This window comes from Molothrus aeneus, chromosome 1, assembly GCF_037042795.1.
Source record: "Molothrus aeneus isolate 106 chromosome 1, BPBGC_Maene_1.0, whole genome shotgun sequence".
NCBI classification, from domain to species: Eukaryota; Metazoa; Chordata; class Aves; order Passeriformes; family Icteridae; genus Molothrus; species Molothrus aeneus.
In genome coordinates this window covers 107,705,131-107,777,219 of record NC_089646.1, presented here as the reverse complement: position 1 = coordinate 107,777,219, position 72,089 = coordinate 107,705,131, and positions in this window count along the sequence as shown.

Genomic DNA, 72,089 nt, shown 5'->3' with positions numbered 1-72,089 from the left:
TGTTTATTCTGCTTTAACTCTGCTGGTATAAGATCTCCCTTTCCCTAGAATGTGGATGTAGATATATGAGATAATGGTCCTACCAAGTTTTGAATGTATCTCTAGTGGCATATCTAACTACAGATGAATCCTGTATTAAGTAGTTTATGGTGGTAGCAGCAAAAAGGCCTAAGGGACAGGGCAAGGATATCAAGGTTGTAACTGTCCTGTTGGGATTTTGCTAGCAGAACCACCTCAAATACAGGATATGAAAGTTATGGTGATATAGAGTGCTTCACCTCGAGCAACTCCAGCAAAACACAGAACTCAAGGCTGTAGCAGTCTGTAGCACTGTAGAATGAAAGGTTTGATGTGCTGCAGTGATTCCACCTTCCATGAGGACAGTGTTGGTTGTTCCCAAGAGCACAGTAATGCTTACCTGAAATATCAGTGATGATAACCTCAGCCACAGCATGAAGTTAATGAGAGCACATGGAGTCGGAGAAATACTGATGTCAATTTATAATTGAAGTTGGATCCAAATACAGAAGTTATTCCTATATGCTGGAAATACCAATCACATTGCTATTATAAATAAAATAAATATAAATAAATTAAAGAGGTGTCTGTTGTCAATGGCACAGGTGCAGACAGGGAAAGATTTATAACTGATTTACTTTCTTGCCCATAAGGGAACTGCTCTATTGGTATGACAGATTTAACAGCATTCAGATTGGAGAAACTGTGCTGGTTTTAGTACATTATAACTAAAGAGACTGTTATACTAGTGTAGATGAAGACTTGAGGTTAAGATATGCTGAGGGACAGAACACCACTTGTATTCTCTCTGTAGTTAACAGAAAACATACACAGAAATGAAATCCTCTGCATTAATAATTTCCATTAATTTACTATGTCAAGTGCAGAATAGAAAGTCATTATATTTCCACTGTACATCACTCTAATGTAAAAAGTGCATAAACCATTAGGATAATGATTTCTACCATTACTTGTCAGTATTATGTGAAAAGATTTTGTTATCATCCATTTACATTAATTTCAACATGCATGCATTTCGTCAGGAATGCAGACTTTCTGAAGTGATTGCTTCCCATTGATTAATGTAGCCAGAAGTTTCCTGATTTGCCAAATGTCACGGAACAGTTTATTAATGGTGCCTGTTATGTGTATAAAGCTTTGCATCAGAAGAGGTTTCATCTATAAATTAGTACAGCTTAGAAACATTCAGTTAAACAAGAAAATATTTCTAGTGTGGTTGCTGTGTTGGGGACTCACTACTAATGCATACCAGTAGTGATCCTTTGCCTTGGGATGAGTGAAAAGTGTGACTCTGTGTGGCTGAGTTTATGTAGTGTCTAAGGCAAAGAACCACTTGGATAAAAGTGATCCATCTGTATGCAATACAATTTTGAAATGCTGTTCATCTTCTTCAGAGAAGGAACAAGCCCTGCCACACTTGCATCCATTCAGGGCTGGATGTCAAAATCCCCAGGTAAACTTCAGTCCGGGTGTAAGGAGATGATGTTCACATAGCTCACCATCTTCTCCTTTTAAAATAGCACCTCTCTGACAAAACTGGTTTTTGCTGGGAATTTTTGATTCCATAACATTAAAATTTTTCAAGGGAACAAGAAGGAGTTTCCAGAAAGAAAAAGGATAAGGATTCTTATCTTTGGATAAGAAATAACCCTACACTAGAACAAGGACCAGGGATTTAAATTTTCAGGGTTTGATTTCTCAATTTGAATCAGTAACACAAACCTCTGCACCAGCTGTGTTGTGACAATGTCAACTCAGGTCTTCCTGCAGCAGTTCTGTTTTGTAGAGTTAGACTGAGACTCAACCTGATCCCCTGTAATTGGAAACCTTCATTGCCAGTTATTGAGGCCTCTTTTTCATCCCAGTTTGAATGTTTTCTTTCTCTCCTAACTGAGAAAGGGGGGATATTTGAAACCTTTAATTTGAGGCAGTAAAAACATTTTCTGTTTACTCAATAGAGTGATTTGAAAGCAGCAATACATGCCTCTACTCCTTTTGTTTTCTCTTTCTATGAACATTCAAGTGAAAAGGATTTTGTCCTCCATGTTTGTAGAAAAAAAAATTTAGCAATTTATTTTAAAGTGCCCTTGGAAACCAAATACTATATTTTGCCAAGGTAAGCACTGTTGCTCAAGGAGCTTGAATATGCACTCATCTGGGTAATAGGAACAACACCATGTGACTAATAAAATCAATGTCTGCTAAGTAATGTGGTTCAAACTGGAAATGTTTTTGATCACTCCAGGGGCATGTTTTTCTCCTGACTGGAGAATAAAATAGAACTAGTCTAACAGCAGACATTTTCCTATGGAAAAAGTTAATTTATATAAAGCAGGATATTAATAGGTCTGAGTAGCTCACCATGAAGACAGCATCTCTGATTTGATGCTATCTTAACTTTGTCAAAGTAACATTAGCCCTTGCCTTCATATAAAGTGTTCAATTAAGCCAATTTCTGCCCTTAGTCCTGACACAGCTTGTTGTTAAAATGCACTTTGAGTATTGAAAGGCAGACTAACCTGTCATTAGACATAGCTTGGAATAGATCTGGCATAATTATATACTTTCTTATTGCTGAAGTGATTGCTCAATATTAGACCTGCAAATTGCCGGCAAACCATGAGGCATTGGGGCACTGCAAATGTGGAAAGGCAGCCTGAAGGAGTAACACTGATAGAGTGAAAGAGTTCAAAAGCTTCTTCAAAGTCAGGTGAGGGTATTTCATACCCAGGCTTAGATGACACCATGTGCAATGTGGCTGAAGAAGAGGCATTCCTGACCTGTACCAAGGTAAGAGAAACAAGTTAGCAGTTTTGATTCACTGGGAATCATCTGGAAATATTTTTTCTTCAGAATATGTTTTTTTTTTCATTTCTACTTATCCCTCCTGCTTGGAAAATGCACTAATTTCAGTCCAATTCCTCCATTTAAGGGCTGTAGTTTTTATTCCCATGAAAGCAGATGGAGGGAAAATCTCTAGTGTGTAGAAAATAAAGCAAGCTGTCCAATTAAATCACCACACTGATTCCTAATTCCACTGTGGCCCTGTCTGAGAAGGCCATTAGGAACAAAAAACCTCTCTGAGGAGCATTTTTCTGGCACTTCACACTCATGAGGAAGGTATCTGCAGGCAGCCAGGCATGCAGAGTGCCTGGAAAGGGGGGAGATGCTTAGGAAACTGAAGTTCTGCAGCACTCTGCAGCATTTCCTTGCAATGGTAAGGAAGAATAGAAATGATTAAATAGAGCAAGTAATCCCAAGCAGGAACTGCTGTGATTAGGGTGAGACCTGAGAAGACACTTGGCATCAGACCCCCACCTCTTTGGTGCCTGTCACTTACACAGGGCTGTGGGGTGCCCAGCAGGCAGGCAGGCAGCAGCTGTGGGGCACAGGCAGGCAACCAAGGGGCAGAGGCAGAGAGCCATGGGGTGCAGGCAGGCTCTCCATAGCAGGCAAATTAAAGGCTCCTTTGGAACTGCATTGAATAGGGCAAAATAGTATTTACTTACCTTACTACAAGGCTGTAGTAAATGTCTTCAATACATAATATTATACAGGCAATTAATAGACAAATATTTCTATATCTAGAAATGTGGTAGAATTCAAGTTAATCCCACTGGTACAGAGCAATAACACTAACCTTATTAAACTTCATATCCAAAGGCAGTAGGTTTACTACAGAGCTTTCATATCTAGCAGTGAAATTCCAGGCAGTTATAGCTTTTAATTTTAAGGTAAACACTGATAGATCCATCATTTGGAAATAGCCAGTTGCAAACTGAAAATAGAGAAACAAAATACTGTGGATGAAATGTGGTGCTTGTGTGCTGCCTTCTATCACCATATAGCAGGACACTGTTTCAGAATCTACGAGATTTGGGAACAAAAAGGAAGATTATGGAGGAGCACATTTGTTTTACAGGGAAATGCACTCCAGAGCTGTGTACAGAGTAGGAAGCCAAGCCAGTGAATTTCTGCACCAAAGTCAACAAATAAGCTGATTGACAGTGTTTGTTGATAACAACCACAGTCTTTCTGTTACATCCAGCCAAAGCAATCAAAACTCAGTAACCATGAAGGGACAGTATGAGTAAGATCTACAGTTAATGGATGAACAACAGCAGCCCAGCAGCCATTCAAGCTTAAAGAGAGCTTGCTCACCAGAATTTGAATGTTCTTTCTGCTCCTGGGAGCAATAGAGGTGGTTTCTTCCTGCAGCATAAGAGACAACCCTCAGGATACCTAGCAGAGAGTGAATGTTATTCCTAGGGCCATTTTACTGTGTTTCAGCTTGTTTTCTTGGCAGCATTACAGAGTGTAATTCTGTGAGTGATGAATACGATTCATACTAGCCAAACTGACCTTTGAAATTGGGAGTAGGCAAATACATCAGAAGAAATTCAAGCTCTAACAAATAAGCTGATAAAATGAATGAATTATATTTATAGAGCCTGCCAGTCTATTAAGAGGTCACTTTGACAGCCCTGGAGGTCCAAATGTGAGAGTTTCCATTCTCTCCTGCATACCTGAGCAGCCATTCATACATATTTAGTAACCAGGTGCATTATCACTATTTTGGCTCTTCATGCTCTTGGATAAATCTCTTTGTAGAATGCATTGTGTGGTACAGAAAACTATGTTTTTGTGGGTCTGAGTGCTCATGAAGTTCCTGAAAACCTTAACAAGACTAGCTAGCCAAGACAAAGAGGGAGAGAGATGAAGAAGATTATGGCATATGTCTAAAACACCTAGAGCTGACCTTGAAAAAGGGCTGGACAAGGACCTGTTTAGAGCAGGCAGCAACACCCTTTCCAGCAGCTCCTGCCAACCAACACATCCCTGGGTCTGTGCAAGCACATGGGAGGAACCCAGCTGAGCAGATGGGGCAGTGAGTGGGATAGGTGCAGGACATGGCTGCCAGCATAGGCATGGTGAAGTAAACTACCACCAAAAGAGCACCTGAGTGTCACCATTTTAAAAGTTTCCATCATTTAGTGACTGTAGGCAGTTTCAACAACAAGATTTGAAAGACCCACACCCTCTCTCAGGTTTGTTTTGTGTGAAATTGTAGACTCCAGAAGTGCTGGAGGAAATTTAAATCATCTCTTAGCTGGACTATTTTTCTAATCAAGGGATCCTTGACATGAGTTGAGAACCTGACCTGCCATGATCCTGGAGCCCATAGCTCCATGTACAGTAACAGACTGTTCTTCCAAGCATCCCAGGGACAATCTGTGCCATCAGTGGGTTTGCAACCTCAGTTTTCACTTCGGTGTTTAGAAAAATTGGCACATAGAATTTGTATACTTCTAAAACTGTGGCTTCACTCCATAGCTGTATTTGATTTCTGTATATGAGCACTTAAAGCATTTTGGAATCTCTCTCTAGAAGAGAAAAGCAGTTTAATATAAAAATCTGTTTCCTTTTTTTTATTCCTAACAGCAAGGTAAATAAGAAGTGCTGAGAATTGCATGTGACTGGAAGATTTGAGGTTTGCTTAGAGCCATTTCAGTGGTTATTTTGAACTTTCATAGCAAAACAATATCATTTCCTTTCTTCACATTCATAACTTACCAACATGTTTACATTTTCAGCTGAACATTTCCATTCTTGGCTGTACTGAAAGGTGATACTCTGTTTACTGGATATAACACTGAGCAAAATCCCTTCAACCTTTTGAATTACCTCAGGCTGAAAAGTATAATCCATTATCCAAATATTCTCCCAGTGTTTTTCTAGTAGAATAATATAGCACAACTAGTCGAAGATAAAAGCTTGGCCTGTATATAGCAATTGCTAAGGATTTCTTTGGCTGGAGATGAAGCAAGAAGGTTTAAAATAAGACCACCTCTGTGTGTGCTCAATGAGTGTTTTGCTTAGATTGTAACACTGTGCAAAGCATAATTTGCAACCCTCTCTATAAAAATTTCTTCTGTCTGTGTGGATAAGAGGCCGGTACTGAGACCACCATGCTCAAATTGTCATTAGCAATGAATAAACACTATGAAGATGTAAAGCCAGAGTCCTTTAATATCATTTAAAGGAAAAAGAAAGAAACAACCCCCCCCCCCAAAAAAAAAAACAAAACAAAACAAAAAAACCAAATCCACCCCCAAAAAACCCCAAAACCAAAAAGCAACAAATCAATAAAATAAAACATTATTTTGATACAGTGTGAATTTAGACATTAATGTGTATATTCATAGAAACACAGCATATGTGTGTGTGCATGTACACACACCCACATATGCACAAGCACAACCTTCCTCTGTTAAAAAAAAGTAATAATTTAAATTCCTTCAGCACTCTGATCTCCATTATTCTTCATATTAAATTTACTGTCTTTCATTGTGAGGCTGCAGCCATATGCACAGATAATTAGTCTCCATGCAAATATTGGTTAGTCAAAGAGGGGACATTGCTTATTTACTGGAAGATATGAGCTTTAGTGCACTATTGGAGTAATTTAAATGATATCTTCTTATTATGAAAAGCTTATGTAATATTTTTTTTGTCAATAAAAATAATAAATCATAAACGCCTTCATGTCTTTTTAGCTGCATTTTAAGCGGTGCAATGTAACCTGATCATTTGCACTCAGTAGCATTTTTTACTTTGCCTAAACATTTTGTCAAAAATTAGAGAATCAAGAGATCATCCCATCTATCCTTTTACCCACAGTAGTCAACTGTACATTAGCTGACAGATGCCAATCTATTTTGGGAGGCTTCCCAGGAAATCTATCCCTGTGCACTTCTATATTTACCACTAGAAAGTTTTTCCCTGACATCTATGCCTAATCCCTTGTTTTGCAAGCTGGATCTATTAATATACACTTTCACTCTTTTTTCTGCCCTGCACCCTTTTTGTTACACACTACCTAAAAATGTATAGAGTGTTTCATCAGAACCTTTACAATCAGAAGAAAATTGCCATTTTCTTGCAGATTTTGCTCCTGTTCATACAGTCCAATAAGATTTATTTTTGTTTGGTTGGTTTTGGTTTTTTTTTTGGACAGCAGATATTATATTATTCACTCAAACAAAACATATGCCCAGGTTCTTGTCTGCAAAACTCCCATCTTTCCAGAAGTTTGCCAGGTGTATTTATGCAAGTCAGTGCTTCTGCGTGTCCCTAAGACCATTTTGTCTGTTTATGTTCCCAATTTGTCAGAATTTTTGTTCTTTCTTCCCTTTCTCTCTTTCAATGTTGATGTACCCTGTAGATTTAGGAATCATTATCCTTTCCACCATCCAGCCCATTAACAACCACATGGAAAGCTAGTGGACACAAGACAGATCCTTACAGAACACCGTATTGGTGCCATTAGTAACTCCCCTGCTTGTAGTTCAGCCAGTTTTGTGCTCACAGTCTTATTTGCAACTTTATCTGCTCCTAATGGCTTTGAACCCGTCTCATGCTGCTGGTTATCTTCTGTGGGTGTACAACACGGACCCCAGTCTGAAGCTGGGATTGGAATCTCCCCTAACAGACGGACAGAACTACTACTGCAGCTGTATGAATTCATCAGAGGGTCATCAAGGTTGGAAAGGCCCCTAAAAGCATCAAGTCCACCTTTTGATGCCAGCCATTGAGTCTGCAGTCCAGCTGATGCAGATAGTGACTGGGGGAATCAGGTAAATGTCACCAGCTACCCCTTCTAAATTAACACTTACAGATCCATCACAAGAGGAGGTCAAGTGCTAGTAGTTTTCATGGAAGTCTGAGGTTTAATTGAGGAGTTTTAATCCAGTTTTTGTCAGTATCCCAAGGTCCTGCAGTTACAGTTTTCCATGTGTGAATCTACATCTCTGAATGAAGGTGATGTGAAACCTGCCCCCTCTGCCTGGGGTTGTTTGTAACTACTTCTGGGAAGAAGGGCACAGCTAGATAAGGGCTTCATCTACCATAAAAGCCTGTGGTCTGTGAGGGGAGAGACACTACTGGGATTTTTAGTCTGCTCACGGGTGGAGAACATAATCTCAACCTGCCACATACACAAAGCCACTTCACAGATGTGAAGGACACAGAGGTTTGTATGCCCCCTTGCTTGTTAAAAAAAGACACTGTAGAGTGGTTCTGTTTATTTTTTCATGGCAGAGCTGCATTAAAGTTCATGTACTCCCTGAAGGTCAGGAAGACTTGCTTGAATCCAGAGCGCTCTGGGTCTTCTCTTGTGTGCACATGACATGTGATCAGGCTTGACACAACACAAAGGGTCATGGAATGAGCAAAGACTGCAAGTCTGTTGGCCTGTCAGTCTCTAGTGATGGCCACCTGTGAGACTGACCTGTGCAAAACCCACTCTTCCCTGTGCTCACAGGGAGCTTACACAGTTTTCTTCACTCCTCACTACCTCAAAGTTTTGCAACATGCTTGTGGAGGATTGGGATGCAGACCCTCTCCTAAGCAGTTTTCCAGCTTGGAGACACCTCATTTGCACTCTGTGGTAGGGGTAGGGGTAGGGCTGCTTGCAGCTTGGGGAATGCTTGAGAGAGACTGATGTGTGCTTGCCCTACATCTGTCACTGTTTAGCCTCCAGCTGGGCAGACAGATACATAGGATTGATTCAGGGTAATCTTAGTATAGTCTAATGACACGTCAGGTTTTTGGCAAAGGCATCCTGACTGTGAGATTATCTAGAGCCTGGATAGCTGGATGTTATTCTTCCTGTCTTCCTTCTTGTAACTCCCAATGGTAATCTCTTATCTAAATATTATACAATGAAAAAAACAGGAGATTGGCAATGGTAAAATGAATAACCAAGCTATTGACAGTAATTATTCTGCAATTTATCTGTAGTCCATAGCTTCACTTCATCTGATGTTTATTTTTTCTGATCCAACCTTTTGCTCATTTGTTTTCTTACTTGAGTAAAAACATCCTTAATGACTTTTTCTTGTCCACAAAAAGAAAGTTCTTCAGCAGAAAAAAAAGGCTGACCAGAGAACAGCTTTCACTGGCATATTTATTGTGATTGCTTCATACTTTGTAACATATGTGGGAATAATATGTAAAGCAATACATGATAGGATCTCCTACAACAGCAAGGGATGCAAGTTCTATGATACATAAGAAAAATAAATAGACAGTGCACTGTAAAATACCAATTTGCCACAATGTGTCAGGGTGAGCTCCATAAAACAGCTGGGACAAATCTAGCAGCTGTTAATGGGTACTGATGATACACTAGGACATGAAGCTCAATAGGAAAAGAGCTGTGGAGTGAAACAGCTGAAATTCCTAATGTAGACACCATGACCAAAAAGATGAAGCAAAAAATGAGGAAAGATATTAAATCTAAAAAAAGAATAGCTGAGCTTAAATTGTTGCAGCATGCAGTGAGGCTTTTGCTGCTCTGGATGACAGAATGTCTTGTTGCAGTCACTTCATTAAAGTGGCAAATACACAGCAGCCCAGTGCTACTTAAGGACATGTTTGAATCATCTCAGGCTATTTAGTTTAGATTTCAAGCACCTGTCCTGAAATCCAGAAATTCAAAATAATGCCACCACAATAGAGCTTCAGGTATGTAGTCAAGAAAACTAAAGGGGAAATGAAGACACTCAATACATTCAGTACTGGGAACATAAAACCAATTTCCTGAAAAATAAAAACGCACAAAAACAAGCACCCCATATAAATCTTCTATCTCTATTTCTATTTTCTGTTCCACAGAGTCTTATATTTCATTCACAAACATAACCTCTGAGCATTTTTCCATATTGCCTAAGCAACATGTCTACCATCTTTCATCTAATTCTTTTGTTCTTCTGCAGAAAAGCATGGACAGTGGTGTCTCTTCTTTATGTTTGGTTTCAAAAGGATTTTTGATTCATTTTTTACATGCAAGCTACTATAAAATTCCTAGGGGAAAATGAAAGTGCTAGGATTCATGATTGTCTGTAGTTCATTGGAAAACCTATTTATTTTAACTTCTGAAAAAGTTCTGTTCATTGAGGAACACACACACACACACACACACACACACACACACACACACACACATACACACACACCCTCCCCCAAAACCACTAAGAATTGCTGTTGGATATTTTATCAAGCTGCATTAATAAAAGCCTTATACTTTTGGGGGCAGGTGGGTATCTCCTACACCCATTCACTGGGAATGAAGGCAGAGACTTGCAAAGTTTTGTGAAGACTGGGATGTGAAGGGAATTTGTAATGCACCACTTTCTCCCTTATGCTTAACATTTCTTGTGCTTTTCTTCTCAGGTTGCTGCTATCTCAGGCCTAAAGGCAGAGATGATGACACTGCAGTGAAGAGCTCAAATTTTCCCTAAAGTAGACTCATTTAGCTTGTCTCTATTTGCTAATCATCTTCTGCAGCCATACGAGGCAATGAGAGGAGTAGTGAGAAGAGTAAGGAAGGTGTAAATGGGAAATGAGAATAACCAGGTGCTTAAGGTACTCTCTGACCAGCTGTACAAAACCAGCATTTCCAGCCTAAGAATCAAGGAGGGAGAGGTGGGCCTGGGATATGTTTGGAATCTGGAATGAGAAGTAGCTGCTGCCTCCAAGTTTTTAGATGGAGAAGGGCGTGTTCTGAGGAGTTTGTGCGCTGAAATCACTCAAGCTCCCCAGCTCACAAATGCTAAAACAAGAACTCCCCCAGCTGTTCAATCCAGCTGCCTTGGAGGGTTGGATAGCTAAAAACCCCATGAGCTTCTCCATCCTGCAGCATGCCATGAAGTTGAACGGGCTTGCTAAGCTTTATCTCACCATTTACGTTGCATATACCCTGCTTTTCCCAGCCACATTGCTTTATTTTAGTGAGCTGGCAGGAAATGGAAAATCTGTGTAGGATTCTTACATGTTTTCACAGCTGCCTAGTCACAAATATGACAAAGTGTAATAAAGTTCTCATAAGGACTAATCCTTGCTGTGACAATATGCAGTAGCCAACTTGTGTTTGTTCTGCAGTTGCCACTGCAGTCATTTATTTCTCCATGAAAGGTGGGTCTTCTGAGGGTACTATAGGAGCACCTATTTCATCAGGGCTGAGGGATGCATTCAAACACACATAAGGGAAAGCTGATGTGGAAAGTTATGTGTGCTTTAAAGGGAAGAGTCTAAACTCAATGTTAAACAGTGCTGAGCAAGGCCTGTTCCAATCTCATTTTCATATTTACACTTAGGCTTTAGCCATAAAATACTGAAGCTTACAACTGGTTGTGTTGTCACCATTTTGGAGTCCTGGCATTAATAGTTTATGCAATAGGCATTAAAGTTAACTATAGAAGTATTTTTAAAGAAGCAAGCATTCATGTGCTATAAAGCACATTATGGAGAACCTAATCAGCTAGAATGTGTTTTGCTTATGATGTGCAAGTCTAACCTAACATTGCAAGTTTGAAAGCCTAGAATTCCTCCATCAGAAAGTTTACAGTGGGCCCACAATGCCTTTCTGCATTTTCATTCCCAGCTAAAAGGTGTAATTATTCCTTTGTAACTTTCAAAACTAAAAATGAACATTGCTGTGAGCTCGCACAGACAGAAAAGCTCTTTAAAACCCTTGCCTCAGCCATGCAGACTGCTCCTGTTGTTATCACCAAGTTTCACACAGCTTTTGTCATCACACTTTTCTGTCTGTCATCAAAGAAAGTGTAAGTTTTGGTTCTTTTATTCAGCAACCGCAGATGCTAGATCTTATCTGCGATTTAGAAAACTCTCTGTTCTTCTTTTTGAGAGCAAAAAATTCCTTCCAATACGAAGGTAAATTTATAGAATTAGAGGAAATATTTAATACTGGAAGGTAATAAAAGAAAGAGAAAGAAGCTAGGAATTTTAGAGTTCTAGTAGGAAGTTAATTTTTCATGTGATACTTAATATAATCCCCCTCTTCAGTCCCTTGTCTTCCCTACAGGCTTTACTTACTTGATCTGAAGAGAATCAATACACAAAATTGTCCTTGTGTCATGAACTGTTATTGGCCTTCCCTGTTGTATCTCTACCTCTGTCCAAATACCTCTCCTGGTTATGTTGCTCCATCAGGAATGCTCTACTAAGTGATATCCAAGGCTCAGGTGTGAAGGAAAAACAACACCAGCAAAAAAGCAGACAGGCCCACTGCAATGGTTTCCCCTGATAGCTTGTTTCATACATTTTCCTCTGCAATACCTTCACTTGAAGAAAGCTTCATAACAGTGTGACTTAGCAACTCTTCTTCGTGTTTTGTGGTTTTTTTTCCTTCTCATTTTTTCCTAGGAATCGTGTTTGTTGATAATAGCAGCGAGATAAAAATCTGGGAAATTATCTTTCCTCTTTTTAAAAGGAGCACCTAGCTCATAGGGAGCTGTACATATAAAGGGGCTCTTGGGGAGCTGTACATATACAGAGGCTCACCAGTCATTCTGGTATGATTCATCCACTAAAGAGCTACAGTTTCAAGTTAGTTGGGCCAATTAGTTGAATCATTTGAAGAAGAAAGTAGATCTTTGCACCCAAATGCCTTGAAGTTGCATTTTGAAATCGGTGAGTTGTCCTGCAAAGGAAACATCTTCTTATTCTCCTTTCCTTTTGTTTTGACAGATTGGATGTGTTTGCTTTTTCCCTAACTGATTACTCTTTGAAATACAATATGTTCTTATCATCAGTGTGAGATACTGTGAACAGATCTGAAAATCACTACTAGCTTGAGAAAGGAGTCAGATTGAGTATCTCCATTTCTGTAAATCCAGGTTTCTATATCCTCATCACCTGCACTGACACCCAAAGGGACACCTTTACCAGTATAGATTAGGTCACTGTCAGTCAAAGTCAAGCCCACCTGGAATGGGAACAGGGTTTAATGTCAATGCCTGCAGAGCAGTGCATGGATGTGAAGTCTCCAACACTTTTGATTATAAGGAAAGCAAGAGAAATGCACCCTGCCTTCAGACTTGTGAGGGCACTGATCCTTACTCTGCAGTGTGGGTGATCTTTGTGTCTTAAAAGCTTTTGAAAAATCAAAATGCCAGAAAAGTTATTTTGCACATTTAATCCAGTCCTGTTAACTAGGAATTTTGCTTTGAAAGTGTAGACCAGGTCTTAGAAATGTAGATCAGAGGTCTTCTGCACTTTGAATAATTTTCTGTCTGTTTACTTTCTACAGTCATTGTGAATTGGCCTCTATGAAGGAAGCATCATGGAAAGAACCTTGCAGTTTACTAGAATAGAGGTGATTTACGTGCAAGTACAGAGAGTGAGGAGGGATAAAGAAGGCAGAATAAGTCTTTGACACCTAAGAAGTGATGGCAGGTATGTGATGAGTGGCACCTCACATAATAAATCCTAAGAAACACCTGTTAGCATCGTAAATTGAGTGGAAGAGCTACGTGTTGGGCTGAGCTGGTGCATAATTGGAACCCTGGAATGTATTTGTGCAGCTTGCAGCAGGAGTCCAAAATATGTGGACTTGGCAAAAGCCATCAGTAGCGTCAAATAATTATGAAATACTTGAAAGCCCCAGGTAAATAACCTCTTCAGAATTGGCAGGCATCAATGGTTCATTCTGTTCTTTCCTTCTTTATATGGTGAGCTGTTGTAAATCCCCAGTGGAAAATCCAGTGAGGCAGACAGGGGAGAATGCAATCAGCAATCCAAGCAATAAGAACAAAAAGAAGAATGGCACTTACAAATTTTCCTACCAACGCCACAGTCCTTTCCAATTCCAATCTGATAGAAAGGATTTAGCTGAGTAGCTTGGCTGGGTGAAGTGGAGTTTTTACAAGTCTAACACAAAGGACCAATACATTTGATTTGGTGGACGTGTAAGCTCTAAAAATAATATTCAGCAAATTCAATTCTTTAATCATTGTGACCATAAGAACCAAGTGTTTGTAATGTTCTCAGTACGTGCAGAGAGTAATTACATCGGATTTTAATAAGACTTGCTGTGAATTGTTGACCAATGATTCACTATGGGGGAAAAATTAATTAAATTTTAATGTGAAAAGCAATTGTTAATTAAAAGTTGTATGAAAAACAGCCATAAAAAGTAGTTAAGGTGTACAGATTTGAAATTACTAAAAGGGCATATAAAGAGAAGGAATAAGACATTTTTGAACTGGATTATATGCCTACAGGTTATATGCCTAAAAACAACAATCCACATGCAAATTGGCTTCTCCAGCTATTAAAAATCTGCCTCGGGAAGATGAGCACCCTGTGAGAGATGATAGCTTGCACCCATGGCAGTAGAGATCAGTGGGTGGGTTGGTCTCGGGAAAGACATTTAGTATCATACCTTCTATAGATTGCAGAGCTTACAAAGAAAAAGACTGTGACAGCTAAGCAACCAGTGCAGGAACACTGGCAACGGGAAACAGTGTCATTGCAGCCTTGGGGGACATTCCACTGTAAATTCCAGATATGCCATTGACTTCATCCATGTTTCCATCCCCTATCAGACTTTGCTTTCCAGTCCCTACCATGTCCTTTTTACAGGGCCCTTAAAATACACTCCAGTTATGCAGAAGCTGGAGAGAAAATGCCAGAAAGAAACTTGGGCACAGATCCCAAAAGTGATTTAAGTATATATTATGGTTCTCAACGAAAAATTTTGATCCTCAGGGTTGCAGCTGTGTTGCTGCCCAGCTCCACTGTACTCGGGCTACTGCAGGTTCCCCCCAAATCAGGACCTGCTTTTGAGGATGACTGGAATACAAAGAAGATGTGGTTAAGATGTGGTAAGTCCAGAACCCAGTTCATAAATAAATCTGATTAGGATCAATGTTTTCTTCATTTTCTAAGAAGCTTGGACAGAGCCTGGTACACTTTTGTGACAGCTACTTCACCAAAATTAATGAAATGAAATAACATGGCTTTTCTCTGGTTTTTTTTTAAGGAGGGGATTTTGTACAGGATGTTTGAGGTGATTGGGAGGGTTTTTGTTTTCCTACACTTTGTGTTGTCACTCTAGGGGGTGTTGTGGGCCATGCTTGGAGGACCAAGCACCGAAGTTAAATAATGTAACACCAGCACTGTGGAAATGAAGTCCTCTTATAACTCCAGACCTTTGTGTTTTCCTCCATAACAAACCTATGAAGGATCAGCAGGGTCTAAAATTGTTTGTGTAGGTTGCATATTGTGACTCTTTTTACAGATTTCTTTTTCCTTTTACAGTCGAGAAATTAATGTATTTTAAGTTACTTCATCATACATGTCTCATTCAGATCATTATAATGAAATCAGCAAGGTTAAATCACGCATTACAAAGTGCTTTTCCTTAATCATCAGTTTATCCAAAGGACTGACAAGTGAGCTATTGCACTGGGTAATCTAATGCCCATTTTCCCCTTAAGGATTAGGATTTATTTACTCACGAAGGACAAGCATCTACTATCTCATTTTGATGGTATTCATGCAAATGAAAATTTAAAGTCTTCTCCATTATATGGTAAATTCCTACAAAAACAGCTTCTTAAATTCTCAAATATATGCATCTGTATAGTCAGCTTTAAAAAATCTCAGTTCAGTGGTCTGAAATATATTGGAATATAACACATTACAGGTGGTGCAAATGCTTTACAGTAAAATATATTCACTTAGCTCTCTCAGGGGGTCATTGACCAAAAGAGGAAAGATAACTGGAGTCTAACTACTGAGATTCAGTTTTCCAAACAAAAATGAGCTTGAATTTCTTCCCAATGCTCAATATTTCTTAAAGGGCAAATAAATAATTAGAATTAAATCCCAGTTTTAATTTAGTTTAGTGAATACTCTGCTTGCAGTTCTAAAAGAAACCCATGTGGAGCTTTTACAGATGTTTGCAGAAACCTGTACCTCTTGATTGCTGAAATCATCTCTAAAGATTAAATCAATAGACACATATGTATGACCTTTCAAAGAGCAGTTTGTATGTCATTCTCAGTAGCCCCATGAAAACGTTCCAGTTAAAATGTCAACAGCGGGATCACTCTTGAAGCATCAAAGGTTATTCTTGCTACACAGTTCTATGAAGATGGTGACCCTAGCCACACATGCGTAGCTGCACCAACAAATTATAACATTAACCAAATGTAACAATTTATTTTATCATTATGCTGTTCCCTAAATCACATCATTGTGTGACTATTAATAAGCATAGCTGAAAAATAGAATTAGTGGAGAGGTTATCTCACAAAGAAAGATCATGACTGCCTTCATGCAGCTCAAAATGCAGAGCATGACCTTTGAGAGCAAGGAAACAGTTGAAGGCAAATTATTTCTAATACTATAATTCCTTCAAATATAATAAAAAATCCAAGAAAGGCATTTGCACAAAAATTAATGGTTGATCCCCGATCAGTGTACACTGGCCTACAGCTATGCAATTGCACCTGACCTACTCATGGGAGCAATTGCAGTGCCAAAAGCTTTGGAGCAGGTGGCCACCCAAGCTCTTCTTCTCCTGTCCCTTGCAGACTTGCTGTGGGAACACAAGAACCTCTGTACTGGCACAGAGCTGCCACTTTGGGGACTAGCTGTGAATGGGGCCTTCCCAGAAATGTGGAAGATAGGGGAGGGGCATTATTTTTGGTGTTGTTTTGACATTAGCGCTTTGTTCCTGTGTTGTGCATTTTCCAGAACCAAATTCTTTCTTTTTTTGCCTGATTTTGTACAATTAATTCAAGCCATGTGTAGCTGTTCTCCATTGGCAATGGACTGTTAGCCACTGCACCCATTTTGTCACAATTCTGCATTTGAATGTAATCATACTTCTTAGTCTGACAAGTACCTAAATATCTAGAGTCTACTCACTTGTCCTATGCCGATAATCAATAATTCATTCTCTGAATAACTCCATAAAAATGGCAAGGATGATGAATATTTTTTTCTCTCTCAGTTTAAAATAAAATCCATATTAGTTTCATCAACTGGCAATTATTAATGTACCTTACTTAACCAAGAATTGATTTGATTCTGGCAAGTGCTTAATGTCTTTAAATTGTGGTAAATAATTGCTATCCATATTCAGCAGTTTAGTACACCAACATAAGATGATCTTGCTCTAATGGGAGACATATCTGTGAAGAATATCAGGTAAAAGCCTTCAGCCGTCTCTTTTGCTTGAAAGCTTGTGCTGGACCGGCTGTAGGGGTAACTATAGCAATAAATGGAGCCTAAACAAAGCTTGGGGCTCAAAACTCAGAAGCAAAATCAAGCTGTAGATTTTTAGGCTGAGACACAATATATATGAAATATCTCTATTTCTATTTTTATTTCCTAATAACCTGGAAGTTGTTGTATAAATGCCAACCTTTTAGAATTCCTCACAGGTTTGGCATACTTATTAATAATTCAGGAGTTTAGAAGGATGGCCTGTCTGTGACATTAGCTTGTCATAAAATTGTTGTGTTTAATGCTATGGATATGGCTGTATTACATATACCTCATATGCACAATTTCACTTCTGTGGCAGATATTTAGCTCAGCTATATAAACTTCTTTGTTTAGTGTCTTGCCCCTTTAAAAGCCTGTGAAGCAAAGTGGAAAGTACTGATAAGAACAGACTGAGGGACTGTGGGTAGGATAGGTCTTCTATGAATTGTAAATCGACTGTGGAATGATTAAGTAATATGGTTGAATTGGGAAGTGTAGTCAGTATAAAGATCTCATGGCTTTTAGTTTCACTACAGTCTTCCATTTTTGGCTGATGTACAGCTGCATTTGGCTGTCGAGTGATCGACTTCCGAGTAAAGGATATTAAGTCTAAATGTTTGAGGTTAAGCACAAGCTTTACTTTACAGTAGTTGACTGAGGGTTCCTAAATCAAATGAAGATTCCTATATCAAATGTGACCTCGCCTACCAATCGGTTCCAGGTCTTATCCAAAGTCACTTGTCCCTTCCTGTTAGAAGAAAAGTGGTTGTCTTTTCCCAATGTCCCAGAAATGAGACTTATTGGAAGGAGCAAAGCTCATTGATATAAGGTGAAAATCCTTGGAATGAGGAAACTATGACTTGTTAATGCTTTTCCTTTGTATGGATGGCATTAACCTGCCCAGACCTCAGGAAAGTAACAATGATTAAAAAAAAATAAAAGTCCTGTTTCAAATTCATAGAATGTGGGTAGAGGAGTGCTGCATGGATTTAGTAATTTGTTTATTTAAAATGGCACTGCAGGCAAGAATTTCAGCCATCCCACCAGAGTAAATTGTACTAAAGTGTGCTACAAGTTTTGTTAAGGCCCCAGACATAAGCCTCTTCCCAGCAGGATAGCTTACACAAGCTTTCTGGAAAAATGCCTGTATTCAACAACAAATCTAAATTCACATTGAGTAGTAAACCTTGGTATAGTCTGAAAAGAAGAACAAACAAAGCCCATACTGTAAATATACCCCATAAAGATACAGGAGCTCGCATTAATCAAGTAAGCTAGGACAATAAGTGACCTTTTCTAATAAGAAATGAGGCAACTAAAGCAGCCATTAAATTTTGCAGCAGCCCTATTTAATATCTGTGACATTCATCATCACACGACGTAAATGTCCTCAGCCTGTCGACATTTGCCAATCATCCTTCACTAAGAGGGAAATTGGTCTCAAGCTTTTAGAGCACAGCTTCCCAAATTCTGGCAATGCCAAGGCCATTCTAACTCCTTTTCAACCCTAAAATGACAGAGAGCAGCTGTTTAGCCAGCAAGGTTAACAAACCTTGGAAAAGCATTAGTGCTACTATGGTTTTAGCACTTTTCAAAACACAAAAGTTGAAAATGACTGTCTGACACAGGCCTGCTACTTTTACAGGAGTCAAATGTACAAAGTCACTGTTAAGATATCTAGGCTTTGTCTTTCAATAAAAATGCGTATGCTTGCAATTCTAACACATGAAGAGTTTTCAAGAAATGAAGGTTCATATATACTGAGATGTAGCCACTGCTTTAAGCTTTGTGGTTTAGTTTCAAACTCGGCACAGAGATGGTAATTAGAAATGCTAGAAATAAAGATACCACAATTCAGTGTCCAGGGAATACATTCTCTTATTGAGCTCATGAACTCTCACTGTGACTTTGAAAACTTAGACATCTACTCTGCCAAGACTGTCTTCCACTGGCTTTTTTTTTTTTCTTTTTTTTTGTTTTTTTTTGGTTGTTTTCTTTGTTTTTGTTTGTTTGTTTGTTTGTTTGTTTGTTTTTTGCTACCCTTAAAGGATTTTCAGGGTTTGAATTGAGCCTCAGGCCTTCTCAGCTTTATAGGAAAATGATTTTGAACCAGCAGTTAGGATCCTGCAGATCAGGTAGGAGCCTGGAAATCATCCATGGGCTTTCTTTTTTTCTTTTTTGCCTTGTTGATTTGCCCAGTTCTTAAATGATATCCCCTTCTTCTGGCTAAGAAGTCATCACTGACATCAGTGCCCTCACAGCCCCAGCCACATCCTGTTTCAGTCTGGCATCAGCACTGAAGAGCTGGTGCCAGACCAAGTTTTGCTTCACTGACTGCCAGGGAAGTTTTATGCTGGTCTATATGCAGAGACAGAGAATCCTTTGCCACTGATGGATGATCTGCTTAGGGCTACCAGCAGGCAAGCCCTTGCTGTTCTAGCAAGTTCTAGTCCTGTTTTTAGCTTACTTGGCATTTGATGCAGCTGACTTGCCTGAGAAATTTGGGAGAGTAGGGAGATCTCATCCCTTTTAAAATACCTTTTTTCTATTCCTCTCAGAAAAGTCTGAGACTGTTTGTTAGGGACTTCCTCTACCTCCTTCCCCAACAGCTCTCACTTGGAAAACATCTCTTAAATGCCACTTTTCCTAGTTTTGGTGAGCTTACAGGTAATACTGTGTCACAGAAGATAACGTCCGTTTATAGTGCCTTAAATGTCAAACATGAATGATATCCTAATTCACTGAAAAATGGGATTTGAGATGAAAAGGACCTGGCTCAAGGCAAAGAAATGAGAGTTGTAACTTCTTAAAAAGGGGACATCACTTTGATGAGAGGAAAGAGCTACATGAAAAGCCTCACAGGTGGACTGCTGCCATCCCTTGTGTAGGTTATAGCACTGGATTCAGCTACTCAGGCTTTCCTCCACTCTTGAGTGCTTATGACCAACACTGAAAGGAATGCCTGTGGATGGCAAGGAAATCCAGCTTTGGAGGGGAACCAACTCTCTGTAATTCAAGTTTTGGGTTTTTATGATATGGATGATTGCAATCCTTTCTCCTTGGATGTACCAAAACAATCTCTGAAAGCTTAGCTGGTCTATGATGCAGCTGCACCTCTTCTAAAACAGACTGCTAAGACATCTATCAGCCCAGTTCCCCTTTGCTTGTCTTGGAACTATATGCAGTTTTGCTTGTACTGAAAGTGTTTTGCTTCAGTTTTAAATCCTTGAAGAGAAAGGTCCTGGTTGTGTCAGTGTCCACCTGTTTGCCTGTGGGTTGTGGTGGCAGTGACCAGCTACCAGACTGGATTCACTGGTTTCCAGTGTCTGTGGGCAAAACTGAGTTTGTCTTTAAAGGCTGAAGTTCACCCTGGGAATGCTACAGGAAAGATGCAACATCCATCTCTTTATGTCAGTTTCTTTAACAGATTGACAACATGTAAGCCAATGGTTATAAACCAAAATTTCCACTTATTTCATATCACGTAAAGGCAGTAGGAAATAACAAGAAGGATTCAATGAGCTTCTAAATTTAGGGCAAGAGTAGACAGTTTGTGTGTTATGCTTGAGCAGCTCAAATGCAGCCTGTTTGCCTTGTCTTGTGCCAAGCAACAAGCAGTTTTTGTCCAGGAGCTGCTGGAAAATTCAGACTTCCAGTTATGAAGGAGGCAAATCACTAATGATCACCAGGTCACCTGCATCATCCCAGCCCTTCCCATCCTGGGGAGATATGAAATGGATTCTGGGAAGCCTGCACTGCAGGACTTCAGGAAACAACATGATTTTCATACCTGGGAACCACTGATGGTGCTCCCCTACCCTACTGCTTCTCAGTGCCTTTAGAAAGACTGCATGGAGATGGCAAGAACCTGTAAACTCAGGGTATGTCTATAGAACCAGGATCCTCTGTCAAGTGGAGAGATTAACAGAGGCTTTGTATCAGCTCTACGTAATGTTTAATAATATTTCCAATAGTGGTAATCACAATTAATTGAAATGAATGTGTGCAAATACTGACTACAGCCTGAAAAATTGGTAATTAACTGTCTGAAATGTTTGCTTTTTTTTGCAAATCCAAAGAATTAGATTCAGATAACTTTTTTTTCTTATCTTTTTTTCCCTATTATAGCGTGCTTGCATTTTCCTCTGTGGTTCGGAAATCCCAGCCGTACATATGTTCCTACTCCCCATGGGCAGGGATTTCAGTGAGGAAAAGATGACATATGATCATCACTGTAGTTCCAATAAGAAGTTGGTTGTGTAAAGGAAAGCTGCTGCCTGGCTCTAGCTATGAAGCTTCATCGCAAGACTTCTGAATAAAAGTATCTGAGTTCTGTATGACCTTTTTTATACCAGAATCCCACTTGCTGGCAGAACATGCATCATAAGGACTTTTTTGTTAAAAGGTAGGAAAACATTTTCCAGACAGTTAACATTTTCCAGACCTCTGCTGTTTTGGGTGAAGAGTGACAAATAGCACTACACATCAAAAGACTATTTTCATTTCAGTTCTCATTCTTTCTGGCTTTTTTTTTTTTCCCTCTCTTTCTCTCTGTTCAAAATAGAGAAAAAAAAAGCATCATTGGCCAAAACATGGGACAACAGAGAAAGAAAAGCTATCAAACAAAGCCTTTATAAGGAGAGAGTTGCAGAGACTGGCTATAACTGTGGTAGAGAAAATACCATTCCTTATGAAAGGTTCAGTCACTGTATCCATGCGTTCCTCACTATATCAGCCACAATCCCTGCCTGTCCTCAAGCACTGAGTGATCTAAAGTTGTCAAAAGCTCAGATCTTGAACTTCACACAGAAAGCAAGTCCTAAGTCCGCATGCAGGGTCTGTCAGTGTTGTTTTTCACTATGAACATTGTTTTCAGCTTCTACCTAATTAGTCCGTAGAGGGATACTATTTCTATGCACAGAATTTTCTTATTTTGTAAAAAATAGTGAGCATTCCCTGCATGTGAGTAATGGTAATTTTTTTCTTCTAGTTGCCCCCAAAGGCACCTTTCTTTTAAATATTAATCTGCAGTGGTGTTGTTCAGATCTTCATGAGATGGGTTGCTAAATTTGAAATCAAGATATTTAGTATAAGACTGGATAGCAGAAAACTTCTTTGATTTGCTCCTTTTGTTTTCTTTTATTTTCAAAACATATTTTAAACATGTTAATTTAGCACAGTTTCTTCTTAGCCCTTGGAGAAGCTCAGCTTAGCCATCAATTTCGTTGTAGAGAGACCATTTTTCTTCTGACAAGCTTGTGAGCATCCTAACCTATAATTCACCCAAATTTGTGAGACATTAATTCTCTCTGGCAGCTCAATCCATTAAAGACAGTAAAGAATTTGGACCAATTAATACATTCTTTTGACAGATGCAGTAATGAAATTGCTACTTCCATTCTATTTGCCTTTTGACGTACGAGCCCAGATCAATCCCGAGAAGTATGAGGGACCATTTTTATGTCTGGTCTCCAGCAGTGACTCTCTATTCTCTGTGCATTCTTGAATTATGTCCCTGAGATTATTTACATAATATATATCACACTAGCATATTAAAGCTTCCAGAATTGTTCCCAATCTCTGGATGTAAAAATCTGCCATTTCACTTTTCTTGCATATGGAAATAGTACTAGCCTCAAGGCAGGGAGAGGTACGAAGTAGAACTGTCTTCCTGCTCTTGGTGGCAATCAGAGTGTAGTTCTGTGTAGTTCCTGGGGTGCAAGACTGTTACAGGGAAAGTCTACCTGTATCTGAGTAACCCAGGAATTCCCCTCATACACAGGTGTGGTATTTGCTGGGTCCCCAGGACAAAGAAGGAATTGAGAATCTGACTCCATGTTCTTAGAAGGCTAATTTATTATTTTATGATATTATATTACACCATAGAATGCTATATTAAAACTATACTAAAGAATAGAGAAAGGATACAGACAGAAAGCTACAAAGAATGATAATGGAAACTCGTGACTGCTTCCAGAATCCCGACACACCTGGATGGTGATTGGTCATTAAGTCAAAACAATTCACGTGAAACCAATCAAACAACCACCTGTTGGATATAACAATCTCCAACCACATTCCAAAGCAGCAAAACACAGGAGAAGCAATCAGATAATTATTATTTTCATTTTTCTCTGAGGCTTCTCAGCTTCTCAGGAGAAGAAATCCTGGCGAAGGGATTTTTCAGAAAATATGACAGTGACACCCAGGGGCCCATCAACTGAATTTCTCAGAATGGAGAAATAGAGGACTCCAGCAGGCAGGACATAAAATCATTTGGCATTGTGGCTGGCTGCTGGACCTCCCTGCCCTCCTTCTCTGCTCCTCTGATTGCACAGACATCATTCATAGCTAGACCCAACAGCAGGACAGGCCAGATGAAGTGCTCATATTACATGCATTCTTTATAGTCAGGCAACCCCTAAGAATGTTTTTAGTACTGTATTTTTGCCTCTTTCATAATCTCTTATTTCCCTAGTTTTTTTGTGACTGAATTAAATTGGCCTTTAAACTCAAGTATAGGGGACCAAGGGTGTTGTAGACCTTGCTAATGATTTATAAACACATACAGTTGGCTTTGCTGAGATTCACAGCATGTTTATTTGTGTTCACCTCCTTCCCAAATCCCTGAACTTCTGCACCTCATATGCTAGAATTTGATTTTAGAAGAAAAGTTTCTTTCCACTATCTTTTTTAATTAAAGATAGAAAGTATCATATACCTTTTTTTTTTTTTTTTTTCTTTGTGAAGCCCACTGAAAATTTAAGGCTAAATAGGGTGCTGGGAGAAGGGGTTCAAATGAATAAATATTCTTTCCAACTGATGCCATTGCCTGAAATGTAGCAGCCCCTTAATTTTTCTTTAAATTTAAATAGATCAGTTCATCCTGATACTGATGTGGTGACACCCTTTTCTGTACAGGAGCAGCCATCAGGGTAACTAGATGTGTGACAGCTTTTTAACTGTACAGTTACGCTGGTAGACACTCTGAAAGGGAAGTTGTCACAAAGAAGTTATTTGTGGTCTACCTCAAAGCTATGTTTTAGAAGCTCAAAGCAGGAAGAGGTAAATGCATTGGCAGTGAGTACACTGTGTGGATGACACAATGCAGGGAGGTACAGACATAAGCAGCACTGAGTGATGGAACCAGAATCACATGCACAAAAGCCAAGAAATCTTGAGAATTAACTATGAAGAATGAGATGATGGATAACAGTTAGGAATGCATCAATTAATTGTTGCAGCAACATCTAAGCTCAAAGTCTTAACAATTAGAAATAAGCAATCAGGATCTGCCATAGGGAGTGAAGCAAATATTTGGACACATTATTTCTGGCAGAGATAATAAAAACCATGATGTTGTTGCGCAAAATACTGGCACAGTTCAGCAGAAAGGCTGTACACAGTAGTGGTTTCCTACATGAAGTGTGAAAAGGGACACGTTCAGAAAAGAGCTATGAGCATGACCTAACATCTAGATCATATTTCACAAGATCCTGTTTTGCTAGAGGACCACATCAGATATAGATAAGCTGAGAAGGGAGGTCACTATTCTGCACCACAGAAGTAAACTCTAAGAAAGAAAAGTTATTTAAGGTAGCAAAGAACTTTGACACAGTTTCCAGGGAAATAATTCAGAACAGAAATTAGAATTAACTGACTTCTGGTAAGAGAAATGAGGTCTGATATGATCTTCTGTTAAGAACAGGGACTAGGAGAGGGGAAAAAAGGCTGCAGAACTGTTCTGAAAATAGTTTTTACTAGTTTTAAGAAAAAAATATGATCATATTTTCCAGGATAGCAGAGTATTAGACTTAAAAAACTACATCTGTTCAAACACATTTTCTGTACCCATAGAAGTTCCTTACACTCATACAAGTTATTTTGGTTCTTGAATACAATCAGCGGACTCATTTACATCTGCACTCATACTAAGTGCAAAGTGTAATTGTACTTGAAATTAAGATACAGATGTTTCACACACAGTAATCAGTATTTTGCAGAGCTAACCCTCTGGAATTGTTACAGATGGTTTAAAGATTTGTTTTCAGGAGCAGAAGGTTCCTAGCTCTTTCTCTTTTTTGAGAGCAGACAATATTTACTGAAAAGAACAAGTGAAAAAATCCCACATCTATGGGTACACACACTCTATATTTGCTTTTAGATTTCAGACTCATTCAGACTTTTACTCTAGATTTGGAGGATTCATTCTGCATGGAAACCAAGCTAGTTTTAAATTTTAAAGTAAGATTTTAAAATTCTAATTTATTCTTCCTGTTTTGTATTTTTCTCAAAGCATAACTGAAATGGCATTCTGAACAAGACTCCATAATGCTGCTCTTTGCCTATTGAAAAGACATTCCTCATGTTTTGTACATTGGCTCAGAAAGCCTAATACTGAATGCATTTCACTGTGGGGATGTACATTATAAAATGGTCTTAGCTTCATCTTCTGAATAATTCTGCTCAGAAACAGCATTAATGAACTGTCTGCCATCTTTATCACTCATTGTTAATCCGTCTCCCACTCAGTTCTCTACCTGTCTGGCATTTCATTTCCATAGACGTATTTTCCTCTCTGTAATACTGCTTGCACAACTTTATATGTGTTGTGTACTTCAGATAACAAGACACTTACACTTTCCTCTTGAAAGAGCATTTTAATAGACTACAGAAAATCTTTCAAAGTTACAGAGTCCTAAAAGCATCTTTTAATGAATCAAGGGCCATGTTTCACTATCTACTAGACTTTTGGACACAACTAGATTTTTACATTTTACATTCAACAGAAACATCTGAGTGTGTTAGCAGTGCAATATTCATCAGTAAGAAATCCCAAATATGTCCTGGATTTAGACAATGGCCTGGGAGGGACGAACCTTAGAGACAGCAGAAAAAATCCTTTCTTTCTGTGTGTTTATTCACTGGCTGTTTTATTGCAGTTCAATGCATGAATTTGAACAGGGAATGAAAATTTAAAATACCTTGGTCATATTCATCCTGAAAATGCCATTTTCTTTCCTTTAGTGTGTCTTTATTTAGTACCAATATAAACCTTGAAAAGAGAGTCTTTCTACAATTGCAAATTATCTCTGCAATGTAAATAACAGTGAAAATAATCTTTGGTATGTATTGATGAACAGAGTGCAAATATGACTTCTAGCCTGTGTGTATCTTTGGAAAACTCGGGTATCAAGAAACACTATTAATATCTTTTAGGAGGCTGTGTGATGAACATAAATAGAAAAGAGAGTTTTCTATCACCAAACCTTAAAAACTTCAGCTAGTATCTAGAGGGTGAGTGAGGCAGTAGATTAGCCATGGTTTTGGTACTGGGTTTTTGTTGCAGATCACTGTCTGAAGAGAGAGCATTGCCATCTTTCTCACTGAACACTGGTATTCCATACAGATAAGCCTTGCCACATTGCACCCACAGTGGCTTTATAAACTGAGGGAAAGTCTTCAGTGAATTTCACAGGACCACAGAATATTCTAAGTTGGTAGGAACTCACAAGGATCATTAAGTCCAGCTCTTAAGTGAATGGCCCATAAGGGGCCCTGGCATTATTAACACCATCCTCTAACCAACTGAACTGATCTCAGTGGCATATTTGAGAACATATCACAAAGATGGGATCTTCAGAATGAATTTGAACTGGTATGGGATTGAATTCTGGGTTGCAGGAGAAAGGAGACAAACTATTTTGGGGGAAAATACTTGAGAATAAATTGGCCTCTGAAGAAGAAGGCACTTTGTGTGAAGATGTGAGCAGCAACATGGCCCTGGTGTGATCCAGCCCAGAGCTCTCACCAGACTTGGAAAGGAGTGAACTGATTGACCAAGCAGTCTGGTAGTTTTGTGAAGTGTGTGGTGGCCTCTACTGGTATATTGAAATGTTACATGGATATTTATGCTGTCTCAGAATTCTGAAGAACTCTGGATAAACACAAGAGATGTTCAATATGCACCAACCAGCCAGTTTGGTATCCTGTCTTGGTTATTATTTCTGCTGTTAATGTAAATGAATTCATCTCTCAGATTATGTCTTTTAGTCCAAGGGGTTTCCTCTCCTCAACTTGATATGGAGCTTGCTAAATGGATACATTCTCTCTTGTTGGTGAGAAAGGCAATAGTCTCCTTCAATTATTGTTGATCACATCTGATATGGCCATGCTTAGCAGAGGATGCCATAATTTGTCCTGTTGTATTTTTATGTCTTTTGATGGATCATGAAGATAATGCAATGAAAAATTATTTCAGACTGTTCTATGAATAATTCTTTCATTGCAAAGACTTTATGCCCAGTTGTATGAATTAATTCTGTACCTGTTACCTGTGCACCCCTTGTAAGATCATTTAATATTAAGGTAGTTCTTACATGGTCTATCATAATTTCTTATCAATGAAGCAATAGTTAATGGGCATTTAAGAGGAGGTTACTGCTTGTGCTCAAACTCTGCTAACATTATTTGCTCCTTCATTGTTAATCAATTTGCCACATCTTCACAGAGATACCACTGTAATGCAGTAGAAGTTCAGTCATAATTGTAATTAAATAGCCACATTTAATTTCAATTAAATAATGAAAGCTTAAATAAGCTGTTGATTTTTTTCTTCTCTGATAGAACTAACTTGCCATGAAGAAACAGCTTTTCATTTTCTTTCAGAAGAGCCAAAGCTTCTATAGAAATAGTATTACCAAAGGGGTTGCAAAATGAATGAATGCTGGGACATGAGACAGGAAACAGAACTGGAGCTTGTTAACTCCAGGATGTACTCTTGCAAAACTGGTTGAAGTAAGGGAGTTTTCTAAGACATTTCCTTCAGTCTTTCAAGTGCCCAGATTTCAGAATTCACACTCTGTTAGCACTAATCACTGGGGTACTAGGAAGGATGTAGAGATCTAGGTTTCAGTTTTCTCTTACGTAAAACAAAAGAAGGAACTAATAACATACAGTTCTTTGTAAAACATTTTGATATTTATTCCAACATAATTTCAATCATTTTTTACATTAAAATGGACCCATATTTAACCATCTACATTTGGACTTATAAGTGTCTCTTCTTACTGCTCTTCTGTTTGTGTGTTATCGGTGCTTTCACTTTCTATCATATGTGTTTATTGACTTGCCTGCATGCTGTATTCATGCTGCTTTGAAGCTCCCTTCTCTACAGAAATAATGGAGCCTCAATTCAAACATTAACTTTTCAGAGTTTGAGAGGAAGGAGAAGCACAAAGGAAGATTTGACTTGTTTGTCACTGAAAGCTTAACAGGAACATTGAGCCTCAGCCATTTCTTCATAGGAACTGCCTGGCTATATGGGATGTCTGATTTAACTTCTACAGGCCATTGTTTGAATTCCATTAATGGATTTGATCATAGAATCATTAAGGTTGGAAAGACCTCCAAGATTGTGTCCAACCTTTGACCAAGCACCATCATGTCAACTAAACCATTGCACCAAGTGTCACATCCAGCTGTTTCTGGAACACCTCCTGGTTTGGAGATTCCACCACCTCCCTCTTTCCAGTGTTGCACAATGCTTTCCATGAAGAAATTTCTCCTGATGTCTAATCCAAACCTCCCTGGTGCAGCTTGAGGCTATGTCCTGTTACTTGTTGCTTGGAAGAAGAGGCCAACCCCCACCTGGCTGCATCCTTCTTCCAGGCAGTTGTAGAGAGCAAGAAGATCTCCCCTGAGCCTCTTTTTCTCCAGGCTAAACAGCCCCAGCTCCCTCAGGCACTCCTCATAGGACTTGTGCTCCAGACCCTTCCCCAGATCTGCTGCTCTTCCCTGGACACACTCCAGCACCTCAATGTCTTTCTTGAAGAGAGGGGCCCAGAACTGGACACAGGACTCAGTGTCAGGGTTGGCTACAATACGAGATGAAGAAGGAGAAAGGCCACCCTCCTTCTCAATCACTGTTGGAACTCTCCCCTCTCTTAAGCTACTAGGACACTTAGGTGAGCTCTTGAATAACCTGGGGTCCTCTTTGGTATCCATGTCTAGATGTTGCTTAGACAGCACTCTGGTGACCTGAATGCTGGCTTTACAAGCTTTTGGATCTTTCTGTGTTAATATCTCTTTTCCTAGGGCCTATTCCTTGTTTTGCTCCATTTCACCTAATACTATCCTAGGAAATCAGGATTCATATTAGCTTTGCTGAGAGAAGAAGGTAGAAGAAAATGACCCCAGGTGTCTGTCAAGTATGAGACATTCTGTGATTCTGTGTCTCAAGATGATTATTTGAATTCACTAGTCAACAGCTTAAAAGAGATAAAATCAGTGTTCACCAAGGGTTGGTTGTCCTTTCCTTCCTGTCAAGACAGGAGAAGGATGTGCAGCTGGAAATGCCTTGTTACCATACAGGAGCTGGAAGGGTGGATATGCTTATGTAAGCTTTCATAAGCAGATATGTTCCTTAATTTATTTCTTAACTGGCAAGGTCAAAATACCTCCTGAAAAATTAAACACACTCCCTGCTGTGAGAGCTGATAATCATCTCCAACCACACCAACATTAGTGAATATGTCCCCATTTCTTTGGTGTGGCTGTCAATCTCTGCTCCAATTCCAGAGCCAAATGTAAGTTTTTGTTGACAGCCTACTCTTCTGTAACTTTCTCCCCAGAATAGAGGTCTTGTTGCTGTTTAATGAAGACATCTTTATTAAAGATGCAGTCTCAAAAATTCTACCTAACAATTAATAAGGCTGTTTGCAAGCAAAGCACTGATAGGGATGAGTTGCATGACTGGAGTTCTGTAGCAGGAGTACTTGATCCTTGCCTCCAATCTTCCTACTCCCCTTCTTTTCTTTCTGCCATCTGCAAGGCTTATCTAGCTCTGCTGTGAGCCAGTGCATCTAGATAAAGACAACAAGATAGAGCAGTGAGTGGATTTTTGCCATTCTAGTGGGCTGAATTGACTCTGCAGAGGATGGACCAGTCACTGTGGTCAACGCAAGGGAAGCAGGCCCACCAACTCTGATGGAGGAGCTAGAAGGCAACAGTTTGGTTTAGCCAGCTGGAGGAATTTCACCCAAGCAGTTTCTACTTTTTTGGCTGTGGTTTTGGCAAATTTCATTACAGGCTTTGGAAAGTCCAGGGATTGGAGGTATCTTATATAACATAAATTATTTTGCTATTTGTTTTTAATTTTTTCCCAATCTACATACTGTGTCATTCCTAAGGGTGGTGAAGGTTTCTTCTGGAACCTGCCTTATGTTCTAGCAATCAAACATGTCTATTATTTCATGCAAGAAAAGCCCAGTAATCCTACAGAGCTAAATTTCTCCCTCCCTATTTTTACATTCCTACATTGCTCCTTCTCAAGAGGATGTCATACAAAACAATGTTTAGCTCGATTTCCTCTGAACAAAATGAAACCCTACCTGTCACAGAAGAATAACTCAGTGCAAAACTGAATATAATGAGTATGGTCTGATGAGCAGAAGTCTCTCAATCACAACATGCTCCCCACAGGACAGCATATTAACAATACTGCACTGTGAATTGTCTTGAGAAAAGGCTTCTGGCCAAAACATTGACATTCACAAGCAGCTGCTGCACTCAGAGAATGTAGGTTTTAATTATCTTGGGTAAAACAATCAATTTGGAGTGCAAGGCAAGTTAGACTCCTGAATATTACTGATCACCTGGAAAATCACAATGAATGGATGCTTTTCTTCTCAATCTACCTTTCAGCCTGCAGCTCATTCCCTGGGCTGTAATAAATGCATTAGGTTTTGCTTAGCAAAGCAGCACCACTGAAGAAAATTCATGAAATGAAACTTGAAAGAAAGTGAATTATTTAAATGAAAAGAGGTATGATGTTGCTAGTTACCTGCTCCTCACTCATTTCCTGGGGATTTAATATGCTTGCATATGATTGCAAATCAAATAAAACAATCTACTGATTGCTTCATACAGACAATAACTGAACAACCAGAGTTATTTCTTCTTGTTTCCCACATTTCTTTATTTTTCTTCAGGTCATGCCAACACGATGGCTTAGATAGCTGGGATTAATATGTACACACACAAATATGTGCATACATTGCCATTTCCTCTATTCTCTTCTTCCAGAAGCTGTGGGCACTTGTCTTGGGGCTCCTGGTATTGCAGGCCAGGCCCAGTCCTTGCTCCCAGTAAATGCAGGCCGATGCTGGCAGAGTGACACCGGGTGGCAGCAGCGGGTTTCCAGCCAGTGAGTTGAGCTGAAGCGAGGCCCTTGTCACAAGTAATGAAGACATAGAAATTAATTTTGTTTTGATTTCTGAAGTGAGTGCTTGGCATGTTATCCAACTCCAGATTTCTTCAGTTTGTCATTTGTTCATGCCTCACAGTCCTAGATCCCTTCTTTTTGCTTAAGCTAACATTGTAATTGCTGCATGAATGACAGATTCATTGGGGTTTGTGATACTGGAGGATGTGTGGTGCATGTGTCATCTGCTGAGAATTTGGGATTGTAGCCAGCTGGAGGAAAATTGGACAGCTATTTGTCTTTAGGGTATATACCATGTTTGTCCTGATCTTTGTCCTACTTAACATGTCAAGAGTTGTGACAAGCACAATAGAAGAAACCCTTTCAGAAACATATTTTGCAATTACTGCAAACTTTGCTGGGCAGATGACAGACCTGGTGAGCAAACTGCCTGCTAACCATTATCTTCTCACAGGGGGTTTTCATCACTTGGCAAGTCTCCTCTGAGTGGGCATCTCCTGGAACTTGGGAGCAGAGCTCTGGGCAAAAGACAATTTGTTGGGCTGTTTTCTTCTTTCTAGGGAAGTTTAAGATGAGGTCAGACTCCAAAGCCAGCAGTCTATTGCTTTGTCTGACCTACATGCTGCCTGTTATACTAATGGTTCCCAGATGCATTTGCTTTTTAGCAATTTAGAGACTAAAATATACTTCTTGCAGGGAGACAAGTGGGGGATGTAGACGTCTGAAAGCCCACACCTCAGAATACATCTTGACAGCCACCGTAGCCATTAGTGAGGCACTCTGACTGCAAACTTGAGAGCCAAACAGGCTCAATTTTGTTTCTTAATATTAGTGGTACAGTAGCATGACTCAAGATACTATTTTGGGTGAGGTTTTTTTTCTCCCCAAGAGCAGGCAAAGATTTTCCAAGTGTCTCATGCTCGGATTTCTCTATTTGATTTAGCTGAGGAAGCTCAAAGGAGTAGCATGTTATGTCTTGCTTGCTTTCACTGCTGATTAATGCACAAAAACCCTGAGTCCCAGCTGAAAGCAGTTACGACAACAACCTCTGCAAAACCCAAATGTTTTCATTTTAGCAGACTCCTGTTCATGCTGTAAATTCCTCTTTAAAATACAGGGTCCTTCATGCGGTCATACCATAGTTCAAAAGCCAATTAAGCCTTTTTTTAAAGATTGGTAATGTGTCTGTCTGCAGTGAAAATCTGTGTTCAACAGCTAATGCCTTGAAAGTAATCCATTGCCTTCCAAAAATTCTTTACTCTTCTATTTTCTTTCAACACTAATCAGAACATATTCTGGGGCAGCTCAGTTCATGGCAGTATTGATAATCCTGCATCTTAAATGTCTTGATGGTACACACAATATGCATAACATTGGCAAACGTAGCGATACAGTGCCAATGGTCAAAAGTATGAACAACTAATTTTCTGCAATGGCTGTTGGGACCTGATGATTTAATATGAAGATGAACCCCATTGTTCGGGTTTCCAAATATTGAGAGGCTAGTGTGTGAAGACCAAACTGGACATGAATAAATTGAATTTAGTTTTTTTTTACAAGCAGCAACATCAAAAATACATGCTCTGTGAAAGCTGGATGCAGCCTTATGTGGGAAAACTGTTCCTACATACCATGTCAAAGTAAAATCTGAGGATGGATTTCCATTCCTAAAAGAATAGAAATATATACTGTGTAAAATATAATAGTATACATGGCATATATGTCAGTTAGAAATAGGCCAGCTAGAAATGAGAGATAAGACTTTGAAAAAATTGCAAACATTACAAAACATATATTGGAATGTGATAAAGCAGGGCAGAAGGGGGTCAGAAATATCTTCTCTCTCCCATGTTGCTTTCTGCCCCCTGTTTGCCACCTTTGGTAGCAGGTACCCACTGTTCCTCTGTGCCACCTCCCTGCCACACCCTGTTACCTGCTTCAGGTATCACACAAATCCTCCCACCAGTGCCCTGAGATGTTCACAGAAACATCCTCCAGTGCTCTAGACTGGTACCTGAGACATTTTGCTGGCAGTTCAACCAGCCTCAGCCATCTCTCCTAGAATCATCTTTCTTAATATTTCTCTGTATTTCTTTACCTGGGTTTTGCCTATTCTACATTGTCCCTACTGTGCTTCCCTGACCATCCCTACACACGGTGATGTCTCCTCTGTGGTGTGAGTTACTCAGAAGCTGCAGATCCCTGAACCACTGGTGCCAGGAAGAATGCTCTCATGAGAGGTGGGAGAGGGATCAAAGCCTCACTGGTGACTGAAGAGAGGAGGAGATATGAAAGGACATCTCGAAGGATAGGAAGAGAAGGTCTGTAGCAAGCCAAGCTTTAATCAATAGAAACTGCTGCATAATCTGCTCTAAATCTCCATCTTCCCACAACACCCTGAAGCACTTCACGCAGTCATAACTGCTGACTGTTCTCAGCACTGGGGAAGCCACATTGATCATCTGTAATGCATGTTTACATGAAAGTTATTTACACAAATGCAGAATACAGCAGCTCATTAAATAATTTTTCATGACATGTCACTTATGGAGCAGAAGTAAATTTGGCTGCTACATAGCAGTTTCTACTGAAGTGGCTAGAATGTAATGCATTGACATTAAGCAGAAGCAATCAGCTTGAGAAATTTTGTATTGAATGCATTTTGAAGAGTAATTAAGCTTCCTAGAGTAAGCAATGCTTGTTAAATTGTGTGTTAGTACTCGTTACTTAAAGTAGATAACACTACATTGTTTTAAACAGCCTGTCTTATCTTCCCTAAAGAATAAGATTATCTTCTCTGTCTTGCTCTTCTCGGTCTTTCATGAAATACACTCTGTGTGTGTGTGTGTGTGTATGTCCCTCAATCTGTTTTTCATGTGGCCTCCTATAGTAAAGCTCAGCTGCCAGAGCAGCAGCAGGCCAGCGAGAGATAATGATATTTTCCCCTTTCTCAGGGCCTGCTCTGCCACTCTTGCTCCCACAGGTTAGTTTCTCTTATTATTGGGAATTATGGGACTGCTCAAGGAGTAGAAGTGGAGGCACTGAGACATGAGTAGGATGCTGCCCTAAAAGTGAGAAGGCAAAGACCTTGTTGTGGTTTAACACTGGCCCAACACCAGGCACCCATGAGAGTTGTTTGTTCACCCTCCCCTGCCACGGCTGGGTAGGGGAGAAGAAAAACTTAAAGTCTTCATGAGTGAGATAAGGACTGGGAGAAAACACTTCAAGAGCAAAACATGTTCAACCTAAAGTTGCAAAGTGAATTTATTACTAACAGAATCAGAGGAAGATAATGAGAAGTAGAATAAGCCCTTAAAACACCTGATTTCCTCCCAGCCTCTCCCTCCTTCCCACCAACAGAGCAGGGAGACAGGGCAGGGGGGTTTGGCCAGTTCATCACTGGGATTTTCTTCTGCTGCTCTGGTAGAGCCTCTGAGGCCGTGGGGTCCCTCCCATGGCAGACAGTTCTCAATGAAATTCTCTGGTGTGGGTCCACTCTCACAAGCAGCAGCCATACTGCACCTGCTGCAATGTGAACTCCTCCCATGGGCAGACAATCCTCCCAAAACTGCTGTGGCATGGCTCTCTTCCCACGGGGTGCAGTCCTCCAAGGACAGGCTGCTCCAGACTGGGAGCAGGGGCCTTCTCTCTCCACCAGGTCTCCCACTGGATCACAGCCTCCTCCAGGGATCCACCTGCTCCAGCATGGGCACCTCCCCCACGGGCTCTGGGTGGATCTCTGCATCCCCCATGGATCCCCATGGGCTGTGGGTGGATCTCTGCATCCCCCATGGATCCTCATGGGCTGTGGATGGATCTCTGTATCCCCTGTGGATCCCCATGGGCTGTGGTGGATCCCTGCATCCTCCATGGATCCCCATGGGCTTTGGGTGGATCTCTGCATCCCCCATGGATCCCCAAGGGCTGTGGATGGATCTCTGCATCCCCTGCGGATCCCCATGGGCTGTGGGTGGATCTCTGTATCCCCCATGGATCCCCATGGGCTGTGGGAGAATCTCTGCATCCCTGTGGATCCCCAAGGGCTGAGGGTGGGTCTCTGCATCCCCCATTGCCCCATGGGCTGTGGGTGGATCTTTGCATCCCCCGTGGATCCCCAAGGGCTGTAGGGGCACAGCTGCCTCACCATAGCCACACCACAGCCTGCAGAGGAATCTCAGCTCTGGTGCCTGGAGCACCTCCTTCCCCTCCTCCACTGCCTTTGGTGTCTCCATGTTGTTTCCTTCACATATTCTGACCTCCTCCTCTTCTCTGACTAGAAGAAAAATTCTGTGACCTTGTTTTGATTTCATCTTAAATATGTCATCACAGAGGTGTTACCACCACCTCTAATTGGCCCAGCTTTGGCCAGCAGCATGTCCATCCATCTTCAGTGCCATCAGGGGCTGGCTCTGCTGGACATGCTGGAAGCTTCTCACAAGAGCCATCTTTGTGGCCACCCCTGCTAACAAAACCAGGCCATGCAAAAACAATACAGGTCAGCATAATTAACATGAACTACCTGGTTAGTCAGGGCAAAGAGAACAAAGCCTAAGCAACTTGATGAGCAGGAATTTGCTGCAGGAATTTTTCTCTGTATCTCATGACTTGTTTACCTAAGTTCAATGCCCATATTTATTCTTATGATCCAGGACCAGAGAGTGTATAAGCACTAAATAAACAAAGTTTACTGCTTCTCCTGTAAAACATTTACTGCTTTATTATAAGGCTCTGTTAATGTGATTAGAATTTTCTCCACAACTAGAGTTTACATTATGGGGCACCTTAAAGCATAAATGACACTGTTCTTGATACCATGCAAATAAGTACTACTTGAACGTGCATTATTTGTAAGCCCCAAAGGAGCAATTGAGCCAAGTGAGCTAATTCTTCTGAGCAGGATTAGTATATCCCATGAGAAGCCATGTCACATTACAACTGATCTCTTACTTTTTTATAAAAATGCAGTTGCTGTGGTTTCTAGGTACCGTATATGATCCATTTTCTTACATTTCAGCTCTGGATGGCAGTCACCAGGGAGAATTTTTAATCTCATGACTTTTATTGAAACACAAGAGCAGAAGCATAAACCGCATTATTGCTGAAGGAAGTTGGTCTGAGAAGCTGTATTCCCATATGCATATGAGTAAGTGAATTACAAGTTAATCCACGTGCAAAAGAGTTTTAGTGATCTCAGTCTGCCTTCTGCAATTTCAGCTCTCTTTGGAAAAGTGAACCAAACATCACTAAAAACACATATTTTTCCACTGTCAAATATTTCTCATTCCTAGACACTGTCCCTTGGCACCTCAGTAACTTTGTCATTCTTTGAGTGGATTAGTGGTCACTTAGGCAACCGGCACAAATTCCAGTGTCTGAACAGATTTGCCCTGAAAACCTGCCAGCTAGTCAGTGAACAAGTGACTTCTTCATGACTGGTGGAAGGAATGTCACATGATCTCCTTTATTTATATCTTGACAGAAGCTACTAAAGCAAGGAAGATCTGAAAAGTAATCCAAGATTATTAACAGCTTAAGGCAGACACTGTGTGCAGCAATTCTCAATTTGAGTGTTTATAATCATGCTAAGCTTTTCTGAAGTGTAAGAGTGACTGGCGGTCGAACTGACATCCTTTTTTGGAAATTTTGGAAATTTTCATGCTTTCCCCACAAATCATGTGTAATGTTTGATTGTTCTAGAAACTGCTTGAAATGTTTGATTGTTCTAGGAACTACTAATAATACAGCATATCCCATCTTTTTGCACTCTTGTAAAATCACTGATATTTTGTAAAGTCACTCATGTTGGCATGCTCACAATATGACATAGAGATTTCTCGGCAGGATCCCCCTTTTCAAAAGAAAAGCTAAATTCTTTAAGACAGCGTGTGAGCAAGTTCTTTGAGGAGAAAAGGTGTTAAGTTTTTCCTGTTTTAGGTGCTCAGCAGGATTTCCTATTTGGTGGTATAATCTGTCCACAGATTTTCCTCTGCATGGCCTGAAAGGTCAGATACTAAAGTCACGACTACTACACCATAAATTGTTTCTGGTCAGAAATGTCTTACAGGAGAAACTGATGCTCACTGACCTGGTTTTGCTACTGGGGTATTCTGGACTCCGATGAAATAACTGTGGTGAATGCATTGGGAGTAATTCCCAGTGCACTCTTGCATCTTCCAATGTGTTTACTAGCAGATATGCATTTAATGAAATTTAGAACATAATTCTAACTGTCATGGCCAAGACATTTTGTCAGAATTCATGCTTCCAGAAATCTAAAATGTAGCTATGGTCTATGCAAAACTGAGTCTTGCTAGCTTTTTCACAGTTGCCTCTCACATACCTCTATCTGTTGCTGCTGCTTTTAGGAGGAAGCATTTGAGTTTGCAAGGAGCACAATATTGCTTGCACTTGTCTTTCATTCTCTGAAGGCAAGGTTAATAACATGAGGGACTTTTCAGGATTATCTGTAGCCTGGCCTCTTCTTTTTCTGTGGTTTAAAGATTCCTTGGACACGGTGTCAACACTGACTGCAAATGTCCTCAGTTTGAAAACCTAGAATAAAGAATGCGTAGCCACTAGATGTAGGGGTTTTTTTTAACGAAAACCCAGAAAAATACAGCTGTGGCCAAAATTTTACTTTGTTTGTTTTTCTTCCTGTACCATACTGTGAAGGCAGGGAATAGATTTTCCTTTCTTTTTAGCATCAATGTGATTTGAAGTTGGTTGGTTTCCAGCTTTTGCAAGGCTCACACTTGAGATGATGAAATGCATGGATATGTAAGTGAAATTTGAGTCAGATATTCAGAGGGTTCATGGTCTCTAGCTATTTCCACAGAGGTGCCTGAGACATTGGATGAAACCTAGTGCAAAGATTACAGTCTTGACTATCTGCATTGCTTATTAAGTAAATTACTTCTTTCCAATCTAATATCAGTGGTGTGACATTTTTTTAGGTATACTGAAATATGTAACTGAATATATGGATTTCTGTCACCCAGTTGGAGTTCTGAGTGCAAAAAATTACATTAAATGAGAAGTGATCAAGAAATATCAGAAAGACAGAAGCATCTGCTGAAGGTCAAGACCATCTCAACTCAGGAGGTTCTGCAGCTATGAATGTGGAGAGTTATACACCAAGGAAAAAAAATCTCACAGTCTACACTTCTTGGGAATTTCCTGAGTTGTGGTTTGTCTTTGAGAACTTCCCTCATACTGAAATGAGGCTTCTTCTCAGCCTTTACTCGAAGTCAGCATTGAAAAGCATCTTGGAAAAGCACCATCAATTGGGCCAAGATTCTCAAAATAGCTAAATGCCTAACTTGTCTATAATTCTTTGGGAGATAGATTCCAAAATACTTAGTCCTTATACAGTCACATTTTTGAGAAGGATAGAGAAGACCTGTAGAACACTAATCCATGCAAATGAAAACTTTTAGTATTTTTGTAGGAAGCAGGAAAAAATATACAGGGCATCCTCAAGGCATGTTGAGCAAGTTCAGAAAATGTAAAGTGCAGCAAGAAAATTCAAAGAAGTATTATTTTATGAGCAAAGGCCAGTGATATTTGTGCCATAAGTTATATAGATCAAAGAAAAATATTGTTAAGCATTTTCTATACATGTATTTCAGTGGCTTTGCATCAAAACCTCCCCAAATATTTAAAAACTTGAATTTCTCCTGGGCTCCTTCACAGTACCTGACAGAAATCTTTCCAAAAGTATGATTCAGTGAGAAATACAAGAAACAAACCCACAGAAAACGTGATGTGAAAGTTTTACATTAAGAGGATAATAATTATGTTGAGTAATATCCACTGTCTGTTAGACACTTCAGTAGATACTTCATAAGGAGGAAAGCCTTAGCTGCAAGAAGCTCACAATCTCATGACTGCATATTCAACCTTAATGTTTTATTTATTTCCTTTGTTTTGAGTCCTACTGTGAGTTTGAACATTTTCTCAGCATAGTTGGAGGTTTGGGGTTTGAAATACATAAATATGCATTTGAATTGTAATAGTGCTTTTAGTCTAAATGCTTTTATCTCAGAAATTCAATAATAATTACTCTATAAATAAATATCACAGTGCTAGATATATACAAGGAATTTAATCTGAACAGGTAATTTGTGGACTTAGCTAATTAAGCTTCCCTGGCCAAACTATTCCTAGAGTATATTCAAATCTGCAAAAAAAAAGAATAAAAGGACAGAATATCAATAATATTGGGACTTATTTTTTCAAGGCACTGACTCTGAGCAGCTGACCACACTGGAAATTTGGGAAGCAGAGCAGACTTTAAAGGAATTCCATAAAGCTAAAGGGGAAAAGCATTGGTTATGCTGATACTTTGTAGTGTTGAATACAAAACTGTCCTCTGGGGTATTGTTAAGTTGAAGACAAACACATCCACATCTCTGCTGCAGCTCTAATACAGCAGGGAACATACGTTTTGGTTCAGGACTGTCTGCCTTTTTGTCTCTGCTGCTCAGACTAGGCATGTCAGCATGTGTTAAAGTATTACAATCATTTGGATCACGCTGCCTCCTTCTGCTAATATGAGTCTTAGGTCTTGTTTTACCTGCTTTCAAGTCTCCATGTGAGAGTCAGGTCAGTGCACAGAGCCCATGCTGGGAGAGATGTGCTGCCACAAGGAGGGAGGAGAGCCGCAGTGCTCAGCGCAGTTGGCTGGTGGCAGCTTCAGCTGCGTCGGTGCCGCAGCAGCCTGCAGAGCACAAAGTGAGGCCCTGGGAATGACAGCCTGGTAGCCATTTGTGACACTCCACACAAAAGGTGGTCCCTAGTTCTAATCGTACTTTTAGCCCCCTAACAAAATCTTTGCAATAGAGTGAGGCAGTTCTGTTATTGATTCTGAACATGCTCCCCAGTGGCGAGTTTCCTTCTCCACTCTGTGTTTTGGTCAAATTGACAGACTTTAAAGTTGTGCCTGCACTGCAGGCATGGCATAGCATGAGAAAAAATCTGGCAGTCCAGGCAGGTGCTGTTTCACCATCCATTTCACCTCGTGTTGGTGCAGGTTCCTCCTTTGCCAGCCTCAGTGACATATTTTGAACTCTCAAGCGCATCATCAGAAAATCCCATACTTATACTTGATAGTGAGGAACAAAGTCATAGAATCATAGGATCATTTAAGAAATACCTTTAAAGATCACCTAGTCCAACTCCCCTTCAATAATCAGAGACATCTTAAACTAAATCACGTTACTCAGAGGCCTATCCAACCTGATTCTGAATGTTTCCAGGGAGGTGGTATCTATCACCTCTCTGGCCTGCTTGTTCCAGAATTTGACCATCCTCATAGTGAAGAATTTCTTCCTAATGTCCAATCGAAACCTACCCAGATTAAAGCCAGCCTGTCTTGTCCTGTCACTACATGCCATTGCAAAAAGTCCTTCTCCAGCTCTCCTGCAAGCCCCCCTTTAGGTACTGGAAGGACGCTCTAAGATCTCCTTAAAACCTTCTCCAGGCTGAGCAGCCTCAGCTCAGACTGTCTTTATAGGATAAGTCCTCCAGCTCTGTGATAATCTTGATGTTTTCCTCTGGACTCACTCCAGCAGGTCCATGATCTTCTTGAGCTGGAGGTCCCAGAGCTGGATGCAACACTCCAGTTATGGACTTTAACAGCAGAGTAGAGGAAAGGAATCACCTCCCTCAGCCTGCTGGCCATGTTTCTCTTGGTGTAGCCCAGGTCACAGTTGTCTTTCAGAGCTACAAGCACTCATGGCAGGTTTATGAGCTTCTCATCAACCAACAACCCAAATCTTCAGGGCTGGTCTCTCTCCATTCACTGTCCAGACTGCATTTGTGCTTGGGATGAGCTCATCTCTTAGCTTAATTTGCCTTATTGCACCTGGTTTAGCCACAGTTTTGTCTGTGTATACAGACATAACAGGTGATTTGGAAGTGGATTGCCTCCATTTTTATGGAGGGCTTAAATAAAGCAGTTTATCCTGATGAAAAATAGGGATAAACATTATTTCCTCTATTGACAGGTAACATACTTTGAACAAGATGGAGGAAAAAACTCCATATCTTTCACTTCTCCATGGAGGGAAATGTTCATGCTTTTCAGAAACTGTGAATCAGAGATTAGTAAAATGGTTGCAATATTGAATTTACAGGTGTGTGATAAATGTTTTTTCCTTTTTGTTCCTTATGCAGTGTATTTCCAAATAAACATTACATTGTTTTAACTTCATTATATTCAATCAAAAATTTACAATTAAAAGGATTAAGAAACCCCAAAATGCTAAAATACAAAATGTGAGATGAAAAAAAACCCTAAGAACTGATGTGACTTATCTGACACATTTTTCATAAGACAATCACAAGAACAAAATTGTGGAACTGAAAAGTTCAGGACAGTGTAAATTATACTTACTCAACAAATACCACTCTCTAATACTGCATATCTTTGTCAGAACAGGGCCCCACTAATTTGGTGCAGAGCACAATCTCAGAAGGTAAATATGCAGTATATAGAGAAATGGCCATGCTTATCTGGCTTGCATAAAAATCTATGTAGAATCTTAATTTATAGCATAGTGATGAAGCACACTTCCTTAGCAAGATGTTTAAAGCAGTATTGGCATATGTTTTTATATGATTTGTACTGACAGTTGAAGATTCCCAGTTACTGGATATTCCCAATTGAAAGTGTTGCAAGGGAGCATTATTTGTGTCCCATTCTGAAGGAAATGTCACAGTATTTCTGAACAGTGTTTTTAAGAATCATATCTATGTTATACATGCATCAAACAATTCAATAGCAATTAGAACTTTTAACAATAATAATTTGATTCACTGTTAATTTAAGTTCTTTCAACTTCTTAGGTGTTGTGTATTTTGTCAGGCAACATCTCAAAACCAAGTTTGCTAACTGTAGCTTTTTGAAAGATTACAATGTACTCTCATGTTAATTCAATTCCATTTCACGAAGATAGAGTGACTGCACTGGAAGCAAGGCTTGTGTTTTATTATAAGGGGAACCAATATTTAAATTAGTTCATAAGCTCAGCATCAAAGAAAAAAATGTTGCATGTAATGATTTGCATATTACCCTGTGTATGCATGATAGCAACTAGAAGAAGCAGTTCAAGCAAAGTAACTGCAAGCTATAGGGATATAGAGTATAATCCCTTGATACATGTGCCTAAAAGAAATAGAGTGCTGTCAAGACCTACCACTAATATATAAAATCACACAGAATGTGTGTGGGTGAACAAACATCAGAGACTGAGAAATACAAAGCTGCTGTAAGAAGAAAATTATACTTGTGGGGAGGCCATTATCCAAAGAGAATCCCATGGTTTTGTTAAATTCCTTTCTTTATTTGTAGATGCCCCAGTGCTGCATGTTTTGTAATTTAGGAACTAGTGAAGAAAGTGCACATCACCAAATGAGAAAAATCTGCCAAGAACTTGAGTGTGCATGCTGATTTAGACAGAAGTTGTAAATTGGTATTTTCTGTTTGAGTTTGTTAATATTATTTTGATATTTTGGTAATATTATTTTGATAAGGTATATTAGCAATCAGACACATTATTAGAGATATTTTGAATGCTAAAATTAAATATATTACAGCATATTGCCTAGAGAGCTGCCTAGGAGGAATTAATTAATTATTGGTATTGAAATTAAGGAAGAATTAAGTAAAAATTTGGTTCCCAATTTTGTTTCATGCAAATTTAGAAAATGTTCAGAATATGTTTTATTTTTATGATTCTAGAATACCTCATCAGTGAATTCACATTTCTCCAGCTGTGGTACTATTTTCTGTAGGTTTAGTCTGAGCACTGATAATCCAGCTGAAGGAAATGACTTCACTGAAAAGAATTCACTTATTGTACTGTATAGTGCCTTAAGGATTTCTTGTGGTGTGGTTTACTAAGGGAAGAAGGGCTCTGGTCTTCATTTCCCTCCACACCTCTCCTCAAGTGTTCGTTGAACATCCAGAATAATTTCAAAGGACAAGAGGACAGACCCAAGTGAGGATCATGGAGCAGGCTCAGCTCTCCCTGAGGAGATGCCTCTCCCAGCTGCTGCATGCTTACTCACAGCCTGGCCCTACAGGGGCTTTCCTTTGCCCAGCAAACAAAGGAAGAAGGAGATCATCACCTCAGAAGAGTTTGTATGAGAAGTATTCACAGTACAGGGCTTGGCTGCACACGTTTTCGTACGTGTGTGTCCTTCTCGTGGGCTGCAGATGGTTACACATTGAACCATGAAACCTCCTCCCTTTCTCATCCCATGAACAAATATTCAGGATGAATGGGGATGAGGATATAAAAGGAAAACCTGGTAGCAGAGAATCAAAACTGCTTTCTTCTTCACAGTGACTGCCACTGCAATCCCTTAATAGTCTCACGATCCAGCTGTATTAAATTCCCTTCCCTATTCCATGTAACTCAGCTGGACCATGTAGGCCCCTCCACTGAGTACACTGAGACTTTGCTGGTGCTCTTGGCAAGGGAGGCTACAGACTGTCAGTAATCCCTTTTGCATTTTTGGTGTTTGTTTCTGATAAGATAACTGGACCCAATAAGTGAATTAATTTTGAAAGATTCATTGAGCTAGCAAAGCAAAGTGTAAATCTGATTCTTTAGTCTTGTAACGTGAGTCCCAGAAAAGGGTGATTTGGGCTCTACCCCCCTTGCTGATGGCAGCTCTGGTGGAGGAAACACAAAGGCAATCTGAAAAATACATTAGCTTCTTGCATAAAGGCAAATAATGATCATTTCAGCCTTTTTCTGGGTGCATATCCTTTCATAGGTGAGGTCCCTAGGACTAAGTCTTGTCCTAGTTGATTCAAGGATTTAGTATTACTGCATAAAAATACAGCAGCTCACACTTGGACGTCCGATAATCATAAGTTTGTGCAGCAAGAAACACTGTTATTTCCCTTTTTCATTTAGGTCTACAGGCTGCTGGAGATGTTGGTTTGTGTGTCCCAGCAACATGACAGTTTTGGTCATTTTGAGGAGCATTGAAAAGAGAGGGCAATTGGCAATTGGCAATTGATGCTTCTTTATACTGAAGGAAATTCCTGTAATATTTCTAATATTGTTTCTCTCCGAGTTTTTTGCTTAGAAATATGAAAAGCAATGTTCTGGAAAAACAGTAGGCTCTTGTTTGCCCTGCTTTTGTCAGTCAAATTTATACAGAAACTGAGTACAAACTAGCAAATATTTAGTAGTTCAACTTTCTTTAAGGGGATCATGACGATTGTTTTAATCAATGTTAGGGGAAAAGATAAACTTTCTTTGTCATATATCTCAGATTGAACATAATCTTTTATATTTCTCATTTAATATGATACAAACTTCAATATTAGCTGTAATATACTAAAACATATTTCCATTGGTCTGAAAAGTATGATTATTCTCTAAGTCATCCTTGTCCTAGGTACACGTGTTCACAATTCCTGAAATTAATGTCAGCACATCTCCAGCGTCATCACAGGAAATTTGAAAGCACCATCTCTACAGAGACATTTACTTTCTTACTTTTTGCTGGCAATGAGTCTGTGCAGTCTAGCTTATTGAAACCTAGAAGAGCAGAAAGGTATTTCAAATCCCAGGCACTCAATGAATGAGATGTGAAATGAATTTCATGTGGATCATCCCCTGGAGGCTTGTCACAATAGATAAGGCAAAGTGGATAGATGCTGCATTAGTTCATGTATGCTTCTGAGTAGCAGAGCTAATAACTGAATCATAATTTCACTTCGGGACACAAGGCTACTATATACTGTCCTCCTTTGATCTCTTCACCCATTCCAGCAAGCTAGGAAAATACCATAATAAAACTTCCTAAATACATGCAAGGAGAAAACTGGTAAAACCTTATAAAACAGCCAAACCACTCCACAAGCAGCAATTATTAACCCCTTTAAACTGAAAAGTGCCAGACATAGTTTCTATTTCTAGTCCTCAAGATATGTAAGCCTATTTTCAATTATTTGTATGTGGTATAACAGTAAAACTTCATACATGACAGGCTGTGTTTCTATTTGACAAATCCTCCCATTTAACTCTTGTTGAGAAGCTGATGTGCAGACACCTGAGCTGATACTTCAGGAGAAGAGCATATTTAGCTCAGACCACAGCAGCTCATTTATTTTTATTCTTCATGAGAGATTAGATATGTAATGACTGGAGTAGTGCTGAGTTGTTGCTTTTCACCAGCTCTCAGTAGCTGAATACAACAGAGGCTGTGTGGAAACAAGATTTGTTTTTGGCTCCTGTTAGCAGTTGTGCCAATGTTAGCACTTCCAAAGACCTGTCTCCTGCTCAAATCTCTAGGTAGGAAGCACCTCTACTGGCAGCAAATATCAGCTTTGCAGCTGACCAAACCCAAAGATTTAATATGAGAAAATGCCAGGGAGTATCAGCTGGTCTGGTTACTCTTCCTCCCTCTACTCCAGAAGTTGTCTCCAAAATATATTTTACTGTAATCCCAGAAAACAACAATGACCAGTTCTAATTGAGATATTCTGTTCCTCCAAATTCCTTTGGTTATTGAAGCTGCCTCTGTGCAGGTCACACACCATTCAGTTGCCCTGAGGTTTCCTTTACCTTTTCGAGGTAAAAAGGTAACACACAACTGGTTATTCCTGTAATTATGGTTTTAAAAAATTCCCAAAAACTTGCAAGTCTATTTTGTGAGTTACTCACATGCAAGAACCTATCACATTATTATTTTTCTACAAATTATAGGTAAATAATGGACTGAAAATTTTAATGCTATGACTGTGATTTTGTGTGTGTGTGTTCATTCCAGCTGTTTAGATTCACTTCTGCACCACACAGAAAATCCCAGCACAGAATGCATTGGCAGTGATTTTAGATTGTAGGGCATTTTATAGCTCAGCATTTTGGCTGACAAATGAGGGAGGGATAGCACATATATTATTATTGTCTCTAATCTGAATACACAGAAAGTGACTCCTGAGGAAATCACTGCCTTTGTAGTCAGAGGTAAAATTACAAACCATCACCACTTGTATCTGGCTTCTTGCTGTGGTAAAGAAAGGGAGGGGAAAAAATATCATTTCAATGTGTTTTTTTATTTAGTATAAAATCTCCAACAGGTGGGTTCCAGAATAATCACAATCTGTGTATCATGATGTAAATACAAAAAAAATTACTTTCCAAACCATCTGCATGCATACAAGTTAATAGAGTTCTAGTTGAACATTTTTTTGTGAATGCTCTGTGAATGCTCTGTGAAAGAGGTAAAGTGTGTTCCTCGACTCTGAATAAAAGCACAATGAAAGATGATTAAACAGTGAGTTTTAGTTGAAAGAGAAGAATATATAAATTCCTCTTGCTCTTAAGAAAAATGAGGTCTGAAATGCTTTTGAAATCAAGTTCTGAAATCATGATGTTTCAATAAGTCATAATTTGAAAAAGAACAGATTGTTCTATATCAACAGCCTATTTATTGCTAATGAGATAATTGACATTATAGTGCCTCTTGTCCACAGTTTCGCTTTGGTATTAGTCATCTTGTCATCACAAATTGAAAAATCCCATTTCAGAAGAAATCCTCAAATCTATGTTAATTCTTATTCTGTTGATCATTATTTGTTTTCTTGTTTGTGTTAAAGGACAGATTTTCACTTCTATTAACTACATTGTATTGAGAGTTTAGATTATGTCTTTCTACTGAGTTGGGGAACACGTAGATTTCTGCTTGCCAGGTTCTCAGGTCTCCTTTTCCCAAGTCATAGTTGTTTGTTGTACCACAAAAACACCCAGGGTTTTTGCCCCTATTTCCCATATAACTTAAGAACTTTAGGGGTCTATTTCTCTGGGCAATTAAATGCTGTGTGGAGAATTTGCACACATTTCTGTTGATAAACACCACTTCTGCAGTACACCATTTTAACAGTGAATTAAAAAGAAACCCCAAGACCTTAGGAGTTACAAATCGTAAGGAGACACCCTTGCCTGGGGTTATACAAAGAGGACTTTAATGTGTATGAATGCTGCTAGTTTTCATTTCTCTAATGATTACTTAGAGTCTGCAAAATGGACATACTTTCCTGCTTATGTAGTGGTATGGCCAGTACTTTTTATGTGCCCCATTACACACAGAGCCCCAGGATTTGGTCCTTTATTTCTAAAAGGTAGCCTTTTTTCCCTATTATCAATGGCCCTTGCTTCATAGGCCGCCGCTATACGAGCTTATTCATTTTTCACTCATCTAGATGTTGCATTGAAGTTAGATCACATATAAGTGTCTTTCACCTCTCTGGGGGGCACTCTGAAAACAGCCATTAACTAAAATGTACACAAGCAGGTAGGCATGTAAATACATAAAGAAAGACCCTTTGAAAAACAAAGTGATTCTTTTCTCCAAGAGAATTTTCTTCTGCTTCTCTACTTCAAAGTTAGGAGATACAAATATAATTAAGTTATGAACGAAGTAAACAGAATGAGTAATTAAGATCGTTTGTTGTCCTGAGACTGAGCTCACCTGATGACCTGGACGACCTGGTTATGAAGTTCCATATTTTTCAAAATCCAGGTGTTTTTGTGCTCACAGTGCTAAGGACAGGATTCTTATGATTCATGGGTTACTGTCACTGTGCATGCCTTCTAATGGAAAACATACAGGATACAAGGAAATGTGCAGTAACTCGGGTGCCTAACATCTTGGAAAACAGCCATTCGCTTGTCAAGTTCTTCATGGAGAGTAGCTGGAAGCCTTGTCAGCCACACTTTGTTCTCTAATGTACCTAAGCTTGTTTTATTGCTGTTTTCTCAGATGGGCAGGTACAGCTCAACTTGAATAATGGTTTGGTTTTTTGTTGTTGTTGTTCTTGCTTCAGATTGGAGGAGTTTTGTGGTTTTTCTTTTAGTGTAAACAAGCATGTCATCGCTGTCCTTTTTCCATCTCTAGTGCACGATCTAAGATTACTGGGACAGCATTTGTGGCAACAGAATGATTTTAAATAGCATTAGTGATACAAACCATTTTAACTTGCCAGCAATGAGTTAGAAATGTCTGGACTTTAAATCAGGCATGTGGCAGTAGTATAGAGCATACATGCTGTTCAGGATGTCCTGAGGGCTGTGAGATCAATTCAGCTTTGCTCAGCCGTGTCAACAGTGACTGTCCAAAGATGCTGACATGGCTCAGCTTGATAAGTTGAAGAAATTTAGCTGCTTTGATAAGGTTAAAGGGGGAATCCAGGCAAGAATAGAAAACAAAACAAAACACTGCTTAGAAGCTTGACTACACACTGCAGCAACCCACTGACGACTGACAATACAACCAGTGTAAATTACCTATCCTCCAGAAAAAAATAATTAACAAGCTGTGTATGGAAAAGGAATCAGCTGGTGTCTACAATCCTTCCTGCTCTATCTGGTGTCAGGCAATGACACCAACAAAACCAATTACATTGTTGTTCCTGCCTGTCTCATAAGGCCTGTCCGTGTTATAGGGCTGAGAACTTCAGAAGAGGCTGCCTCCAAAATGCAAAATTTTATCCTGAGTTTAAACTTTGCTACTGGAGAAGAACTCAGCAAATAGGTTTAGGAATTTAAAAACTTTTTTTTTTCCTGTGGAAGAATTAAAGCAGTGGCTTATCACAAAAAAGATCATAGAGCTGCAGGGTAAAATTGGAAGCCCACCAAATCAGTGCAAGGGTCTTCATAGTAAGACCTTTGATAAATTGGTTTCAAATGCCTTTTTGCATGCACAGTTCAAGTATGCCCTTGAATGATTTAAAGAGTGTATCAGTTTGTCAGTGTATTGACTTGTTTTCTAAGTGAAACTTAGTTTTTGCTGAAGAACTTACTAATACAGTGTTACTCTTGAAATTACTTGTGTCTGCATTCCTACCTTAAAAATAAAAGAAAAAATACTTTCTAAAACTTGTCTTTTTTAGCCATCCACCACACAATGCAACATTTACAGAGGCATATTAGACATCTGCCATACCAATTACAGGAATTAAGCCTGTCCAGAATGTTTTATTTCTTTTAGTTTTCACCAAAGCTTGTGTCCTTTGAACTATTTCTAGGTTTGGTGGTCTGAAAAATATAGCAAGTAGAGAAACCAGGAAGCATTTGATGCTTGTCACAGATCAGGCTGGCCTTTGTGAGTCCTGACACTTTTTTCTTGTCTGACAAAATATGGTATATGGAGAAATGCTAACCAATAGCAAGCTGCTGAGGTTTACAAAATTCCCAGTTAAGTGGAAAACAAAATTACAGATCAAACCAGTTGCTAAATTCAAGAAGAATTGAGTGTTTAGAGGGATTGAATGGAGTAAAATGTATGAAGAAGTGCTAGGAGAACCTCAAGATAGGCAGAAAATAATTTTTAGGGAGTTGCAGGAAAGGTCAAGTTGCTGTAACTGAACTTGGAATAACTAGTGAAGAACTGCAGGCAATGCAATACCTTCTGGAGAGCAAAGTGATAAAAACCAGTGCTTTTGAGATTGGACTGGACTGGACAGAATTATGTGGTAAAAAATATGGTACTGGCAGAGATTCAGGGATCCAGTTAATCTCTTTTAAATAGATATATGATGTGAAAATCCTTGTACATCTAATAACCTCAAGGATTGAAAATGTAGATTAATAAGTCCTATTAAAAAATCAGAGTAGTTAGGCAAAAATATGGATTCGAACTAAAATGCATAGGATCACACAGTGCATATTTTGTTCAATATTATGTTGAAGCAGCTAAATCACAGACATTTCAGAGTTATGATAAAATGTCTTTAGTCATGCTGGTTATAATTTGGGAGAGTGGTTCTTTTACTGATATAGGAGGTTGATGTAGAGCATTTGTACTCAACTATCAGCTTAAATTCACATGGTGCACACCACCAGCCTATTCAGACTAACTTTGATAGAAAGGTTTAGGAGCTTATTTGGTTCATTTTTTACTTAGAGATTATTTTTTATTGCTTCTTTCAATGAACATTGTGGCATAGGAGGGAATTCTTTAATTTGATAAATTTTAATTTTGGCTGATTTTTTTCTACTGGAAACTCTGAAGCAAAGCAGGTGACACTGTTCCCTAGAGATCTAAGAGAACCAGAAACTGAAGCAAAACATGAATTAGATTTGTTAGAATAAATTTTAGGAAATATAGCTCAGAAGGAAATTATTCTTCTTTTGCTGTCTTCAGAATAAAAGATACAATGGTTAATATATTGCACAAAATGAGAGTATATCTCAAATACAATCACTTTTAAAAATTTTTATTTTATTTTATGACAGTCAGAGTGTGGTGCTGACCTTCAGAATGCAGGCTGGCTATCTAGAAAGAGGCGCCCTTGTAATTTGAATGACAACCTTGCCACTACTTTAAAAAGCAAGAGATGTTTACAGCCACTTCAGGGAATGCATCTTATAGGAAAGCTTGACCCTGATGCCACATCTCTTTTTGCTGGGTAACATTTCAGGCAGCAGAAGTTACAAAACAGAACAGAATATGCTGTGACCTTGTCCACTGAGGTTCTTGAACTAGTTTTCTATTGTTTCCTACATAGCAATGACTCTTCTGATATTACCCTTAAATGCCCTGAAGATCAGTCAGTCTTCTCACCCAAGAAAATACTGATGGGGTCGATATCATATTTATTGAAATATTTATGTTTCATTTGGTCTCAAAGTTCTTGCTACAAAGAAAGAGAAATTATGAGGAAATTGTCATTAGTCAAAGATTCTTTTTTTTTTCTTTTTTTTTTTGGTTTGATTTAAATTCTTACCATTCCCATGTCAAAAGACTACATTTGTATATTGGTGTCATTACATTGTTTGTTTTTCTTTGTGTGTAGCATATATTCTCATGTTGACTTCCCATAATGTTAACCACTAAAATAATGATGCAATTATGACATTGTGTTGACTCTTCAAATATATTTCATTGCTCCCATTTCCATCTTGAGCTGCCACTGGTTTTGTGAATATACTTGGTTCAACAACTTCATTGCTTTGCATGTGATATTCCTCTTGCAAAATGCAGGTAATGAAGTCTGCCTCTTTTGCTGATGCTATATTGGAGCAAGATAATGTCCATACACCTTTTAAAAATAGCAAAGGCTTGGAATTCTCACAGCTGAGAATCTGAGGTGCAACTAAAATTTGAAATGTAAAAATCAGTGAGGAAATATGACTGGAAATGTATTTAAACACACTTACCTAAAATATAACATGCAAAAATCACAGAAATCACTGCTGTCTGGGTTTTATTATCCGGGATTTTTACCTGACACCCTGGAGATGTGCTGCAGGAATTCCTGCTTCTGAGAAAATTTTCATTCTATATTTAATCCCAATCTCTTTATCTTGATATGTGTGATTGTATAGGGACACAAATGCATGTACAGCTATCAAAGTTTATAAAAGTAACTGTCAGGAGCAGGGGGTGCCAGTCACATCAACACACATTTTTGTTTTGTTTCTATAATCCTTTAGACAATCTTTTTTATTTGTCCAATCCTGTGCATTTTTAGGGCTCATATACCACTTCTTACTGTAGAAGAACTGTGTCAAGCCAGCACTGACACTCCCCATTAATTTTAAAGGAGCAGCTCTATCACCATTTTAAAATTTTGTCCACTTTTTGAGAACCTATCTTGGCTTTCTTTTCACTTTCATTTGTTTAGCCCAGATGCAGAGGTCTCTGTAACTCTTGTTTTTTAAATCTACCAACTTCTTTTCTCTAAGTCAAGATTTCTTCATTTAATTTTTTTTCTATTTTCTATGCTCCTGTTGATTTGCTGTAGAATAAAATAAATTGTGCATTTCTGGAAGTAAGTCCAAGATATTTAATTTAACATTGTGCTTTGCCTAGATTCCACCTCTCCTCCCACATTATGTCATTGTTTTGAGTAGATGATTTTAAGAGTGTCTTGAGCTTCCTAGTGCAGCAATTGTTCTTTTGGATGATTATGGCACAACTCTGGAAGTTGTGAAACTGCCATTGAAACAGGCATCAGCTACATGTGCACCCATGGGCACCAAAGAGCTTTATGAAAGTTCTGGCTGTTGAGTGTCAGATAATAAATCCAGGAGGAAAACAATATGAAAAATTGCTTAAATGATCAAACCAGAAAAGATGAATAATGACACAACACTGAGAATTTCTGATTATTGAACCAGTAACAAAGCACACTTCTCAGTTCCCCTCAAACAGACCCTGTCAGGAAAACAAAGCAAGTCAAAACCAAGCAGTACAGAAAGGTCTTCCTTCTCTCCGTTTTGATCCTTTGCCTGCTACTTTGAACAGCGAGTTGCTTGAACGAACTGTTAGCATTTTAATTATTTAAAAGGTCATCAGTGCGTGGGAGAGCTACGCTGAAAGCTAGGAAAGGTTTTTCAAATCAAACAGAAAAGGCAGGAACAAACTACAGGAAAACTCATAAAGGAATAGCTGAAGAGGAGGAACAAACCTTATGGAAAAGTCTGCAAGAGACCGCTGCCCTTGACTTATTCACTTGTCAGCGGCATTGAAGAACTACTCTGGATCTAACCATGTTTACAGTTTCAGCACTCATATTTCCTTATTTAATAGAATATAACTTGTTTAAATTTTATCTATCCATCTGCTGAGCTGCTGATTTAATATCCAGTTACCTTTGCTAATTTTAGAAGCCGTATGGTAAAGTGGTTTTTTCTAAGGAGGAAGGACGACCTATAATTTTGACTTGTGTCAGAGCATGTGCCAGTTTTAATTAGAAAGCTGGAGTTAGTTCAGAGACCAAAGTATTCTATGTGTCTAGGAAATGTAAAGTTAATTAAAAAAATAATTTAAAAAAAGGTAACTAAATGGGTAGTAACTGATACTGACAGAAGAATGTTCAACTGCTGTAGAACTGAATTTCCATATTGACATAGAGTAGATGGCAGTCCTCCTCTTTACTAGGCTGTCTGCAAGAATGAGATCATGTTTTATGATAAAAGTAGTGCAGCCTGATACTCTGAAATACCTCAAAACAATAGAGGCAGAAGTTTACATTGTGCTTGAAAGAACTTGCTAAAGAGAGTGCAAACAAAGAAGTATTAGAAATTCAAAGTATCAAATAGAAGTATGGTATTACAAACATAGTTATATAACAATGACAGTTAAGTCTGCAAATATGTGAGATTCCAGTATTTTCCTTTCTTAAAAATCCCCGCAAAATAAGTTTGAACCATTATTTAGTTTCCCCTTAAGACTCAAACACTGTTTTACTGGAAGAGAGGCACAAAACTTATCTGTGTTTTCCTAAAGCTTTGATGTATTTCAGGTAGTTCCAACAGAAAAATTTAAGCAGTCAGCTCAAGCTAAACTCATTCCTAGAGCTCCTCCACAGGCATGGATGTTCAGCATCATTGCTTCAGGTCTGGCCCATCTAACTGTCACAGATGCTATTATCTTCCTGAATTTGTTCCTGAAAAAGGCAATGGCTAGGGGAGAAATATTTCCCATTAGAATTAATATAATTGCAGGGGGTGAGGGTGGGATGCACAGAAGGTGCAGACAGTTTAAGAGAAGGATGAGGAGGATTGGGAAAGCAGGAGCAGGGCTGTCTGCTGTACTCTGAGCTACAGGGTTTTCTGAGCAGATCACAGAGCTGAAATATCTCAGATGCTTCACCTCTGAGACTGAACACACAGTTGTGTGAATCTTTCAGAATAAGCACTTTTGGTAGCTCTAAGTGCACTGTGGCATTTCCATAGTTGCTATTGTCCTCTTCTGATGAACCATGAGTAACTAAGGGTGAAGGACAGAAAAACAGGGTAATGATGATGATAACAAGGAGATGCCAATGATGTTGGGGTACTGTTCCAATGCAATTGCTTGTCTGTGCTCCTTTCTCCAAATATAAGCCCATTTAAACCTCTATTTTGCTCTTGTATCTGCATTGCAGAAAAATAACAATATTTGTCCAGGGAAGGAAATCAGTTCTCCATCCTTTTCAATTCAGAGAAGTAAACACAGCTAACTTTTGTGATCTTCCCATTCTGGAGAGCTACCTGGGTCCTCCCTTTGCAGATGAGGGAGTCAGTGGAGAAGGATCTTTGCAATGGGTCTGGGCACACAGATCCCACCAAACCTTTTAGAGAGTGACTTGACTTCTCCAGGTGTTAGGTCCAAGAGAATATCTCATTTGGAGGTTTCCTGTGAGGTAACCACAATAGTTTCATAAGAATTTTTGGTCATGGGTTTTAAGAGCAGATTGGTGTGAGTAATGCAGAGAAACAAAGTGCTATGTGGTAAGGGGAGAGTGAGGAAAGGCTGCAAATTTCACCAGAATGAAATCGTGATGGGTGAGGCATGGGAATTTGGTGGAGAATTTAGAGAGACAAAAAGGAAAATACAATATTTTGTTATATACACCTGGGTTTATACTGCACTGAGCATCTACTTCTAATACTAAAAATAGTATCCTGCATTTTAATTAAAAATGGCACACAAGGTCAGAGAGGTGTTGCTCTTTGCCTCTCACTGTTTCTTGATGAATGACCTATTGGAAGGTACAAGAAGAGTACAGAGATATTTATCTCCTTACAGCCCATGTATGTCTTAATCCTTCTATCATAGGCTATTGTACCTACGGTCTTATGAATTTCTTTTTCAAGGTGAAGCTGCCTTTCTTACAATGAAATTTAAAAATAGTCATGAACTACTTACATTTCCTCTCTCCTAAGCAATCTTGCACAGCTCAATGGGGTCAGTGGGGTCATATTTTCCAGGTTCTAAGAAGCAGCGTGATGTGCACAGAGTTTCTGCTGTTAAAAGTGAAAACCTTGCACGTACATCTGGATTGCAGAGCAGGTGTTTTATTCAGCTCATCCCACACACCCCAGCCTTCCAGCAGTGCATGAGAGGGGAGTGCAATGCAGGTCCCTCCCAGCTGCTCTGTTCTTCCCCAGGGAAATCAGGACAAGGAAAACAAGGAACACCTGGGATTCTTCCTGGCACAGGGACAGCATGTGGCCAGCAGATATCACACATCTCATGGGACAGATGTAACAGTGAATGAACCCTGCATTGTACTTGTGCCCCTGTGACTTTGTACGGTTTCAGGCTTCTGCTGATGCAGCTTTGCTATTTAAAGATGAATATGCTCCTAGTGCCTGCCTGCCTTGCCTTGCCTTCCTTCCAGCTCAATTCAAACATGTGCTGCAGGAACTTGATTTTGTTCAGCTGAAGCAGCTGTTCCAACAGTTAAATCAGAAATCTCCCCTTGTAAGGCATGATCCTTGCCCTGTGTCTGCACAGAGGCGTGCATACACACCTTCCAGGGGGAAGCCTGCTCTGTCAGGCACACAGACACTCTGTCCCTCTGTCCCCTTACACTCCAGCCCAAACTTGCCTAAAGTCTTGGACAAATCTCTTGCACCTGACAGCCTCCAGAATGAGATAACACACAGGATACATGGCAGAAATATGCAGTGGCATAAGAAGACAGGCCCACTTACAAAGTATCAGAACAGAATGATACCTGGATGGGCCATGTGACTCCTGCTGCCTCTGCACAGTTTTGCAATAAACGTTTGTGCCTGAAAAATATTCTCTCCACTAGCTTTTGTTTCAGATTTAATAAAGGAACAGGGGAATTTGGGTTGCTCCTGATTGTCTCCACAAGTCCATAACTGAATTTTCAGAGGAAAAGCTGTCAAGTCTGGAAAAAGGTATTTGTTTCCTGACATTTCTGTCAACACTTGAATTCCTGCTGCAGCATATATGACCAGCATTTTCCATGGAAAGAGAGGTTAACTATTGTCCAGAGGAGTTCAGGAATGGAGTATGCCGTGCCAAGAGGGATGCTGAGAGATGAAATGACATTGAATAATTACATATATGTTGTACTTTTACACAAAGCAATAAAAAGTAGGCATGCTCACCAAGGAACATGCCTTGCGGACCTTCTGTGTAATGGAGATAATTAGGAAAAACTGTGAAGCAAGAAAATTAATGACAGATCAATTAACCTCCCCATTGTTATCAAAATGAATTACTTAAACCAGAGTTCCACTTAGTGCAGCAGCTGTGGATAACAACTATTTCATATTCAGCTTGCCAAAGGCCTGGGAGGGCTGCAGGGTTCAGAGGCACCTCTGGAGCTCTGAGCACCTGGAAGGCCAGGAGCAGTGGGATGTGGGGAGGTGGCAGAGCTGATGGCAGCCAGCACCTCAGGACATGGTGCTTGCTGCTGGGTGATCTGGCTTCTTCTAAAACACAGCACCGTATTCTGCCTCTGAGCTGATTTCCCTTGTGCAATTCAGGAGAAACATGGTCTCAAAAACTTATTTTGGTTTTTAAGTCCCCTTGAGAGGCAAAATGAGAGACCCCTGTTTTTTTTATTTTTGTTTCTAAGCAACACTTTTGTCTGCAAATCATCTTAGTACTTCACAGGCTGTGAAGGTCTGAAAGCTAAGAAATATTTATAGCCCCATTATACATAAACTAAAAAAACACAGAGGTTTCTTTAAGCATCACCCAGATTATTTAAGGGAGAAATACAAATTTCAGGATTGCAACACAGCTGGCGTAGCACAGAGCATTTTCTTTTCTGTAAGAGTTGTATCTGGCTGCACATTTTAACAATCCACATTTTGATGCAAGACCAAAAGCAGCAAGTAAAAAATGGAGATGCTGTAAGTTTTGGGACAATTTCGGGTCATTTGTATATCAGGTCTCTGCTCCCTGGTTAGCCATGTACTGGTTTTGAACATGACCAGGAGAGAATTAGGATTTCCAAGGAATTTTTCTGGGTAATAATGCTTTGAGTCCTATTGTTGAAATGTGATAAAGGAGCAGTGGATTTGCTCAAAACTAGTCCTAGTTTTTATTGGTTTTAGTAGTACAACATATTTAGGAAGGCAAATTTTTGCATTGTAATTAGAAGCTTTTGATGTATGGGGCTTAGGGCTCTGTTGAGAAAAAATTAAGACCTCAAGTATGTAGGCAACTGAGAGCCAAAACCACCATCTCTAGCTTTATGCTGTCCTAAGGATCAGCTCCTTGTTTGTCCTGGCACAAGGCTGTTTGTAAATTTGTTAACATAATATGGTAGAGAGACACTTATAATTCTGGTTTGGACTATTTTTCACCTTTGTCCTTACTCACAATAATTTTCTTTGACTAAGAGACCAGACAATGACTGATAGAGTGCATATGAATAATACACTGTGCTGTCAGGCTTTTGGTATGTTCACCAAAAAAAAGCTACAAGAAATACACAAGCACACACATACAGCCCCCATCTCCAGAGTAAAAAAGAAAGAAGTACAGAGAAGTTTTCTGCTTTCCTGCATCAACCATAGTTTAGTCTTTCTTGTTTTTCAGCTTCTCTGGGAGAATTTTCTCTCTCTTCATATTCATAGGACTCCAGGGTGCTCTCACATATATCTTGTGAATGACTGAGGCCAGAAAGAGAGATTAAATTTAGACATGGTAAACTAACCTTCAGGTGATACCTACCAAATGTAGTAGTGACTCTGTTTACTGATACCTCCTGCATAGTGTGAGGGGGTGAGGAAGTACTCTTCGTCTACAGAGACTGTAACCAGTCACCATGGAAGCCAAAGGGCTCTTTTATATTTGGAATTCCATGTAATAATCAAGAATTTATGAAACCTCTTTATTTCACCCCCCCCAGTTTAAATCATGCTTTTACAATCGCTTAGCCATGCAATCATAGTCAAAATTGAACCATTTCCACCAAACACTTTTCTTTTGCCAGAATTGCAGGGATAGAAATGTGCCATCAGAGTTTTCACAGCCAGTCCTATTCCCTGGTGGTGGGTATCTGCTGTTTCAAAGGCAGTGTGATAGGAGTCCTGAAAGCTACTGCTTAGGATGGAACAATTGGTAAATATGGTAATTTTGTGTGGAAGAGGGGATCTGAGGATACTGTAAGCCTGAAAACCCAAACCACTCCAGTCTTTGTGATACTGCAGTCAGAGCACAGAACCAAATTATGAGTGCACACTTAGTCTTTTCTAAATACAGCATTGTTAGTGGGTTGATGCTGCTGACGTTTCTGTCTGTTCGCACTGCTGACATGGCCAGTCTGCAGCAATCTGCAACAACAGAGAATTCTTGGCCTCTCTTCAGTTCATAAACCTTTTTTTATATGCCACTTGTCACTAGAGTTCAATTAATTTAGTCTGCTGTTAGTAATGTGTGATTTGTTTTTCCTCCTGTTTCACTGGTAGCTGGAGTGCTTAGTACAGATAGCTTGCTTTCAGCTCTGTTCTGTGACTTAACAGCTGCTCATTTTAGAAAAGAGTGGGGGATATGTTAAGCTAACCATGGTGCCAGCTTTTAGAGAGTTGTAGATTGGCTCAAATTTATATTTTTTAAAGACAAGATCCATCGCGAGCCACTCTTAAAAGAAATCTATAAGCATAAAAAATTTCTGCAACATTCTTTAGCCCGTAGTCAGAAGAAGCTTACACTTTCACAGTCCTAATTTAATTCTGCCCTTACATGCTTATCCTTGTCTGGCTTTCTCAATAAATTCCTATCTGCTTCAAGCATGTAAATTTTTATTCAGTGATGAACACAGGTTAGCCAGGCCAATGAAAATATTTCTAAAAAAGTACAGAACAGCACCGTTATTAAGATGGATATTTGTTATTGGTGAAATTCAGGAATTCTGCCTGAATTCTCACTCAGATTTTCTCATTGCAAACACTTAATTCTGAACCTACCACCTTCAGGCACATAGAGGGTCATCCTGGAATATGGCTAATTTGAGACCCATGTTCCTAGTCAATCTTGAAGCATATAATTATAATCTAGCGATGCTGCTTTTTCATTTCCCCTTTATCTGAAAACTCTGAATCAATTTATATTTCCCTATTTCTCTCTATCCCACCCATAACTCCCTCCTTTAGCTTTCTGTATAATTGATACCCTTTGTGTTGACCTCAGATCTGTGCCTTTTTTTGTTGTATAATTTAGGCTTTGAGAAAGATCTGAGTCTTCTGTCGTCTAGTTGCCTCACATGAGATGAACTATTATGCCAAAAGCCATCTTGAAGTGGTGTTATTGGAAGTTTAGCATGTAGAGGAGCCTAAACTATGTTACATCTGCACACACACACACAAACATGCACAGAGTAAAAGTGTAGAGCAATTTAACTCTAGGTGTTTCATACATAGTTACCTTAGAAAAGAAACAAGTGTTTGAGTTTATTGACCAGATTTTTACTGAGGGTTCTGAAGTCAAATACTTTGAGGAAACATCAAATTTGATGAAAAGTCAGAAAGTCTCTGAATACATGAATGACTTCAACTGCCTGATGATACATGTAATCAATAAACTCTGTAATCTGAGGTCTCTGCTCTGGTCAATGAATGGGTGAATTATGTACAAGAAATTAGGCAGGAACACTCTGAAAAACAGCTATTACCTGTCAGATGCCTGCTGATGTATGGCAGAAAGAAGGTGGCCTCTCTTGAGGGAAAATGGGGCTGCAGTTAACCAGCTGTGTAGCTTTTGCTGCTCCCTTGGAGAGCTAAAGTCTACCAGGGGCTCTGAAGCTAAACTTTCAAAAACTGTCCGAAATTCAGAGCCCAAATTCTCTGTGCATTCAGTAGAGAGAGGTGCTGGCTGACAGCCTGCTCCAAAGACAGATGTCTGCATGTTTGAATAATTCTCAGAATGTGTTTCTCACTTCCTGGGTGCACAAATTTAGCCTCTAAGGCTATTCCTGGGCCCAGCTAAAAACTTCTGATCGTTGCTATCTGAATGTACAATGTGCTACAGAAAGCTAAATCCTGTGAATAACCAGACTTACACATTTTAAATATAACTTGAATCAGCAGAGACAATTCCACATCCAAACAATTCCACATCCACTGCCTTACCTCTCCCAGGGGCTACAGAGATTAAAGCATTGCTACTTGCATGTGACAGAAGTGAGCTCCACAGAAAAGCCTGTGCTGAAGTACCCACATCTCTAATCAGGAGAACTGAAGAGTGTGCAGTACATGAGTCACAGGGCCACACACTGCACAATTAAAAAGAAAAAAGGAATATTGCTATGAGAGAGGCCCTGGGGCAGGAGTGTGCAGCAGCACCAGTGCTCATGAGACAAGCGAGCCACAGGCAGGAGGCATTCTGGTGGGCTTGTAGTCTTGTAGGAAGGGGTGCAGAACAGAGGGAGCCTCTTCTAGCAGGGGCAAATGCCTTCACTCAGAATCCATTTACTTTGAAGATGGAGATGGCAGCATTCACAGGACATTATGGTCCGGCTGGGTTCACAACTAGATGGATGGGTCACATGAGGCAGGCTCTAAGAGATTCACTCTACTGGTGTACCTGTAACTACCTTCCAGAGTAGGGATTTATCCTGGGGACCATCCTGGTATCTTTATTGATGGTTTAGATTAGATGATGACATGCACTCTTATCGCATTTGCAGGTCACAGAAGATTGGAAAGGACTGCTTGATACACTTGAGAGCAGAATTACCATCCACAGGGACCTCAAAAAACTGACAGGAATCTTATGAAATTCAGCAAGGACAAATGCACAGCTCTGCACCTGTGAATCAAAACCCTGCCATAATTCATAGCCTGGGGACTGACTGCCTGGGGAGCATCTCTGCACAAAAGGACCTGGGGATCTTGCAGAACATCAGGCTGAGGATGAGCCAGCCGTGTGCACTGCCTGCAGAGAAGGGCCAAAATACCTTGGGTTATATTAACAAGAGCACAAACAGTGCTTCCAAGGTTCAGGAAAGTGATTATGCATTTCTACTCAACACTCATTGCACTACTATTTAGAGAACTGTGACCTTCTCTGCCCTGCCCTGCCCAGTGAAGAAAAGGCACTGATGAAGTGGAGAGAGTTCAGCAGAGGGTCACCAACTGGGACTTCTGCACTCACCCTGGAGGAGGAGCTGAGGGAGCAGGACTGGCTCAGACTGCAGAAGAGGAAGCTTTGGGAGCACCTAAAAGAATCCCCCCCCCGGGCACCTTTGCAAAAGGCAGTGAGGAGAATGGAATCAGGAAAGGTTGAGACTGGATTAAAGGAGATCCTTTTCTTAAAAAGAGGCAATGAACAAGGCTGCCCAGAGAGGTTGTGAGCAACGACATCTTGTCTTACAGCTTAGCCTTTTTTCAGTTGGACGGAGATTTTCTGAGATCCCTTCCAATCTAGATTTTTCCATCAATTTATGACATACGGAATGCTAGAGTCTGAAGTGGCATTGAATAGCATAGGTATGTGAGTACATGGTACATAGGTATGTGAGTAAATAAATAAAAATTAACTGAATAATGAGGCTAAATCCAAATAATGAATAGCCTCTAACTCACAGAGCACGATTGATGCTCTGCTTTGAGAAAGCCCTGGGTCCAATGCAAAGATACAGCATGCAGCTATCTAATTACTGGGTAATAATGAATATTACCAAAAGCATAAAATGTTAGTTTCACAAGCAGTCTGAATTCCATTCTTTCCTCTCTTTGAGAAGCTTGACTTTTCAGCCTTAATGTCCTTTTAACACAATTTTCATGTAATTCTCTATAAACAACATAAGAGGTTTTACACTGAAAATGTGTTTAGATGTTTGTTTTATCATTGTGCAAGAGGTTCCTCTCCTTGACAGATTGTCGTACTGATACGGCTTGCTTTCTTTGCATTTAATCATGCATGAAGAATAAACAGGGTGAAGGGTGTTTCATTTCAAAGTCTATGAAGGGTAATCTTGCTGACTGCTGTGCTGGCCAAGTGCATTAGGATGTTACGCAGTTTGTTGGTTCAAGTGGCAAGCTTGTAAGTCCCAGGAGATAAATGCCCATATTCTTTTTCCTTATGTTGTTCTCTGCAAACTGGACCTGTGTCAGACTGTTTTTGGACAGATCAACCGATCAATGCTTCTGTATTCTTACTTACATCAATCATCTTTTCTGTTATGAGCCATGTCCCAAAATCCCTGTCTACACAAAACTCTTATTGACATCTTCAGGAGCCCACGGGACAGCAGGGTTTGATAAAACAGAGACTGTTAAAAACATGGAAAATTGCAATAAAACATAAAATACAGCTCTATATTTAAACAGTAAGTCTCCTGATACAGGAGTAAGGAATTTACCTGGCCCATATCACTTCTGAACTTCTGCAGAGTCTCTGCTGCTGGTAACCTCTGTTCACCTTGGCCAAGTGCATGCATGGAGCTGGTGCAACCCATTCCTCTGGCTAAGGAGGTGGATACACAGCCTGGCTGTGAATGCTACATTTCATACAACTATTTCTTCATACAGTAAATAAGGGTTACTTATGTGCGTGTATGTGTGTGCATCTAGGTATGCCTGCATGTGTGTGTAATATGCTCCCATCCTGCAAGATAAGTACACATCTGCTAAACTGAAAATACTGTTTCTTTACTGTTTCTTCATCTGCTAACACAGAGCAACACCAATGACATGAGCAAGGTTTGCAGAGATGATTACTATAAATTATCTTCCTCTTAGGTAGCAGAGTGTTTTAGGTACAAAAAAATATGTACACTGGAAAATATTATCTGTATCATGTCCATTCATCTTTCCTCTTATTTCACCATAGCAGAAAGATTCGCTTATCACAATAAAACATTTTTGTTTTTTAAAAGAAGATTTTTAATAATGAAAACATTAGGTTTTTGTCACATTCTGCTGCCACTGCTTTTGAATAAGAATATTGTCAGGGAATGAACCTGTACTTGGGGGACTTAAAGCAGCAGAATATGTCTCATGAGATTGGTATCAGATGTCACAGAATCATTGTTCCTAAAATTGCTGACGTTCTGCTCAAAATGGCAGCTAAAAATAATATAAAGAAGTCTTCCTCTATTTGCTTGCCTGTTTTCAATTGCTAAGATTTTCAAAATCATTGGGTCACATCAATTGCAGTAGGCCCTTCTTACCCAGCATGTGTCTTCTGACAAGGCTAGAAGAAGGAAGAAAGGTGGACTTTAAAAATGAGCTGCATTTTTCTAATCTAATTGCTGGTGGCAGAAGGTTTACCCCATCAGTAGAGAAGTATGATGCAGAAGTTGTTCAGCAGCATTAATAGCCATCCCTGCTCAAGTTACATTTTAAAATATGACATGTGCTTTTGACATCTGGGACCAGTAGTTGAGGAGGTGTAAGTGCTGCAGTGATGTGACCATGAACTTACTGGTTTAAGACATATGCATGTATAGGAACTGCCATCTTAACTGCTAGGAAGAAGTGAACCAGCCATTTCCAGCCCTAAAAATATGATTCTCTGTAGCTTGAACAGAAGGACTGCATTTGGGAGCTGGAGAATGTAAAAGCCATATAATTTAAGGATCAAGAAAAGAACAGGAATTAAAAATCCAGTATGACAGGTGACATATGGACACTTTGGTAGTCATAGTTAGAACATAGGAATTAAATTATGATTTACTAACACTATTTTTGAGACATATGCAATTTAGTATAAAAATATTGTAGCTGAACACCAAATTTTATTTCTGGAATTAAACATTTTCCTGACTTCTTCTGAGCACCAGACATATTATTTATTAGTTTTTCTCAGAAGTATAGACATTTAACTGCTCATCCCTATTGAATAGCATGTTTCATTTAGTACTTAAAGAGCCTACGTGCATGCAAAATTGATAACTACAGCTGGGTTCACAAGCTGCTCAGAATGCAAAGATGCCCATTTTTCATGTTCAAATGCCAAGTGGAACCCAAAAAGATGTATTTTATGTATGACAGGTGCACACAGATTCTACAGACGTGCCTAAGACCTCATGCTTTCAATAATTTGGCATCTCTTCTGCAGTAGATACAAAACAGATCAAAAGATCAAAGATATCAAATGTTGTGGGGCACTGAAATATCATCATGCAGTTTCCAGTGCTGTAAATACTCTCTTGAGGTCCATGTATATCCTGTAAAAGAAGTTGTTTGTCTCAACATGAGTTCATTTGACACAGCCAGTTTACTTGAAAGGTAAATACAAAGCTATTTTGTCTGATAATACTTTTAATGATTTTTAAAAGTCCTTGGACAGCTGGGTATTCTAGAGAGCTATAATACACATAATATAATCTTCTGTAATGAGTGAGAAAGGACATTTTTCAGTATTAGACCTAAAAGCACCTTCAGAGCGTCAGTGTAGGATTTTTCATTCCATTGTTAAGAGTTTCTGGCTGTTTGTTAGAACACCATTGGGGATGCATGTCAAAGGGATAAAGGAAAAACACTTCTGACTACAGGTGGTCTTTTTGGTTCTCTTCAGCAATGGGAAAGCTCAGACAAACCCCGGGTGGTGCAGAGCCCTCAGCACCACACCGGAGTCCCTTAGGGTAGGACAGGTTGCAGCAGTTAGGTAGTCCCCTCCTGCCAAGTTCAGTCACTCCAAATTTTAATATTTCATGGAGAAATAAGATCATTTCTGAGCTGAGCAGATGGGTGAAGGAACCTGTGAATAATATTTCTTTGGTTAATTTTGCTTCATAAGCTTCACATTTCCTCGGTTTAAAAAAATCCAGATGTGAATGAAGGCAAGGCAGACATACCTTGACACAAAATATCTCTGGGTCCTCTTCCTACCTTGAATGGCAAGGGTAGGGACAGAATCGGAAGGCCCAATCTAAACAAAGGAGGGAAAAGTCACATATTTTAACAGAATTGTATGCAAGACATTTTATTCCTTAGAGCTATTGCTTCATGTTCTCTGTGCATTCAGGTGAGTGGCAGTGTTACAGCACATTAGTCACATTTTCTAATTCTCCTTTGTTCTCTTTTCTAACACAAGCATGGATTGTTGGATCAATCTAGATCACTCCAGAGCCTCAATGTGGATGTTACATTCTGCACACCTCATCTGGTGCTTCTCATACACTCTGTCCAAGAATAAATGAGTCTTAAATGTGGCACTGTTTCTTTACTCCAGTGCTGATGGAAAGTGAAAGTATTCCTCTGACTGACAGAATAAAGGTCAGAAGCTGTGTGAAAATATGGCAGACCCTAAATGTGGGACTCAGATAAATCTGTGCCAGAAGTACTAAATTCACTCTGTTCACATCTATTTTACAGCATGAGTTGAACTTGCAGATTGCAGTTTCCTCATTACTTCAGGACTTTTTTTAAAGGTCTTTAAAAAACAGAGTAAAAAAGGTAGGGGGTTTATTGGAGAATTTGCTGTGCAAAACCCTCTGTTGTATGAGAGGTCAAGCCAAATGAAAGCAAAGTTTCTTCTCAGATCCAAAAATCAATAACTCTTTGGAATTACTGCAAAGACTTGGTGTACTACTGCCAACCCTTCAAAAGAAAAAAAATCTATTTTCTGTGGCCTTATACTCACCCTGTCCACTTTGAAATTATACTGCTCATTGACAGAATTAATACAAGTGCAGTTTCCAATTTAATTGATGCAGCATTTTTTCAGTGGAGAAAATACAATTCTTTGTAGTAACTGATTTGTTACAAGTAAATAAAGGGTAATTATGTAGCCTGCTGTTCACATTAGACAATCCATTTCAGCTCCTGGTCTACAGATGTTTAAGTCTATACAGATGCTTGGCAGCAGACTGAGGGCATATTTACTGCCTATCTGCAGTGAGCAGGGACTAAAGTCACTAAATCTGCAAAATGTGGTAAGAGATCATACTGATTTTCTAACAGCCATCCAGCATTACACAGATACTTTATCATGGAGCTGTACACAAGTTACTTAGTCCTGCTGATGAAGGCATTAATTAGGTGAGGAAAAGCAGCCTACAGATGAAACCAGTCTTGCTTTTAGATGCAAACTGTGTGCCTACAGCTTTTTTGTGCGTCTCAGCTTTACAGTCCCCCACAGTTCCAGCTTGGATGCTGGTCTTTTAGTTTAGCAAGTGTCAACAGTTTGAAGGGCAGCTTTGGAAAAGAGGAGAAGCAACATAAAATAAAATTCATATTTTTGAAGGTTTAGCTATGCCTGTGATAAAAGCAAGGCTATGTACAATGAACTGTGAAAACATGGCAAGAAATGACAGTGTCTCAGCTGATAATATCTACAGGAAATAAAACCCTGCAGAAATCTCAACTTGCTGTCAAAAACAGTCCAAACATTATACACATGGCTTGTACAGTTAAGAACCTGGAACCAGAGTGTGCTGAAGTGCTAAACTGGCTTTTGACAGCACTAGCATCTTGCAGGACAGAGGATGATTTTTTTTCATTTCACTGCATTCTCTTAGTTCCATTCAGTGACTATTTTATTCAAACCTGAGAAACCAGCTGGGAGTTGAAAAAGCAGAGAGGCTGATATTCCTCTCAGAGCTTTCAAAAAGTATGGGAGGGGAGGAGGAGGAGATCTACCACCACTTCTGAAAGCTTAGTGAGATCGTGACCAGAAAGAACCACTGCTGTTCAATTCACTGGTAGATATTGTTCCCTTTAAAAAGTTAGCTGGTTTTAATGTAAGGCTCTTTTCCCCCATTTAAAAAAAGGTTCTAAGCACATTTTAGGTATTTTTTTCTTTCTTTATGTGAAAGCTAAATGTCCAATTGATATCCATATGCAGCTTGGTCCAAATCATAAGAAAAAATCTAGCACTTGGTAATTAAACGGTGAGGTGTCGGCATATACAATAGAAATAATGGGGACAGACAGTAAAAATAAACACTATTTATTGTTTCATTATTTATGTCAGGAGAGTTCAACTTGTGATCCACAGGTTTTATGCAGCCTGCCAAGACAGCTCCACTGGCTAACAGCCCTTTCCTCTTTGCCCTGTTTCCTACTGATTTCTCAGGAACAACATGGAAGGCAGACGAAACACTCTGCTCACAGTAACCTTGTCCAAGAACCTTGCTTTCCTAGGGATGCTGCCATGGTGGGTGCACAAAATAGAGAGTGAAGGAACTCACACAGATTCACTACTGCCCATGCATCACAAGTGTGGTTACTGTACTACTGTACTCACATACTCTTTGAACAGAGTGGGACACAATTCTCTCTCCCAGGATTTTCCCTGGGGGAAGGCAGTGAGAAAGCTCAGAGAGAAAAGAGAAAACAATTCTTATCTCTGCTTGCTGCTCCTTTTGTTTGGCACATTGGAATGTATTATGGAGATTGTTTACCAAAAGGGATTTGTTAATTGGACTCTGCTGATGGTTGTTTGGACTGATTGATCAATTAGGTCAAAGCTGTGTCATGACTGTCTGGTAAGGGTCATAGGTGTTTTTTAGTGTAAGACAGCTATAGTATAGTATGTTATGTAATGTAATATAGTATAGCTTAATAAAGCAATTGTTCAGCCTTCTGAATCATGGAGTTAGAGCACGTTATTCCCCGACTGGGGGCCATCCTGCATCAATAGTCACATATTAATTGGCTGGTCTTCCTCTGACTCTAGAAGAAGGTCTGAGGCCTGCTCTATATAATTTGTTTCTAAAAGATGTGAGTAGGTTACAATGTATAGTAGTAAAAAGAATCAACTTTTTTTTTTTTTTGCAAAAAAGGTGTATGCAAAATGAGATTAAAATCAGCTACTTTAACTTTGGGCTTCAGCTTGCTGATTTAAAATATTTAAAATAATGATATTTAAATCTTTCTGCTTTAACCAGCATGCTAGCAAGTAACTGTGCCAGTAGTCAGAAGTTATCTGTATCTTCATGTTCAGGTCAGCAAACCAATCCATTCTCAAGTAAAGAACAAATTAACTTGAGATTGTTGATTCCAGAGAATTGTGTGTGTGTCTGTGTGTCTGTGTGTGTGCAGAGGTTCATTAGGAGGTCATGTTACTTTTAGCATATTTGAATGACAATTCTTGCAGAAGTGCCAGCCATGAAGGGAAATGAGACATGCTGATTAAAAGGAATAAAAAAAAAAAAAAAAAGAAGAAAAAAAAAGGATATTGCTTTTTGAGAAGTGCAAATTGCAAGCCAGACCATGGTGAAAATCTCCTTGTCTGCACTGTTGATTTCATAACCTTCAGCTATCAAACCTCTTAGAGAAAAACTGGCAGATTACTAGAGCTCTGCAAATACTTTGGACTTCTCAGCTTTAATTCATTTCAAGATGCCTCTTCTCCCTAATAAAAGGTTTTCTATATTTCAAGAACCTAGCTATAATACAACTGTATTGACAACACATCTTATTTAAAAGACATACAATGTTTCCATGGGAAAAGACAATCTTCTATATAAGGCTATCAAAAAAATTTGCAAACCCTTTCTTTCTGGGGAAGAAATTTTCAAAATCAGACACAGATATATAAGAACAGAAAATATAATAAGAATTGTATATAGTTTCTCACTATGATTGCATAAAAGCTCCTGTTACAATTATATGAAGGAAGCCATATCTGTAAAATAGATAAGGCTATAAATTAGATAGGCTGTGTTGGGAATCATAGGTTTATATCCTCACATTCCTTAAGGCATGCAAATATAGGCTTTCTTACACTCCTCACATGTTGTGAGAGGATTACAAAGGGAGATTTCAGACCACTGGTTCCCTAGAATTTAAGCTTGCAAAACTCATTTCCCTGTTCCAGACCTTCCATGCTGGAGACAGCACAATCAACCCTCTTTTTATTAGGAAACAGCTTGTCCTGGAGTTGTCTGAAGCCATGTGTCCTCTAGTTATTTCATGCTCACCCTATCTCACCTGCATTCTCTTCAATTTTGCTGAAATATAGCTAACACAATTTTTTTTTTTACCCCAGAGTACTCTTTCTGTGTCAGAAATTTCTTTTGGGATTCTGCTGGGCATGTACTAAATTTCACAACTTAACATTTGGGATGGGCTCTGAACCACAACCAGGAGGAAGACAGGAACACAGAAAGCTACAGCAGTGCCTGCTGCAGGTTAACAGGAAATGTTCTGAGTTCTCCTGCAACTTTTTGATAGCTTCTTCTATTGTAACCTTATAGGTGACCCACCAAAAGTCTGTATATACTGCCTAACTAATTGCATTGCTCCATTTATTCTTTCCAAAATATTTGGCAAGTTTTGCTGGCATAGCCAAGGTTTTGTGTTGCAGTGAAAAGAGGTGCTGGTCATCCCCATCTCTTTTGAAAAGGGCTTCAGTTTTCCTTGGTGAGACAGGTCCAAGAAGGTTGAAAAGACACAAATAATAGTCAAGAAATGATAAAGACATGATTAAAAATTTCAGCCTATGGTATAGGAAGATATGACTCTCAGAAGTGATGTGACAGAAATGGTGTTGCTGTGAACAAATCCACAAGCATAAGACATATGAGAAAAAGGCTTAAGATCATGGATAATGTCAACATATAGGCAGAAGAAAAGTTAAAGGAACTTATATAATATTTTGTATGTATTTAGGCACAGACTTTCCAGCTATGATTTCAGATGGATGTGAATGTTGATAGTTCCTGACTCATGCTTTTGCTCTTTTTTTTGTTGTTTCTACTGATCATCAGTCACTAATACTACAAGAATGGTACGATTTAGGTCCCATCCCTCTGACCTCATATTATCTGTGTCATCCAGCACCAGGACTGCCCATGGATCCTACACGGTCCATCCGTGTAGCAGATGGAGTTAAAACAGGAGCAAACCTCTAACATGCCTTGTGTGGGCATGGTCTGTCTTCTCCCAGTATTTGTAGAGAAAGGAAAACAGGGAGGATTTAGGAGAGCACCATCATCAATCTCATCATCCATCTGTGTTTGCTGGGTTTTTTTATTAGAGGGTGAAGATTATGATGGCTATAAAACTTCACCCAGAGCTAAAAGGCAGAGCACTTATGGAAGGCTGGAAGCTGTTCATGGAACTATGCACCACACATACAAATAGTTGCTCAAAATTGAAATTCTCTTTCCAGCTGCATCTGCTTTTTGTGGCAAGAATATGCACTTTTTGTAGATGACTATGCTATGATCTTGTTAGAAAAAGGGGCATTTTGTAAGTAGGATGTGTCATAAACAGTCATTACTTCCAGCACTCACTACAAAAATACCAATATTGACAAGGATGTGAACAACTTCAAAAATTAAAGTTAGATGATGAAGATCTCAGAAGGCAATAACTAACAGCTCTTCCAAAAGCTGTATGATGGAATAATTCTCTCAAATGTGTTACCCAGTCATCTGGACATGCTGCAAAGTATAAAATACAGCACAATTACTGATCTTTAGCTCTCAAATCAAGATAATTCCCTTTATGATTTCCCCCCAGCTATACAGCAATGCAATTATTTTGCTATATTAACATTTCTTGCTGAATATTACAGTCTCACACTGCAACTATTTAAAGTCAAATGCTGAGATTTAATCTTCTCTTTAAAATAATTCAGGAGGTAAAAAAAATTACTTTTAAATAAGTTTGTAAGTTTGTTTGTTTGTTTCCTTTTGCTTCTTAGGCATAAACAAAAATATTTTTTATCAAAAAACATGGGGTGAAAGTTGAATTTATCTGGGAGAAGATGATACTTTAAATGAAAGAGGGAATATCATTCTGAATTCAGCACACTCTTGAAAACTCAAAGTAAGAAACATTTCCTGAATTTCCTTCAATTTTTTATGCCTTTCATTCGGAAACATGGCTTATTTTTTAAAAATGTGAAGGAAAAAGTTATAGTGAGGAAGACAACACTCAAAAAGAAGGGGAAAATTTTACAAATAGTTAGCTCTGCAGGTTTGGTGAGCAATTTTCACATTTTCAGAATATTTGCAGATGGGAACCTGCAATAGCTTCCCTGGATACTTTATTTTCCATAGTTTTTTTGTTTTTGTTTGCTTGTTTGTTTAGTTTTGGGTTTTGGTTTTTTTGTTTGTGGGGGTTTTTTTGGTGTTTTTTTTTTTTTTTTTTTTTTTTTTGTGAGCAAGTAACCATTCCTATTTATCATGAAAGTCTTTTAAAATGAAGCATCCTGAGATTCAAGGGATGGTATCTGTCTCACTGCAAAGCAGAGCTCCAGTATCCCATAGCAGCTTTTTGTCCTATATAATTAAGAGTTCATGAAAATGGGTTTGTACAAAAGCTGCATCCACAGTGGTGTGCTAAATATGTCAAGGACATAACTAGAAGCCCTGGCCCATCATGCCCTTGATTTGTTTGTGTACTCCTTTTGCATATTTTTGACCTGGGATAATCAACTTTCCTAGTCAATGCCAGTCTAGGATGAGACAACAGCATAGTCCAGGGGCTGTTCTCTTGGATGTCAATGAGATCCAGGCAGGGTCCTGGAAGAGAATTCAGCAACTAAGTGACACTGCCTGCAAGGCTGGGGAACAGGTCCCAGATCATGTCCTTTACTAGCACTCCTTACAGACTTACCATGACTTAGTGCCTAACATCAAACTAACCAGTTTGTGCTGGGATCCTTCTGTCACAAAAGGCCCACAGGTTTTGATGAACATGTTTAAGCTTAAGTTGCTGAGAAAGTTGTACTTGAAATGGCTTGGCTAGCTGAGGTGCCCAAGGTTAAAGTACAAGTACCAGGGTTTGACAACTCAATGACTTATAAAATATTGTTACTGTTTGGGAATGTAGCTGATGAATCACTGATGCTTATTAAAAGAAATTACTTTTTTTTTTCCAAATTCTTTCACCTAATTTTCCCCACCTGTTCTAACATGCACTCTGGATCAGAAAGAAATCAGTGCTCATGGTTCATAACACAAAAGTGCTACAGGATGATGCCTTACTCCAAGGCATCATTGCTACTCAGCTCTCTCTTTCAGGACTCTGTACCCTCACATTCAGGACTTTTTGGTCAGTATTTCTAAACCCTAATACAGCTGTTTTACTCTCCCTGTGTTAAATGCTCT